General features: G+C 34.9%; 1 protein-coding gene, 1 non-coding gene and 1 pseudogene across 12 annotated transcripts; all 3 read left to right on the forward strand.

The window, feature by feature from the left end:
• The first annotated feature begins 23,279 nt into the window (after window positions 1-23,279).
• Window positions 23,280-25,945, forward strand: LOC114310514 (putative LRR receptor-like serine/threonine-protein kinase RKF3 pseudogene; annotated as a pseudogene).
• Window positions 25,946-41,196: 15,251 nt separating this feature from the next.
• On the forward strand, window positions 41,197-45,891 carry LOC114296385 (K(+) efflux antiporter 2, chloroplastic). 11 transcript variants are annotated; one of them, XR_014361342.1, is made up of 8 exons: window positions 41,267-42,026; window positions 43,967-44,057; window positions 44,139-44,297; window positions 44,555-44,693; window positions 44,803-44,862; window positions 44,975-45,116; window positions 45,274-45,495; window positions 45,860-45,891. XR_014361342.1 is itself a non-coding variant. In XM_082915072.1 (7 exons), the coding sequence occupies exons 3-7, from the start codon at window positions 44,257-44,259 to the stop codon at window positions 45,291-45,293; spliced, it is 402 nt and encodes a 133-aa protein (XP_082771198.1). In that variant the 5' UTR covers window positions 41,265-42,026; window positions 43,967-44,057; window positions 44,203-44,256; the 3' UTR covers window positions 45,294-45,721. The 11 variants fall into 11 exon arrangements, 10 of the variants coding, with proteins under 10 accessions (XP_082771202.1, XP_082771198.1, XP_082771197.1 ...); XM_082915072.1 differs by lacking the exon at window positions 45,860-45,891 and having other exon boundaries at window positions 41,265-42,026; window positions 44,203-44,297; window positions 45,274-45,721; XM_082915071.1 differs by lacking the exon at window positions 45,860-45,891 and having other exon boundaries at window positions 41,266-42,026; window positions 44,172-44,297; window positions 45,274-45,721.
• Window positions 44,188-44,291, forward strand: LOC114296410 (U6 spliceosomal RNA). The gene has a single exon (XR_003641187.2). It is a non-coding gene; the product is annotated as a U6 spliceosomal RNA (small nuclear RNA).
• Window positions 45,892-72,089: the final 26,198 nt, after the last annotated feature.

Below are 72,089 nucleotides of genomic sequence, written 5' to 3' on the forward strand. Positions count from 1 at the left end.
TACAAACTTCCATTCTGCATCAAATCACACACAATTATTCTCTGGTGGTTGCCGAGAGGACGACATGTTGCTGTAAAATAACCTCTCAAGGCGACAAGGTTTACATGTTTAATACTTGCAATGACCTCGACTTCGTGTGTGTAGATTGCATCCCCACAAACAGAACAATTCTTGAACCCTTTTTCAATGCAACTTCAGACCCATTTCTTAATATGCCTCTATAAACATTCCCATATCCTCCTTTCCAAATTAAGTTCCCCCCATAGAAATATTATTTCTTTCTATGTATTTTATCAATGAAAATGAAGTTTTTTTTTTTTTGTTCTTATTAAAAGACTTAGAGAACGTAAGTAAAATTTATTATTTAAATAAATATGAGGCAATTTTTTTTTTTTTTTTTACTTTTTTTTTTTTTTTTGTATTTTTGGCTTTATAACTTATGACATTAATACATATGTTAACAATGGGGGAATTTTTATTATAATTTTCAAAGTAAAGGAGGTTGGTGTTATTATTAAAATCATAGGATAGATTCCTGTAGCCATGCTAATCTCAAAGGAGATAAGTGTAATTTATCTATGTTTAATACAACCATGATTTTGAGCTTACAGGATGATTATATTATAAAAAATTGTGTCGATTGTATGACCAATTGTTTATAATAGGCCTCATTTTAAATTTAACTTTTTAATAAATTTTTTATTTTTAACTTTTTTATGAAATGAAAAAAGTTTATATTTGAAATAAATTTTTAAGTTATGGAACTGTTTTTTGGGATAATGAGAAGGTCAAAGATTCAGCATTTGAGTTAATGGAACGACTACGACCCTTTCATTATAATCTAACTTAATAACCCTCTAACATCTAATCATATGGCTAAAAAAAAAAAAAAAAATTGTAAAGTTAAAAATAATTAATTGATATGTATAATATGACATTATAACTATTTTATTTAATTTTTTTATATAAATTTTTTAACCAAAAACCTTGTTGCCCAACGAGCTCTAAATCTATTTTCAATTTATATATGTAATAGTATATCCCTTGCATTATCATTTTTTGATAAGTAGAATTCTTTGTATTCACAATTTTTAATTCAGTCAGTGGGGTTGAAGATTGTGGCGGCTCCTATTTATGATATTACACAATACTTTGATTCTTCCATTTAAACATCTCAATATGTAAATTTTCGGATACTGCTTAACTAATTTACGTGTTCTGTACGCGGCCATTTTTATTAGTACTTATATTTAATTTTTTATAAATGAGTATTTGTGTCAATTTATGCATATCTCAATTAATTTTAAAATTTTAAAATTAATGACCAAATACACGTCTCTTGAAGTAACTACAATTCAACACCTTGAGTGCTTTTAGGGCTGGCGTGTCACGCCCTGGATTTATATGGTTCGGCTCACGTGAATAAATCACCCAATGATAAATAATAGATAACTCTTACGCAAATGAATATAATATAGTCACACAATATATATAAGTGTTAATTCGATTTTATATATTCCTAAATATAACATTTAAGTCGAATGGATATTTTGTAACTAAAAACATATATAGATATTATAAATTAAATTGAATGCCTTGACGCTTACATCATACAAAAGGGCGTAACCTTTACAAGAATAGCACACAGCAAATAAATAACATCAATGGCCCATGGTCTGCAAATAACTGAACCACCCTACACGGTTCCAAACACAACTTCACATCACAGACCACATCCACACATGTACACTTGAAAAAACAATTTCAACCACGTAGGGTGAGTATAAAGCCCAATAGAGAATATTTCAAAAACTAAACATGCTCCATCAGTATAAATGATCATGATACAATACATATATACAATATGCCCAAATGCATTTTCAAATCTATTTGATTTCTCAACAAAATCCTTTCTTTCTAATTAGCAAAACCTTACGTTTAATCAAAACGTTTTCCGAGTTCAAATCATTCGTTTGATATAAAATCACTTTCCAAAAACTGATCCAGGTATCTCAATACCAACCAACAAATACATTGCTAAATCAAATACAAATACATCTTCTTTCAAGTCAAAATGATAATAAATATAATTAGTAAATCTCTAGGACTAGTATTCATACGAGTAACTATACAAGTCATAAGGTCATTTTTGCCGGTGCTAACCGAAAGGCTCAACACCTACCACGCGGGTTTAGGTCTTACACCGTGGGTACACATGTCAACTTAATTCTGCTTTAACACCCCTTCATAGCTTTACCACTTTATTTACCCTTTTCCAATAGCACAATATGTGTGGTTCGAAATATTGTTTTCCAAAATAACGCAAATGTTCTAAAACATAATACAATAATTTTCAATGCCTCTTTCCAAACATACAGTTTTAAATTCCAAAAATCCACTACATGCTTCATGATATAAATGATTTTAAATTGCCTAATTCATATGCAATTTTTAACACACGGCAATGCTATCCTCCATCGATAGCCAAAACAGTTAATCTCTCATTCAATAATTAAAAGATAGCAATATAAATATATTTTCCAAAAGAGTAACAACACCCATTTTGAAAATCCCACAACCATTTCCTTCACATCTCTTCCCAACTAAACCATTTACCAAAATCAATCCAATTCCCCAAACAATATCATTTAGGATTTTTCTACAAATTGAGACTTTTCCACTTTACACTACAAGAAATTACACTTTCCGCGAACAGTGTTTTTGGTCCTGAAAAGTACCATATTTGGTCACTAAAATCTTTTCGAGACCAAAAATGTATTGGTCGCGAGTTGGTCACTAAAGCCTCGCCACAGATAGTTTTTTGCAACCAAACCAAATATTCTTTTTGCGTTGCATGGGAGTTGAACTCCTCCTGACCAAGGAGTCACTCTCCATGTGCCCAATCCACTTCACTAATAATATGCTTGTTGTTCACATTTGGCAAAAAAAATATATAACCCATAAATATTGGGTTATATATTATTTCCTAAAACCTTCAACACCTAAATAGAAAAATAGAATGTAATTACAGTAGTACCCGTTTTTTTAAAATTTATTTCACCATAAATTTCCGCGACCAACTTATTTTTAGGTCGCCAAAAGGTGATCTTCCGCGACCAAATTTGTAGTTGGACACCAATAGCTACGTCATTCGCGACCAACTTATTTTTTGGTCGCCAAAAGGTGATCTTCCGCGACCAAATTTGTAGTTGGTCTCCAATAGTTAAGTCATTCACGACCAACTTATTTTTTGGTCGCCAAAAGACGACCTTCTGTGACCAAATTTGTATTTGGTCGCCAAAAATTAGCTATTAGCCACCAAAAAATTGTTGGTCACAAAAACATACCCATCAGTGACCAAAAAAAATTTAGTCGCAAAAAGTGCAGTATTTGCGACCAACCCAAAATAAGTGATCGCCAAAAGTGTTTTTTCTTGTAGTGTTAGAAATCCATATGCATTTTCGATTATTGAAAATAACTGTAGTAGTAAAATCATGGCCCAACAATCCCCTAATTTCACAAAACCCTCAAGCCCAAAATAACATTTCAAAATCAACGAAATGACTACCAAATATAAATAATAAAATATGCCACAAATATGCTACCGAACTCATATTGAGTTTAGGAAATAGACCCTACCTCTTGAAGCGAAGAGGAGAACTTTGAAAAACTCAAAGTCAATGAAACCACGAAACTCTTTGATCAAAAGAAAGCCCTTGATGAGATTTATAACCTTTCTCAAAGGACCAAGGTGAAAAGATGTCTCTAACCAAGTAGATTTAGAGATCTATGTAAGAAAAGTTGAGCTTCTAAGAGAGAGAGAGAGAGAGAGAGAGAGAGAGAGAGAGAGAGAGAGATTCACGGTTTAAAGAGGGAAGAGAGAGAGAGAGAGAGTGTGTGTGTGTGTGTGTGTATGTGTGTGTGTTTGGGGTCTATTTATAGTGATAGAATAATAGCCCTAAAGTCGAAGAAAAGAGTAAGTCAAACCCTCAAAAAGTAAGGCCCAAGGCCAAACCCAAAATTCTAAAAATAACTCACAAGGGTCGACTCTCAAGAAGAAAGTGCTGAGACACTAATGTGTGCAGCAGACAAGAGTCGACCCTAGGAACCAGTGGTGTCGACCCTATATTTCACTAGCAACACCAAATACAAAGCAGTAGACAAGGGTTGACCCTGGGACCTGTGGTGTCAATCCTATAAACTAGCAGAGACATTAAGAGCAAGGCAGCAAGGTGGTGTCGACCCCTAAGAAGGCTAGTGTCGACACTAGAACAAAATTTTCAAGTTTCCAAAGAACTTTTCAATGTAAACAAGCGCAAACAAACAATCCCAACAAGTCTAAATCAAATTGTACTCCTCTAAAACCAAGATACAACAACTCCAAAGATTCCCAAAACGAAAGTAAAGGAATTAAATACCTTCTCCAATAGTTTAAGAGCACAAGTGCTACACGATGGCTCTAGAATAGGGCGAAATGCCTGTACAACAGTGGCTGATGTGCCTCCCGCACAACAACCACACCATTTCTAGTTTAGTGTGAATGATTCATTCCGATCAAAGATGATTGTATCTGCGATTTGAATGTACACATCCTGTCACGCCCCAAAATTCGGACAATTAAATATTAAATTAGGGCTAAACCCCAATCGATATTCCATCATCCAAATTCTGGGAGTGAAACAAAAAAAACTACAATAACCAAACCATTCACCATAAATTCATAACTGACCAATACCTCAACATCAAGGTAACAATAAATAGTCAAAACAACTTAAATAAAGTACGGTTACAAACCATGCCAAATTATTCCAATACTAAAGTCATTAAAAAAAAAATTACATAAATTAGTATCAACCCTAAGCTCAAGAAAAATAAAAGAACTCCAAACGACATGTCCTACGATCACGGTTATTTCTTATCACCACCAAAGCCTCTACTAATCCTGCAAAGGAAGCGCAGCTGCGCTCCAACGGAACGCACCCGAGTTGCCAAGAGACAAAACGGGTCAGTATACAGGTATACTGGTATGAGTACAAGAACTGACACCCACGTGCCCACCAGACACAAACAAAAAGTACATTATTTCTTATCATGAGACAAGACAAGTAGTTCCAACCGCACCGAGACGAATGGGTAGTTTCCCAAGATACGGTGGCATTTAGTTTCTTGTCCGTATATAACGAAATATAAATTGATTATAGAATAGACAATATAGAAATAAAAATATGGTGGGCCAACCCTGCATAAAAAGTTAGTAAGACCCACCATCCTGCAAAACAAATAAAGTTAATATAATTTAATCATAAGTAACTTGTTGAAACAAATATAAAATTACACCGTTTCATACTTAAATAATTCGAATTGATCAAAACTCAAAGAACAAAAGTTGTACAGTATCAAATTTACTAAAAGACAACGTGAACGAATTTAACAGGAACTGAACAGGTTTAGAGAAAAACTTGATCTAAAAATCTAGACGGAATTCAATCGAAAAATATGAAGCTGAAAACAAACAAAAAATGCCATAAGATGATTTTTTCCGAAAAAGTTCAAAACATGAAAAGTGTGCAGAATAATGTTTTACTTCAGTTTACGCGAAACCAATAAAAAAATGAACTCGTTTCGTGGTTAAAATAGCCTATAAAATCTGCATTACCAAAGTGAATCAAACCGACAATAACCAAGGTCATCCGATTATAAGCTCTAATCGATATTTTTAATAAAAAGCTACAACACAAGAGTTGTCCAAAATCACGTATACATGCCTCTCCTCAAATTTCATAGTTTATCAAGATCGTTTTATATTATATATATATTTTTTTATCTTGTACATATCAGTACCATTCACACTATACTAATAAATTCATAATTAAATTCTTTGTTCCTTAACTCCACCACTTCGGCTCTCCCCTTCCGGCCTACACATATATCCCATGTGCCTCCCGTATACCTAACACCACTCCGAAGCCAAACTTGCACGGGGATATCGTCCCGAGTTTGACTCACACTCCCCGGATGGTTAGCATATACGTACGCGCGTAAATCAAAGCACTCGTCTACTCATGAGAACGAGGCAACAATATATATGTACACAACATCTCACACATGAGAATAAACATAACAATGACGAGCCTAAGGCATTCAAATAAATCTCATAATCCTCACTTTTTTTTTTATACACTCTTTCTCCTCGTCACTCAAATAAAACAACAATCCATGGAGTCATGGTGGAGTATAAGGAATTTATCTATAGGTTCTTAATTAATTTTAATTTCATATGATCATGAGTGTAATTACAACCATAAAATAAATCCATATAAAAATCCTAAACATGGCATATACGACTAATCAAAATAATTAAAATCAATCCATCATCTACATGCAAATACAAAATCAATCCAACATCAAATAAAAATAAACAAATAAAAACAACGAATCAATCCATCCTCTAACCAATATCTATGGATTCTAAGTTTATTTTAATTTTATATAATCATGAGTGTGATTACAATCATAAAATAAATCCATATAAAAACCCTAAACCTTGCATATACAACTAATCAAAATAATTAAAATCAATCAATCATCTAAAAACCCTAAACCTTACATAAACAACTAATCAAAATAATTAAATTTAATCAATCATCTATAAACCCTAAACCTTACATACACAACTAAACAAAATAATTAAAATCAGTCAGTTATCTAAGAACCCTAAACTTTACATACACCACTAGTCAAAATAATTAAAATTAATCTATCATCTTTATGTAAACACAAAATCAAACTAATATCAAACAAATAGATAAAAACAAGAATTAAACATAAATCAAGGGAAATGGGTTTTGTACTCACAATTATTTTTGAAGATCAAAGAATCACTCAAAGAATTAATAAAGTCACCCAAAATAAAACCCTAAACCTTGCATACCCAACTAATGCAAATAATTAAAATAAATCAATCATCCAAAAACTCTAAACCTTACATACACGTCTAATCAAAATAATTAAAAATTAGTCAATCATTTAAAAATTTTAAACCTTACATATCCAACTAATTAAAATAATTACAATCAATTAATTATCTAAAATCTTAGACCTTACATATACATCTAATCAACATACTTAAAATTAATCAATCATCTAAAAATCATAAACCTTACATATACATCTAATCAACATAATTAAAATTAATCAATCATCTAAAAATCCTAAATCTTACATACTCAATTAATTAAAATTATTACAATCAATTAATCATCTAAAACCTTAAACCTTACATATGCATCTAATCAACATAATTAAAATTAATCAATCACCTAAAAAAAAAATCTCAAACCTTACATACCCAACTAATTAAAACTATTACAATCAATTAATCATCTAAAAATCCTAAACCTTACATATACGTCTAATCAACATAATTAAAATTAATCAATCATCTAAAAAAATTCCAAACCTTACATACCCATCTAATTAAAATTATTACAATCTATTAATCATCTAAAAATCCTAAACCTTACATATACGTCTAATTAACATAATTAAAATTAATCAATCATCTAAAAAAAATTCCAAACCTTACATACCCAACTAATTAAAATTATTACAATCAATTAATCATCTAAAAATCTTAAACCTTATATATACGTCTAATCAACTTAATTAAAATTAATCAATCGTCTAAAAAAATCTCAAACCTTACATACCCAACTAATTAAAATTATTACAATCTATTAATCATCTAAAAATCCTAAACCTTACATATACGTCTAATCAACATAATTAAAATTAATCCATCATCTAAAAAAAATTCCAAACCTTACATACCCAACTAATTAAAATTATTACAATCAATTAATCATCTAAAAATCTTAAACCTTACATATACGTCTAATCAACCTAATTAAAATTAATCAATCATCTAAAAAAATCTCAAACCTTACATACCCAACTAATTAAAATTATTACAATCAATTAATCATCTAAAAATCCTAAACCTTACATATACGTTTAATCAACATAATTAAAATTAATCAATCATCTAAAAAAATCATAAACCTTACATACCCAATTAATCAAAACAATTAAAATCAATCTGTCATCTTCATATCAATATAAAAATCAAATCAATATTAAATAAATACAAATAAATAAATATAACGAATCAAATATAAACAAAGAAAAGTGGATTTTATACTCACAATATTTTATTAAAGATTAAAGAATATTTGTAAACTAATAGAGCCACCAAAACAAAACCATAATATTTCTTTTTCTTTCCTCTCCTCTTTCTTCCTCTCTTTCCCGTCAGTCCCCTCTCTCTTGGCAGCATCTCTATTTTGTAGGGGTGCAACTCGGGCGGGTTCGGTCGGGTTGGGGGTCTGCCCAAGCCCGACCCGAATTGTATTTGGCAGTGCCCAAGCCCGACCATGAACCCGAGCATTGCTGCCCAAGCCCGGCCCGAGCTTTGTATTTTGAGCTCGGGTTAGCCCGAATTGCCCGAATTGCCCGAATTACCCGAATTGCCCGAGTCCAGAAACCTGTAGGTAGATCTAAGGGTAGACATAAAAGATGCTAATCTAATGGTAGAAGACTAACAAAAAATAAATAAAAAATAAAAATTAAGACTAACTCTTTTACTTAATAGAAGACTAACCAAAAAAAAAAATAAAAAATAAAAATTAAGACTAACTCTTTTACTTAATTTATATATATTATATAATTTATTAAATTATATATATATTATATATTATATAATTTATATAATATATTAAATTCAATTCGGGTTCGGGTTGCTCGGGTTGGCCATTGGTTCTGCCCAAGCCCGGCCCGAATTGCAATCCGGGCATCAAAATTTTGCCCAAGCCCGTCCAGATTGCAAGATATAGTTGCCCAAGACCTAAAAAAACTCGGGCTGGGCTCGGGTTGCTCGGGTTGAGCCCGCCCGAGTTACACCCCTACTATTTTGTGATTAGTCTCTCTCTCTCTCTCTCTCTCGTAGCTGTACCTCTACTCCTCTTTTTCCTTAAGTTTATGACCCAAACATTTATTATATAACCTAAACACTTGTGATATATCCTAATAGTTATTATATTATATAATATAAATAAAATATAAATAAAACCTAAATAAATATGATATATATATATATATATATATATATTTTATGTTATCAAATAACTACCACATATATAAATATATTTTATAAAAACAATACATATAACACCCTCTCTCTTTTTTTGTATTTATGAATATATAAATATAAATATTCTTATTAATTATATACAATTAAATACCACATTAAATTAATTAAATATCACATTAAATTAACTAAACAACACATTAAATTCTCATGTAACGATACAATTAATAAAGCCAAAAATAAAATAAGATAATAATAACCATAATAATAAAACAAAATAATGACTTAAGAAAATTAGGGTCGCTACACATCCTTTTGACGATGATTCCGGGACTTGTAACCAGAGTACATCTATTATCCAAATCAACGATTACTAAAATAAAATATATTAATAACTCGTTATGCGATTAGTGATGGATTCAAAACTCATTTTTTGCTACTTGAATTCCCTTTTATTTTATTTTAGCTTATTTTTATATTAATTATTTGATAATTTCAATTTAAAAATTGAACTCTTTATTCAAATTAATTAATAATTGAATTTTAATAATTAAACAGCTTTGTCTTTTAGTTCTTGGAAGTGGACATTTAAACTTATTATTATTCTAAAAAATTGAGATATAGTTTAATTCTTTATTTTTGGTTGAAAACGACTCGATCAATAGCATTGCTTCTCATGTGATGCTGTCAATGTGATAACTTTTATAATGTCTTGGAAAGCATATAAATTTTTTTATTAGCAAATAAATTAAGATAGTGGTGGGCATAGTTTGAATTAGTTTGGTTTAGTTATAAATCAAGACCAATTCATTATTTACAATTTCATTAAATTTGGAATCAAACCAATCCATAGTAGAGAGTTATAATTTATATATATATATATATATATATATATATTTGATACTAATAAAATATTTTAAAATTTATATTTGGTCACAAATTATATATATGATCTAAGCGATCCGGTTCGGTTCCAACTGAATTTGTAATTTTAAAACCACGGACCAAACTATGAAGTAGGAATCGCCTATTTCAAAACCAAAACCGAACCATGCATTCAGAAAACTAAATCAAACCGTGCGATTTGGTTTAAAATGGACCGGTTTACAATTTTTTTTGATTTTATACTCGGCCTTAAATTAAGAGTTCTTAGTGCAACTAGATTTTAAGAGTTCTTAGTGTATCCATATTTTCATTCGAACTCTTTCACCCCATTTGTTTTCCTCGTTCACTTCGGACTATGAATGATGAACAGTGAAAATGTCTCAGGTTTGTTTTGGTTTTGGAGCTGCAGATTTGTAGTCCCCTTCGGACTACGATAGATCTTAGTGAGGGTATTGTTAGTCTAGGTGAGGAGGTGGTATTAGAAAATAGCTCACTTGGCTTGGGTTACTGCAAAAAAAAAAAAATTATTACACGGGCATTTTTTTTTTTTTTGAATATTAATGTTTAATATTTTTGTTTTTTTTGTTAAGTAAAAATTATAATTTAATTTGTTTTAATATTTTATATTTATTTGATTTAACAATCTCTACACTAACAACTATCATCAAAACAAACACAATTTTACTAATCTCCTCACTATCAATCCCCTCCGTTCTATCTTTGAAAACAAACCAACCTTTTGTGTGGATTTGGATAGAGCACTGAAGGGAGACAAAATTAATGAGTAGCTCCTCAGCTTTCCAATCTATCGAGAGTTGGAGCGCTATAAATCTATTCTTGCTATAGCGCATGAGAGGATGAGAAAGAAGAATTTGTGAAGACTTTGCTTAATGAAAATCTATGATCATTATTTAGATGTTATTGTTAATGTGTTAGATTTTGTTACTTTAATGATGTCGTTTTGTGCATGTTATAGCTTGAAAATATGGATTATCGTGTCCAAAATTTCTTAAATATTGTAATTTATTTATTTTTTTAATAATTTTTGGGAAAAAAAAAAAAAACGAAATCAAGATAAAGGTGGTTTGGTCAATTTTTTTTTTTTAATAAATTTCATTTCATTCCAACCAACATTACAACATACCAAACTTAGAAATTAGAATGACAATTTCATTCTTAGATTGATTCCTATATTATTATCAACATTGGGGTGTAAATAACTATTTATATGCCATTCCATTCTAACTCATTCAAATCATCATTCCATTCACACCTAAAACCATTCCAGTCAACCAAACCAAATACAACTTTGAGGTCAAGTTTATGAGGTAACAAATGCACTAATTCCTCAGACGACTTTTAGAAACCTATGCTGTCCAACCTCCGTAATAAAGGTGGGGAGGGGAGACGTCAATGATGGCTTCATGCACAACGCTATCACTATTTTTCACTATAATGCTTTAAATTAAAATTATTATCTAATATTATTTGTTTAACAAATCCAAGTCAACGAAACAATATAATAGTTTTGAATTTTTAACTATTTGTGTATCAATTTAACAGAAAAATATTTGAAAAGTCTAAAAGTTCTTATGATTTGATTTATAATGATATGGTATTATAAGTATTAATTTTTAATTTATTTCATATTTAATGACAGATGGTTTAACTCTCTTGTCACATCATATTGTTGGTGAATTATGAATTTAAAATTTAAAATTTATAATATTTAATAAAGTGTGAGTGTTTAGCATTTACCGTTGTGGTCAAACGACTCACATATTTATTTATTTTTTGTTTTGATTATTACATTGTTTTTAGCATATATCCATATAAATTAAAACATCTATGGTGCCTACCCTAAAAGAGGACATTGTAAAAAAGTGACCTAACTTTTTATTTTATTTTATCAATAGTATGTTAGTATTAATTGGTTGAGATTAAATTTATAAATTTACATAAAAACCTTTATTATATTGAAGGTGGTTTTTTTTATTTATCTATCTATCTATATATCTATATATCTATACTATTATTAAATAAAGACCTCAATTGGTGTATCGAAACCTTTGCTCTCCTCGTGCCACGTGGCGTGGCAGTGTTTTTTATTTTTTTCAAAGAAAGTCACACAAAGAGGTGAGCAAGAAGTACACATTACAATATTCATTTCATTATTATTTTTTTTTATTCTTATTTAAATTTTGAACGCATCGCATGTACTCTTAATTTTTGTAAAGTGATGGACAAAATAGTATTTTTACTTCTAATCCCATGAGATTGGATTTCAAAATCACTTCTTCCATGAAAACAAACATGGTCCGAAAATCTCTACACGATCTGGAGAGGCAATTTCTCCTTAGAGGATCTTGATCCTACAAATTCACTCATAACAATGTACCAATATAATTAAGTGTGTGCTAAATTAAAAATTGACATATATTATACCATATTATCGTGAGTAAAATTAAATCACTTTTTTTTTTTTTTTTGAGATCCAAAACATTTTCCTTAAAAATGTCATCATAACATATGTTTTTGCTTTCAGTAAAAAAACTAAAGCTATGAGTATATTTAATAATTTCATTTGATTTACCTGTTAAATAATATTTATGAAAATTTATTTATTTTAATTATTTTTTATTCCATACATGGCACGTGTCAATTGCTACTTCATTAATAAAATTTTGTACTCAAGGTTAGGGAAGGAATTGTGTCGGGTCGTGTTATTACTGATTCATATTCAAAACACTTAAACATTTACTTGACTCATTTGATTAAATGTGTCAATTTTCTTGATACTAACTTAACTTATAATCATATCAGTAAACACGATCCGCCTAACATGATTAGCATAATAAATTGTTTTAGATTATAAGCATATAGTACAACGTATATGTTTCACATTATACACATAATGATAGCACATTAATACCCACAAGGATAATACATAATGAAAATTATATTTAAGTGGATTTAACTCAGAGTAATTGTAGTTGCATAAAGGTGAGTTATACCTTATGCAATGAATTTTACTTGCACACACAGGTTGACTTGCAGTTGCATAAAAATGTAGTTATTTTGAATTATTTTTATTTAAATATTATTTTTTTAGGGGGACTTATTTATAATCATATCAAGCCAAACACAATTCACCTAACATGATTAGCATAATAAATTGTTTTAGATTATAAGCATATAGTACAACATATTTTCAGCAAGTATGTTTCGCATAACATACATAATGATAGCACATTTATACCCAACAGGATATTACGGGTGTGTTTGGTAACGTTTACGTTTTCAGTTTATATTTACAAAAATTTTATAAACTGATTTTTGTTCATTTTTTATTTATTTTTAGAAAAACATAAACTACAAACACGTTTGGTAATTGACAAAATGTTTAAAAAAATTTAAAAATATAAAAAAGAGTAAGAAATGACAGGTGGTGGCAAGTGGCGGCAGAAGACGGTGGTGGAAAGTAGTAACGGTAGGTGGTGGGTAGGTGGTGGTGGTGGGTGGGTAGGTGACGGCGGCGTGTGGTAGCGAGTGGGTGGTGGTTGTGGTGGCAGGTGGGTGGCGGATGGCGGGTGGTGGCGGGTGGGTAGTGGGTGGTAATGGTGGGTAGGTGGGTGACGGTGGCGGGTGGTGGGTGGTAGTGGTAGTGGCGAGTGGTGGGTTGTGGTGGCGGGTGGGTGGTAGATGGCGGGTAGTGGTGGGTGGTGGCGGGTGGTGGTGGTAGTAGTGGGTGGGTGGGTGGGTGACGGTGGCGGGTGGTAGGTGGTAGCGAGTGGGTGGTGGTGGCAGGTGAGTGGCAGGTAACGGGTGGTGGTGGTGGTAGGTGGTGGTGGCGAATGGGTGGCAGGTGGTTGGTGGTGGTGGGTGGCTGGTGGTGGATGGTGGTAGCAAGTGGGTGGTGAGTGGTGGTGGCAAGTAGGTGGTGGGTGGTGGTGGCAAGTAGGTGGTGGGTGGTGGTGGCGGGCGGTGGTGGTTGGTGGCGGGTGGATGGCGGGTGGGTGGTGGGTGGTGGTGGTGGTGGTGGTGACGAGAGGTGAGTGGTGGTAGCGAGTGAATAGCAGGTGGATGGTGGCTGGTGGTAGCGGGTGGTGGCTGGTGGTGGCTGGTGGCTGGTGAGTGGTGGTGGCAGGTGGTGGTGGGGGGTGGGTGGTGGTGGCGGAAGATGGTGGTGGAAAATGGTGGTGGCTAATGTTGGGTGGTAAAAAAAAAAAAAAAAACTGAAAACTCAAAATGGAAACACATTTTTTGTGTCTTCATTTTTTGGCCAAATTTATAAATTGAGACCACTGATTTATAAATCAAAAATTTTACTAAACAAGTTTTTATTTGAATTTTTTAAATTTTTATAAATATAAATAGAAAACTGAAAATGTAAATGTTACCAAACAGCACATACATAATGAAAATTATATTTAAGTGGATTTAACTCAAAGCAATTGTACATTACAAAAAAATTTGTTTTTTGCGACGGTAAGCGGCCGTCGCAAATGCTACCGGAAGCCGTCGCTAATACCTTTTGCGACGGTAATCTGGTTTTTTGCGACGGTAGGGGGGGTCGCGACAGATGGGGTTGCAAAAGACCTTTCGCGACGGTAAGTACCGTCGCCATTAGTTTCTGCGACGGTAAAGTATGTTTTTTGCGACGGCATTTTTCCCGTCGCAAATAATGGGGAAAAAATCACTTTTCGCGACGGCACGTAATTCCCGTCGCAAAAAGTGAGTTTTTGAGACGGGAACATTACCGTCGTTAAAGGCTCTGGCATCTTATAAGTATTGGCGACGGCACAATTTACCGTCGCTAAAGGTGTCCTGTACATTCAACAAGACAGCTTTTGCGACTGTGTTGGTACCGTCGCAAAAGCCTATTAATGGTTTTTGCGACGGGTTCTTCTCCCGTCTCAAAAAAAAAAAAAAAAAAAAAACCCTGCTGATAAATTATTAAAAAAATTAAAATAACCTGTATTAGATAAAAAATAAGTATAAAAAATTGAAAAATTACAGAATAATATAAATACGTACATAAACAAAAATTGACAAATAATGAAAATTAATAATCTTGTTCCATTCATAGCAATACATAAATAAAAATTCATAACAATAAAAATTATGCCACTACATAACGTCGCATAATACATACATAATGTTGCTCCCAAATTTAAATAACATAAATCAAAATCAAAATCAAAAGTTTCCGTCTTCATTCGTTCGTGGGTTACAAAAACAAAAATTGGTCATAATCTTGATACGCCCGCATTCCAGAAAAAGCCAACTGCTACTCCGGAAAGATCTGAAAAAAACAAGATAAAAATAATTAAAAACCATATAATGTGTTAATATTTTAATTATAGAAAAATATAACGCCTCGAATTCAAGTTTCTTAAAGAAGTAGTTTGCCTAAAGTGAAATCCGACTCTAACTCCCAAACCGGGAACCCGATGCGAGCCCCGTCTTCTCCCACAAGTCTCTCGTGCCTAGGCGGTCGTGTGTGCCAAGTTTCGTGCTAAACCGACGCCGTTTGGTGATTTTGGGGCGTTAACTCCTCAAATTCAAGTTTCTTAAGGAAGTAATTTGCCTAAAGTGAAATACGGCTCTAACTCCCAAACCGGGAACCCGATTCGAGCCCCGTCTTCTCCCACAAGTCTCTCGTGCCTAGGCGGTCGTGTGTGCCAAGTTTCGTGCTAAACCGACGCCGTTTGGTGATTTTGGGGCGTTAACGCCTCGAAAAGAAGTTTCTTAAAGAAGTAGTTTGCCTAAAGTGAAATCCGACTCTAACTCCCAAACCGGGAACCTGATTCGAGCCCCGTCTTCTCCCACAAGTCTCTCGTGCCTAGGCGGTCGTGTGTGCCAAGTTTCGTGCTAAACCGACGCCGTTTGGTGATTTTGGGGCGTTAACGCCTCGAAAAGAAGTTTCTTAAAGAAGTAGTTTGCCTAAAGTAGTTTGCCGTCTTGGATGACATAAACAACCTCTGCAACCTTGACTTTAAAGGAAAATAACTCATCTGTTTTGCAGCTACTTGTTTGCCACCTGTGTTAGGACCATTTGAACCACCATCACCATTTGATTTCCATCTAGAACTGTTGCATATGACACATTTATCAAGATTGGCGTCCTCGTTTCGAAACAACATGCAACTGTTGGGGCATGCATCCCACGTCTCATACGTGAAGCCCAAATCTGTTGTGACCTTTTGAGCTTTATAATATGAGTCCGGGAGTTTCACACCCAACGGAAACGCCTCATTCAATAACTCAAGCAACATGTCAACAGACTTGTCCGTCCACTGATTAAGCACCTTCAAATGTAGAAGTCGAACAATGAATGACAAAGATGTGAACTTCTGACAACCCGGATACAATTCACTTTGGGCATCTTGAAGAAGTTTGAAATACTTTGCAGTCTCTGCATTTGGACCGAGCTGGGGTTCAGATGCACGGGGATCAGGCCCCTGTGGTTCATCACCCTCAACACTTGTACCGGCATGTGGATTTCCCATAGCCCCTTGTATCATTCCAATCATATCATCTCCAATGTCTAAATTAGCTAATGTTTCATTCTCTCGATTACTATGCAGAGATATGTAAGATTCCCCATGATTAATCCAATGTTTGTATTTTTTAAAAAAACCATTCAAAATCAGATGCTCCCGTACACCATCTCGTACAAAATAGTATCGATTCTCACACTTCCTACACGGACAACTGATCATCGAACCTTCAACCCTATTGGTGTAGGCAAACACAAGGAATTCATCAATCCCATTAATGTATTCACTCGACATCCTATTTGGCAAATCAATCCAACTCTTATCCATCATCTGTACACATCCACAAGAATATCTCACCAAAGTAACTCTAAATATAATACCTACACATAAATATTCACTCGACATCCTATTTGGCAAATTAACGAAATGTCTAAAATTCCTATTTAAGGTTTAAATTAATTAAATTAAAAATTTAAGATTTATTTTATTATAAGGGTCAAAATCCTGGTTTTTTTTTTTTTGTATTTTTTTATTTTCTCTTAAATATTTTTATGACTTATTTAAACATTTGCAATTTAAATTTGTAATCGAACCATTACATGTGTATGATATCAAACCCCCATTGTCAAAATTTTATTTCGTTAGTAAAGTTTTTTCAGACCTCCACTGACTTTCCGTGGTTAAAAACACCCCCATTAGTTAAAGATAAAACTTCATGACTTTATAATTGAGTTTATATTATTATTGAAACTTTATAATTGAGTTTGTCTCATGGTTATTTGTAATTGAATCTTCTTAAACACCAATATAATTTGAGACGATTTAAACAATTAAAGTATTAGTTTAATTTATTTCGTTCTTAAGTTCGTAAACTCAACACAAGTGACTAAAAAATACCAAAAATAATATATTTTTAATGTTTGACTAGCTGAAACTACTAACTGCATTTACTGAGCCAAAACTACGAAAACTAAAATAGCTAACTTGATAGTTATTAGTTCAATGGAGTTGAAATTTAGTGATTTAATCACTGTTTTAATTAAAAAAATAAAAATAACTATTTTGATAGAGATGCTCTAATATAATATGAATAAGAAAATAGTTGTTTGGCCGGATGATGTGGTTGTCTAAATTATAAGATTAAAATTTTTCACATTATGTTAGGTTGGTACTGTTACTGATTTTGACAAACTATTTCTAATTAGAGCATATGATTTGGAGAAAATAAAAAAATAAAAAACTTGAAGGATTGAATGGTAAAATTGATAATTTATGGATGAAATAGAAAAAAAAAATGATAATAGTTGAAGAGATATAAATGAAAACAACCATAAAAATAATTAAAAAAATTAAAAACACTAATTGATAATAGTTGTACAGCAAGCCAATGGCAAAGATAGTGAAGAGTATTGAGGTTAAAGATGAATCCTCACCGTTTGTTGTTTCGTTTTCACCAAGGGGGCCAAACCCAATTACATTAATAAACAGATTTATATATATATATATATATATATACATATATATAGACAGATTTATTAATAACCATGAGACAAATCTGTTATATATAGACAGATTTCAGATTTATATACATATATATAGACAGATTTATTAATTAAAGTATGTTCTTAATTAAAGTATGTTATTAATAAACAGATTTATATACATATATATAGACAGATTTATATATATATATAGACAGATTTATATATATATATATATATAACAGATTTATATATATAGATTTCAGATAAACAGATTTATATATATATATATAGACAGATTTCAGATTTATATATATATATATAGATTTATATACATTTCAGATTTATATATATATATATATAGATTTATATACATTTCAGATTTATATATATATATATATATAGATTTATATACATTGCATATATATATATAGACAGATTCATATATATATACACAGACCGAGAGAGAGAGAGAGAGCATACGCAGAGGGAGAGAGAGTCGTCGCCGGAGCACCACTCTTGTCGCCGGAGCCGGAGCCGCCGCACCACCGCTGTCTTCCTCGTAGGCCGTTTGGGAAATTTGGGGGTGAAGTTAGGGATTTGGTGAGGAGGATCGAGCGGGAGGCAGAAGGAAAAAGGAGGGTTTTTTTTTTGGACTTTTTGCGACGGTATGATGTACACCGTCGCAAATAGTACGAAAAACGGTGCCGTTTGAATTAATCCTTTTTTGCGACGGAAATTTGCCGTCGCAAATGATATATGCCGTCTCAAAAAAAAGGTTTTTGCGACGGTTTTATTTACCGTCGCTAATACTTCCGCATTTCCGACGCCTCCGCTTAGTTTCATTACCGACGGGTCAGTACCGTCGCTAAAGGCTATTATTTGCGACAGGTGAAGTTACCATCGCAAAAAACGGTTTTTTGCGACGGGGGGCACGGTGTCGCTAAAAACCCCGTCTTTTTTGCTATATTTTCCTGTAGTGGTAGTTGCATAAAGGTGTAACTTTCAGCAGGTGAGTTTTCACACGCACTTTTATAAAAATGTAATTCTTTTGATTTATTCTTATTTAAATATATATATATATATATATATTTGGATTTAAGTGTAGTTTTTAATAGGTGGACTTAATGTCCAACAAGTTCTATGATAATTAATGGCATTTTTCATCAAATACTATTAAAAAACATCACTAATTGTTAATTTTCAGTGATAGTTTGAAAATTTTATTACAAAAAAATGTCATTAATTATAAGTTTTTGTGACAATTTAAAAAAATCTTCACAAAAAAACAACTCTAATATTTTAACATTCAGTGACAATTTGAAAAATTTGTCATAGCAAAAGTCACTAATTGTAAGTTTTAACAACAATTTATAAAACCGTGACAAAAAAAGTCACAAATTGTTATTTTTAGCAACATATGCAAAAAATCGTCACAAAAAAATTATAATTAGCGATGATTTTATAAGACTTATTTTCAATAAGATTTGATGGGAATTAGTCAAACTATTAGGACTTACTGGTAATTTATCCTTCTTTTTTTTTCCTAATACATATGCTAATATTTATGAAAATAATTCATAATATTTATTATTAATCCTCCGAAAATATTCAAACATCTAACAAAATTTTACAACCAAACAAGTTTTTAGTCAAATATAGAAGTACAGTTTAATGGCTAAGAATAAAGCATTTAAGATTCTATGATATTAGATTCAGCTTGTATTTGGTTAGTGAGTTCGTGTCTACATATTGATACAAATTACTAGCGGTAACCCGTACGATGCACAGAAAAATAGGCTATATATATTTTGTGTGTCACTTGATAATATAAATAACTTGTATCAAACTAAACAAAACGTTAAAAGAGAGAAATTCTATAAGCTCAGAAAAGTTATCATAAATTTACTTGGACTTTTAAATCAGTGGTGTATATTATTATTGTGGGATCAAATTATGAATAACTATCAACTTTTAATTATAATTTATAAGTAATTTTAAAAAAAATTTAATCTAAGGTTGTTGCCTTGCTTGTAAAAAGAACTTCTCAAACAAATCATTAATTGATTATATTAGCAACTTTCTATCTTTGATTTCTTCTATCAATGACACACTCATATCATATCAAAGTATAAATCATTCTCCATAGTTTGAATATTACTTGCATAGTTCCTACATCATTTTAAAAAAATTAATCAAGATAAGAATGTCATAGTATTATAAAAATTATATAAGAGAATAGTTTTAATCTATTTTATTTATAAAAAAAATGATAAAAAAATTATTTGAATTGCACTTGAAAAAATATAACAAATGATAGCTTTAATCATTATATACCCAAAAAAAATTATATCGGTTACTCAACGAAAAAATGGTCAAATACAAATAGAGTCATGAACATTAAATTAAATCATATGGGCTCTAAATTGATAGTATAATCTAGCAAATCAACTAATAATAACATAGAGATATTGACAAATATGTAGTACTTCCCTATCATCTTTGTATTATATTCATTAATTTCATATATTATATGAAAGTTTTATTCGTCTCGATCTTTCAATAAAATAAGGATCAAGAAAACAAATTTGATAAGAAATTAATTCTAAACTTAATTATTGAAAAAACAAAAATTTCAAAGAGAGAATTTAGAGATGGGATTAAAGAAATACTATAACGAATGACAGACTTATAAAAAAATTAAAAAAAAAAAACATAACAATGATCTAATGCAAATTATTTTTAATAACTAATAGAAAGAATCTCAAATTATTACCTTTTATAAATATAGTGAAAAAAATTAATTTTGTGAGATTTTTGTGCTACCTTCTCCCATGTAGCCTTTATTATTTCATTATTAATACTATTCTCATTCAGAGCGATAATTTTTTTTTTTTTATAATCTTTATCATTTGGTAGATAATAACGAATAATAAAAATTATCAAGAGAAGGTTAAGAATTTAATAGGAGATAAGAAGTTATAGATAAGAGCATTTCATAAGATAAAAAATTTAAACTAAAAAAAGATAATATGTGATAGGAAAAAAAAATGAGTAAATCAAAATAAAGATTTAGATATATATGTTTTTGATAGATATATAGATTAACAAATCATATCTTTACCTAAATTTTATTATTTAAATTTTTTGAAAATCAATTATTTAATCTTTATCTTTATCTGTGGGACACGAAATTAATCTTTATAAATTATTTATCAATTTTTATATGTTTATTTATCTATAAGTCATGAAATTATTTTTTTTAAATAATTTTTAAAATTTTTATCTTTATCTATAGGTCATGAAATAAATTTTTGTAAATTATTTATGAATTTTTAATTAAAGTACGAAATGAGGGGGAAAAAAAAGGAGAGTAATTTTGTTTTTAAAAAAAAAATCAATTATTTAATCTTTATCTTTATTTGTAGGCCATGAAATTAATTTTTATAAGTTATTTATCAACTTTTATTTGTTTATTTATGAGAAGAAATTTTAAATTATCTATAAGTTATAAAATTAATTTTTTAAAATTAATTGTTTATTTTTTATCTTTCTCTGTAGATTATAAAATTAATTTTCAGTTTTTATATGTTTATCTATATGGAGGAATTTTGAAATTCAAATCTTTATCTATATTTAGAGATTTTTGACAAAATAATTACATTTGGTTATATATATAGTATAGATAGATTGCACGGGTCAAACAGGCCATGTTCGAGTTACGTGTGTTAAAGCCTAACGTAGCCCATTGAATATTTGTGTTGTCATGCCATGTCATATTCGTGGCCATATCAAAAAATAATCAATCCTAATCCTCTAATTATTTGTACAGCTTGAGTCGTGTTACAGGTCGTGTGCCAAATTCCCACCTCTACTCAAGGTTATATAACAAGCTAAATTATTTAAGCTTGACTCATATTTTGTTTAGAAATTCGTTCCATATATAAACAAATTAAGTTTAAATATATTTTAAAAATTCGTTTCATATTTTTCTTTAGTTATGGATGAGTTGATGAGAAATATTTAGAAAGATGAAACTAGAGGAGTTAGTACTATGTTGGAGACTTGGAGAGAAGCAATTGAATCTAGAGGATTTATGATAAGCAGGATTAAGATAAAGTATATGGAGTGTAATTTTAGTAACAATAACAATGGAGGCAGAGGAGAAGTGAAGATTAACGACCAAACACTACCTAAGAGTGAACAATTTCGTTATTTAGGGTCGATTATCACAACAACGGGAGAGATTGGAGTGAATCTGGTCCATAGAATTAAAGCGTAGTAACTTAAGTGAAAGAATGCATCTGGGATACTATGGGATAAATGAGTACCTACTAGATTAAAAATGAAGTTTTATAGAATGACTATTAGACAACGATATTGTGTGAGTCGGAATGTTAGATAACTAAGAAACTACATGCAGATAAGATGAGTGTTGCTGAGATGAAGATGCTTAGGTGGATGTGTGACAAGATTAGAAAAGATAAAGTTAGGAATGAGTATATTCAAGAATGAGTAAGAGTAGTACTGATAGAAAATAAGTTGAGAGAAAATTGATTGAGATGGTTTGGTCATATATAACGGAGACCAACAGAGGCATGGGTGAATGTATGAGATACAGTGACGGTAGATGGTAGTGTTAGGAAAATAAGTAGACCTAGATTGACGTGAGTTAGTATAGTAGATAGAGATATGAATATTCTTATTTTGACTAGTGATATAGCCTTGGATAGAGTCGAATGGAAAAAAATGATTTATATAACCGACCTCATTTGATGAGACTTAAGGCCTAGTTTGGTTTGGTTTGTTTTGGTTTATATTTTAAATTTTGTAAACTTTTGAGTTGGGTTGACTTTATGCATTAAACATATATACATAATAAAAAACTAAATTACTCAAACTCAATTCAATTAAAACTCATTTGAAATTGGTTAAAAAGACAAGCAAAACTTCAAAGTAATTTTAAAACTTGTAATTTTTGAATCATACTTAAAAAATTAAATACTCAATTCAACTTCACTCATTTAAGCCATCAATCATTATTAGAAAGGAAAAATAAAATAATAAAATAAAATAAACAAACAAAACAAAACAAAAACAAAAGAGAAACCAAAATGGTTCGATCCGGTTTAAAGTCAAAAGATTCAAAACATAAGCTCCTCCAGAAGAGGTCAATCACCCACCTTTGAACCATAAGTCTAAATTAATAGTCAGCACAAGAATCAAAAAAATTCAATAAATCCCATTTTTTAATTAATCAGATAAAGACTCCAGTGTTCCTTCCCTCCTATAATAACTGCCAAAACAAGTAGTTGTTCTAAATATGAAGTCAAAAGCAATCTGGCACCCACTCCCCAAATCCAAAAGAACTCAAAATCTTCACCCAAAATGTCTCTCTTCCTATCCATTTTCCTTGGGTTACTTCTTGGGTATTCTAGAATTACCAGTTCAGAGTCTATTGCCAATGACCCTGCTTGTCCAATGAGCTTTAACGTTCTTCAGATGATGTTGAAGAGCTCCTACACGAGCCAGTTCATTGATGTTCCAACTGAGTGTCATTACATTCTTGAAGGTTTTCGCTTAGTTCGATCAGAGTATCTTCGAACCACTGGCAACTTCAGTCCCCCTCCTGACACGTCCGAGGCCTGTTTTAATTCAATTCAGCTCTTAGTAACTGAAGCTCTGGGACGATTCGATCTTCGTTCCAATTGTTGGGCTCAGACCAGTTGGATAACAAACATTTGTTCCAATATTACAACCCGGTCAGATTTCGAAGCCTTGATTCCTCAACCTGAATTACAGAAAGTAAACAGCTCTTGTAATCAGCCACTGGGGGACAGTTCTTCATGTGAATCATGTACTGCTAGCCTGTCGAGTATCCAAGACGCTTATTTTGGTGACTCAACAAATGGGAACCTCTCAGATTGTGGTGGGTATCCACGTATGTATGCTGCTGCTTTTGCTAATGATTTTGGGCCTACTGATCCGGCAACTGCCAAGTGTTTGTTCTCGATTTTACTCAACCCACCCACTTCGCCGATTCCAGGCACCAAAAAACGCAAGATTATGCTTCTGGGGGTTGTTTTTGGTTGTGTTGCTGGCTTCTTTGGATCTTTTTTTTTGGTTTGGCTTCTTTTGCGGTTGCTCAAGCATTCGAGGAAGAAAATACAAAATTTTGCTGAAGTTGCAAGATGCTCGGGTTTGGGATTTGGGTTGTTGGGTGGAAGTACAACCTTGGTGAAGTTTACTATTGAAGATATGAAAGAGGCGACTAAGAATTTCGATAGGATGAATTTAATTGGAAGAGGAGGATATGGGAATGTTTACAGAGGCATATTAGCAAATGGGTCTGAAGTTGCATTGAAAAGGTTCAAGAATTGTTCTGCTTTTGGGAATGAAAATTTCACACACGAAGTCCATGTCATTGCAAGCGTTAAACATGTAAACCTTGTCACCTTGAGGGGCTATTGCACTGCTACGGATTCTCTGGGACCCCACCAGAGAATAATTGTGTGCGATTTGATGCACAATGGAAGTGTGTATGACCATCTTTTTGGATCGGGGGCAACAAAGCTTAGTTGGCCAATTCGTAGAAAGATTGCTCTTGGAACAGCACGCGGGTTGGCTTATTTACACAATGGGGCACAACCTGCCATCATTCATAGAGATGTGAAAGCTAGTAATATACTTTTGGATGAGGCATTTGAACCAAAACTTGCTGATTTTGGATTGGCAAAGTTTACCCCAGACGGGTTATCACATTTGAGTACTAGGGTGGCAGGGACTCTCGGTTATGTAGCACCTGAGTATGCTTTGTATGGGCAATTAACCGATAGAAGTGATGTATACAGCTTTGGGGTAGTTCTGCTCGAACTTCTAAGTGGGAAACAAGCGGTTGTGTCAGTTGAAAATGGGCAACCTCTTCTTTTGACAGATTGGGCTTGGTCACAAGTGAGGATAGGGAAACCGCTCAATGTTATTGAAGAAGGGATGCTTGACATGGCATTGCCAGAAGTAATGGAAAAATATGTTCTGCTTGCTATTGTTTCTGCTCATCCACTGCTCCATGCCAGACCAACTATGGAACAGATTGTAAAGATAATGGAAACTCGTGATCTTGGAGTTGTACCGTCAATTCCAGAATACCCAGTTTCTATTCTAGCAGGCATAGATGATATCAAGGAATCAGAGACCTCCAATGTCTCTGATTTTAGCTCAACTGATCAACAATCCTCTGACACTAGTCATTCAAAATTGGACCACAAGGAAGATGATGACACTTCTCTAGCACATGCAGTGTGAGCCAGCTAATATGGAGAGATTGCTTCAGCCTCTCTGTTACATTCATTTATTGCAATTGATTGAGTGCATATTTCCATTGTATAGATAAGAAGAATGAAACCATTAATTGGTTTGAGTAAATCCTTCTTTTCTTTTCTTTTTTTATAGTCGGTAGTAGGATTCGAACCTTGGCATCTGCTCCACAATAGGTCACTTACTACAACTCACCAAGACACCAATTGTATAAGAGAGTTGTTAGCAAGTTTATGTTTTATTTAAATTAGGTTTTCTTATATGGATTGACTATTATAAACTTTTGAGTTTTTTAGCAACTAGCATAACTCTGTTCTGTTCTTATCTTATTTGGCTTTGCAGGTTGATAACCTATAATTGAAAATAAAGGACAGGGCAGTTGGCTCAAGTACAACAGCGGTTTTGTGAGGCACTGAGATGGTGCAGTGTTTGAGTCGATGGAGCAACTGTAGCCATTTCATTATAATGTAACTTACTAACCCACTAACATTCTATTGTTTGACCCAAAAAATAAAAAAATAAATAAAAATAAACCTATAATTGAAAATTGAGCCATATTATTTGAAAAGCCCCTTTATAAATTCAAAATTGGTTGATTCATAATTATAAGAATTCAATGCCACCAATCTCTCAATCAATTAAACAATTCACTCAATCAAATTTAGATATAATCTAATTGAATACAAATCAAAGTAGATCTAAACAAATTAAGGACGAGGGAAAACCACAAATGGAATACATCCATTTGTTGAAAAATACCACGGCCAATGGCTGCCAAAGCAATCCAAGAAGAATAGGAAATTACATAAGAAATTCTCACACAATTACTTATCGAATCTATGCTCAAATTGGCTCAATTTCTAATGCCTCTTTCAATGCCATCTTTAACACAAAATTGCTTCTCTAACACCAAATCCACGATACTAATATCAAATCTACGATAATGAGCCACTCTAGAATCTATAAAAGCCCCCAAGCTCAATTTCTCAAAATTCACTGAAGAAAGCTACTCTTGAAAAGTGTAATTAAAGTGAAAATCCATTATTATCTTCAATCTATGGAGCTATGATCACAAGATCAATGTAAATTATCAGGGTTGTTAGAGAATATTGCCACAATATTGTATTTCCATATTGTATGCCTATAAATGGGCCTTTATATTTTAATAGCAAATCTCAATTTCAGTACAATATTTCTTTCTCTTCTCCCATTTTTCTAACATAGTATCATAACTATAAATTAAGTTTTTATGGTTCCCATCGAACTAATTGTTGTTGTAGCCGACCGCCAGACCCTAAGTTCTACTAAATACTTTTTCTCCATCATCATCATCATCATCATCTTCCCTCTGCCTAATTTCTTTTCAGAACTCCAATCCTCATATTCACAGTCCATCCATGACAGTAAACTGGTCGCTCATCTGACCACTACATTCGCTACTTCCAGTACTGCCTTCACCACCAGTGCCACCAGTATCTTTGTATCTATCTTGTCTCTTCATATGAATCTTTCCCAACCACCAACCCATTGCCACCATTGTATCCATCACACTGCCACCTAATAGTCTCAGGCCTCCAAATCTCACCACAATTCCTTTATTTTCATACTATTTCACTGTAGGATTGATTCAGTAACTGTGATTTCTTGTTAAAATGGCCATATTCGTTTGGATTATAATGGAATTTGGAATCAGAAGGTTAGTTTTGGAGCTAGTAACAGCATATCTGTGGAGGTACTTGGTGAATGGTTAAAAGTCTATAATTATTCTATATTTTTTTTTTTTCATTAGTACACTTTTATTAAATTAATTCTCTCAAATTATTTTTTTGAGGAATGATAAACTGCATTAATAAGGCAACATGAAACAGAGTTTCCAACATATAAACAGTTAGCAGACTCTAAGCAGACTCTAAAAAAAGAAAAAGAGGGTTAAGACAACCAACCATAAAAGACATCAAAGAACCAAATCCTAAGCAAACCATAAATTATTTGTATTCGAGAAACTCTATAAATAGATGTACAAGGAGGGGAGGAGACATTCACTAAATATTCAATGCATATTTTATTTCTATGGTGTTTTGACTTTTTTTTTGCTTAAGACTAGAGGTGAAACTCCAATAATTTCTTTATAAATATTTAATCATGATTTTCAATGTCAAATTGTTTTCATTGATTGGTTTATTTATTTGAGAAAAGTTTTGTTTTGTATAATCTATTTGTTAGGTTTTTATTCTTGGCAATCCCGGTTGACAAAACTCATTTTAGTTGTACTTGCTTTCGCACTTTTTATTTCAGTGAGACTATGAGTTTTTAGATGCGAATCCAATCCGAATTATGCCTTGCAGAGAAGTTTGTAATGTTAATGCTTTCAAGATTACCACTTCGCTGATTATAACGGGGATCGAGCAGCCCGGTCAGCTCGCGGGGGTCCAGGGGGCAGGAGGTTCAACTATCTGATCACTACTAGGATTTGAATCTAGTGTTTGTCGAACTCCAAGAGTCACACACACACTTTTATCATGAGATCTATGCTTTTCACTGTGGCATCACTTTCTTTCATGAGGAACCTTCTACAGACTGTGCACATTGTGTTTCCAAGTAATTGTGCTTCTTGGATAATCTTGTGTGTTTTAAGTTACAACTCTAAAATTCCTTACTTGCTCAACCATATTATTTTTTTCGTTTTCTTCTTGTTCACTGTTTTCAGTGTTTGTGGTTGCTTTTAGTGAGGGAGAGTTTGGTTTATCATTGCAAGAGTTTGTTAGCATACACACTTTGATTTGTTTGGCAAGGGAGATTGGCTTTAGTTGGTTTACATGATGCTATGCACTGCTTCTTTATTATTTCCTTCTTGCATGCTCTTAATATTTACATAATCTTGTCATTGCTTGTGGTTTCTGATCTTACTTTAGTTGTTTGAGATTCCTTTGTCAATTCGTGACAAAAAGGGAGAGTAATGTTGTCCGATGCATGTGTCTTAGGATTTCATGTATTCATGCCATGTGTCGGGTGCATGTGTCTTAGTTTTTAGGTTTTCATGCTACATGTTCTTAAAATCTCCAAGTCACATCTAGTTATGTTTTCCATCTCATGCTTCAAATGCTTCAAGATAATCTAGCCATATGTTTATTGTTTTTTCATATATTCTTGTGGGACTAATAGTTGTTTTGGAGATTGTGGCACTAATAGCTGTTTTGCAGATCATGACCTTGAGAAACAAGTTTGTTTTTGTTGGCTGTAATGGGTTGGACTTGAGAAACAAGTTTGTTTTTGTTGGCTGTAATGGGTTGGGGTGATTGGGATTTTATTTGTTAGGTATGTTTTGTCACGGCATTGCCAAATGGGGAGATTGTTAGGTTTTTATTCTTGGCAATCCCGGTTGACAAAACTCATTTCAGTTGTACTTGCTTTTGCACTTTTTATTTCAGTGAGGCTATGAGTTTTTAGATGTGAATCCAACCCGAATTATGCCTTGCAGAGAAGTTTGTGATGTTAATACTTTCAAGATTGCCACTTCGCTGATTATGACGGGGATCGAGCTGCCCGGTCGGCTCACGGGGGCGAGGGGGCAGCAGCCCCCCTTGGCGGGTCCGGGGTAGCGCCCATGCGGGGTCGAGAGGCAGCGCCCCCGAAGCAAAATGCAAAATTGCATTCGAAGTTGTATGTCCGCCTTTGCTCGCTCGAGCGAAAGAGTTCTCGCTCGAGCGAAGGCTGTGTTTGGAAAAAAACCTGAGAAGGATGAATGTACGCTCGAGTAAAGGTTGTTTGGCTCAAGTGAAGCCACTTATGGAAAACACACATTTTTGGTTCCTCGCTCGAGCGAGCTTCGTAGTCCCAGATTTCTATAAGTATTTGTTTCAATCCAAAACTACGATTACTGCTCCAGATCTTCTTTTTGGATATTAAGGTTTATATTTGGAAATATTTTGCTGGTTTTCTTTGATGTTTAATTGAGTATTCAACTCATGGATTAAGAAGAATACATCAAAGGTTTGTTTGTTCATTCTACACAAAAGAGAGAGTTGTTCTTCGGTGGATTCTGAAGAATTCGAGCCTGAAGTTTTGGTGGATTCTGGAGTGGCTCATCGTCAAGACAATTCCGTGGTGAAGACGGGGTTGGAAGAGGCACATAGAGGTTGGTTCAATTCGGGCGTGAATTTGCTAGGTAATTGAGAGTATACTTGTGTAATTCCTTTATATCTTCTTAGTGGATTGTTTTGTGGCTGTTGCCCGTGGTTTTTTTTATCACAATTGGAGGTGCTCCAATTGTGGTTTTTCTACATTAAAATCGTTGTGTTGATTTGTCTTGATTGTTTGATTGGGATTGTTTTATTGCTTTAAATAGATACATAATCACAAATCAATATCTAGCGGATTTCTAGTTTTTTTTAATTGGTATTAGAGTGGGTCGCTCTATTTTTTTTGTTTTACAAATCTATTAGAGCGAGATCTTGTTTGATTTGTGGTAATGGATACAATTCGTGAGAGAAATTCTATAGTTCGACCACCCCTACTTGACGGATCCAATTATTCTTTTTGGAAAGCTCGGATGAGATCGTTTTTAAAATCTATTGATGAAAAATTTTGGCAATCTGTCATGTATGGGTGGACTGAACCAACAATTACCGTTGATGGAGTAACTTTTCCCAAACCAATTGATAAGTGGGACACAATTGATTACCAAAATAGTAGCTGGAATAGTGAAGCTACCAATTCTTTTTTTTTTTTGCGCTGTCACACCTGAAGAGTTTAATCATATTTGCAATTGTGAAGTCGCAAAAGAGGCTTGGGATATCTTACAAACTATTCACGAGGGCACTCCTTCTGTTAAACGCTCAAAACTTCAAAGGCTCATGTCTAGTTTCGAAAACCTTTCAATGAAAGATGGTGAGACCTTTGATGAATTTTATGCAAAGTTGAGTGACATTGTTAATTCCAGCTTCAATTTAGGTGAAAAAATACCAGAATCCAAAATTGTGGGAAAAATTTTGAGATCCTTGCCCGATCGGTTCCAACCAAAAGTTACGGCTATTGAGGAGGCTCAAGATGTTGCAACCTCAAGCTGGATTACTTGGTTGGAAATCTCCAAACTTATGAAGTACATAGGAATTTCAAAAAGAAACAAAAAGATACTATTGCTTTTAGTAGTGTTCATAGAGTTGGAGATGATTCTGATGAGGATTGTGAGATAAATTCCAAGACTACGGCTGTGTTTGTTAAACAATTAAAAAAAAATTTGAAAAAGAATCCTAATCTTTTGGAATTTACTCATACTTATAAATCTAAAGGCAAAGATAACTCAAAATTAATTCTATAGTCAAGAAGGAGAAAGGAAAGATACAAGGGAACTCTGAAAGAGTCCAATGCTATGAATGCCAAGAATTTGGCCACTTTGCTTCAGAATGCCCCACTCGTTTGAGGAAGAAGAAAGCCCTCGCTATCACTTGGGATGATGAATCAGAATCTGATGAAGATGAAAGTGACAATGAAGATCAAGGCGAAGAGGGACATAAACAATTCCTTGCTTTCATGGCGGCTTCCGAAACTGAAGGACGAACAGAGTATCTGAAAAGGTCGGTTGAGAATGCCACTGATGATGAATCCTCGGAGAGTGATGATGAAGAGCTTGAGCAAGCTTATGAAAAGTTGTATAAGGAGTTTCTTAACTTATCCAAATTGAATGACAAACTCACAACGAAACTCAAAGCATGTGAATGTGAGAATGTCAAACTTAAGGAGGAGATTTCCAAGGCTATGATTGATGCCATCAAGATAGCTAATGATCGACAAGCTTTGTGTGCAAAACTCTTGAATTGTGAGATAGAGAGGAATGAGCTACAACAAATCTATGCAACATATGAAGAAAAGATTGAAACCCTCGAGATGTCTCAAGTTGCTTTGGAAGAACTAATGATCAAGAAAGAGGAAGAACTCAAGTGTGCTATGACTACCATTGGTCTTTGGAACAGAGGATCAAAGACTTTGGACAATATCATTGGGTCTTAACAAATTTATTCTGACAAGAGTGGCATTGGCTTTGGTGGTAAGAAAGAGCAAAAACAGAGTGCTTCCACATCTCATGATACAAGAACTCAAGGAAAGGGAGAACAAAAAATTCAACATGAGGATGGACTTCTCAAACTTCCTAGAGTTGGTAAGGCCAAAGAAAAGAAGGTACACTTTGTTTTTATTTGTCATCATTGTGGTATGCATGGTTATATTCGCCCTTATTGTTATGAGTTGCAAGGCAGAGTGTCTCATAGAGATGGAAGAAATTCCAACATCTCGTGTGGTAGGAGACACTTATTTGGTGGTAATGAGGTTAAAGGTTATATTAGACCTCGTTATTTTGATATGTTTGAGACCAAACATGAACAGAGGCTATGTTTTCCTAGTCCTAGGAATAGGAAGCTGGAAACCATGTCAAGACGGGTTCTCATTGAAAGGGAAGGAAACCACAACGTCAAGACACCACCCAAGAACCGCCATTCTCACAACTTTGTTCATACTAAAGCAGATTGAGTGAGAAAACTTGACTTGTGTTAATTTGTTTAGTCATTTTAGTTTTTGGGTTTCTATATGTTTTTTTTTTTTAGTCATTTAGTGTGTGCGTGTTCGTTCTCTGACTTGCTTTGTTTAAAAAAAAAAAAAAATTTGTGTGCATGTTCGTTTTATGTCTTGCTTTGTTTAGAAAAAGAAAATAAAATGAAAAAAAAAAAATCCCAAAAAGATTTTCTTAGTATGGTTTTGCAAGCTTGAAAATTTTGAGTGGTCCTTGGTGCATATTGGAATTGATGAGAATATCCATTACATGTTAATATGTGTGCGTTTTCTGTGGTCATTACTCATTTCAGAGCGTGTGTTCTTTGATTAGTATGTCTCATTCTGTACACACTCTTGGATTAGCAAATATTGGAGTCTTCCGCCTTAGTAATTTTTTTTCTCTATGAACTTCTGGCATGGTATCTTTTGTTTTTCTAGAGAAATTGACCGATACTAGCATATCTTGGGTGATGTTGAGTCTCTTAACCACCTTCCATCTTTATGCATCTCCACGGCTTTCCCCCTCTATTCTTTATAGTCCAGCCATGAGGAAAAGGCTACCTCAGAGTCACCAACCAGGCCATCCTTATTATATCCATGGTTCTTTAGTTCGGTTTCCATACTCTTGAGCGTGTCAGCTGCCAATGAGTGTGCAAAAGAAAGAAAAAATGTGCTAAAGAAAGTAACAAAAAAAGAAAAAACTTGTGCAAAAAAAAGAAAAAAAAAAGGGGGGGGATTAATTGATTGAGGGAGAGCCTCCACCTTTACTCACTAAATACCCCTTTGATTCCTAGTGGTTTGACTTTCCGTAGTTGTGCTTAGATTCTCTTGACAGAGGTTCAACTATCTGATCACTACTAGGATTTGAATCTAGTGTTTGTCGAACTCCAAGAGTCACACCCACATTTTTATCATGGGATCTATGCTTTTCACTGTGGCATCACTTTCTTTTATGAGGAACCTTCTACAGACCGTGCACATTGTGTTTTCAAGTAATTGTGCTTCTTGGATAATCTTGTGTGTTTTAAGGTACAACTCTGAAATTCCTTGCTTGCTCAACCATATTATTTTTGTCGTTTTCTTCTTGTTCACTGTTTTCAGTGTTTGTAGTTGCTTTTAGTGAGGGGGAGTTTGGTTTATCATTGCAAGAGTTTGTTAGCATACACACTTTGATTTGTTTGGTAAAGGAGATTGGCTTTAGTTGGTTTACATGATACTATGCACTGCTTCTTTATTATTTCCTTCTTGCATGCTTTTAATATTTACATAATCTTGTCATTGCTTGTGTGGTTTCTGATCTTGCTTTAGTTGTTTGAGCTTCCTTTGTCAATTCGTGACAAAAAAGGGAAGTAAGGTTGTCTGATGCATGTGTCTTGGGATTTCATGTATTCATGCCATGTGTCGGGTGCATGTGTCTTAGTTTTCAGGTTTTCATGCTATATGTTCTTAAAATCTCCAAGTCGCATCTATTCATGTTTTCCATCTCATGCTTTAAATGCTTCAAGATAATCTAGCCATATGTTTATTGCTTTTTCATATATTCTTGTGGGACTAATAGTTGTTTTGGAGATTGTGGCACTAATAGCTGTTTTGCAGATCATGACCTTGAGAAACAAGTTTGTTTTTGTTGGCTGTAATGGGTTGGACTTGAGAAACAAGTTTGTTTTTGTTGGCTGTAATGGGTTGGGGTGATTGGGATTTTATTTGTTAGGTGTGTTTTGTCACGGCATTGCCAAAGGGGGAGATTGTTAGGTTTTTATTCTTGGCAATCCCGGTTGACAAAACTCATTTCAGTTGTACTTGCTTTCGCACTTTTATTTCAGTGAGGCTATGAGGTTTTAGATGCGAATCCAACCTGAATTATGCCTTGCAAAGAAGTTTGTGATGTTAATACTTTCAAGATTGCCACTTCGCTGATTATGACGGGGATCGAGCTGCCCGGTCAGCTCGCGGAGGTCCAGGGGGCAGTGCCCATGCGGGGTCGAGGGGCAGCGCCCCTGAAGCAAAATGAAAAATTGCGTTCGAAGTTGCATGTCCGCCCTTGCTCGCTCGAGCGAAAGAGTTCTCGCTCGAGCGAAGGCTGCGTCTGGCAAAAAACCCGAGAAGGATGAATGTACGCTCGACCAAAAGTTGTTTGGCTCGAGCGAAGCCACTTATGGAAAACATGCGTTTTTGGTTCCTCGCTCGAGCGAGAGAGTCTTCGCTCGAGCGAGCTTCGCAGTCCTAGATTTCTATAAGTATTTGTTTCAATCCAAAACTACGATTACTGCTCCAGATCTTCTTTTTGGATATTAAGGTTTATATCTGGGAATATTTTGCTGGTTTTCTTTGATGTTTAATTGAGTATTCAACTCATGGATGAAGAAGAATACATCAAAGGTTTGTTTGTTCATTCTACACAAAAGAGAGAGTTGTTCTTCGATGGATTCTGAAGAATTTGAGCCTGAAGCTTTGGTGGATTCTGGAGTGGCTCATCGTCAAGACAATTCCGATGTGAAGACGGGGTTGGAAGAGGCACATAGGGGTTGGTTCAATTCGGGCGTGGATTCGCTAGGTAATTAAGAGTATACCTGTGTAATTCCTTTATATCTTCTTAGTAGATTGTTTTGTGGCTGTTGCCCCTGATTTTTTTATCACAATTGGAGGTGCTCCAATTATGTTTTTTCCACGTTAAAATCGTTGTGTTGATTTGTCTTGATTATTTGATTGAGATTGTTTTATTGCTTTAAATTGATACATAATCACAAATCAATATCTAGCAGATTTCTAGTTTTTTCACTATTTTTCTATCATAAACTCCGGACATGAGAGAAGCTTGATATTCCTTATGAATCAAATAACTAAATTTTTATGGTGTAATTAGCCAGTCAAAATAATTAATCTTTTGAAATTAGTTTTTATATAAAATAATTATTTTTATCTTTTGATTGAAAATACACATTGTGTATGTTTCAATTGAGTTATACAAATTGAATCTTGAATATTTTAAAGAAAATATTGGTGGGGGATCCTTAACAGCTCAGCACCATTTTCTTTTGTTGTTCAACTATTTCAAAAAAATTCAAAATCATTTTTTTATTTGAGTGCTCGGTCATTTTTTTAAATAAACTGCTCTTTGAAAATTTGAGTTTAGACTCACTGAGATATATTACTTCCCAATATCATAGATTTGGGATTACGATATTAAAATCGCAATAGTACCAATAGAGAGGAAGCTTCTAAAGAAAAAGATGGTGCAGTGGATTCTTTCTATCGTCAAAGTCAAGTTGGATGTTTGTGAGATTGTCAGTGGCAGTAGGTTGCGTTCATGTTGAGCTTTTGTTGTCCTACCATGTGATGGTGAAAGAAGAAGAGGGTGGTGGCATGGACAGAAACATAGAGGAGAGAGAAGAAAATGAGGTAGAGAAGAAAGATAAAGACAGGAAAATATGATAGAGAGAGGATGGTGAAGATAGGCAAAGAAGAATACAAATAGGTAAATTTATTTTTATGGTATAAATGCTTGTTCTATGAGTGAGGGCAATTTGAAAAATTTAACTCATTTGTTACATCAACTAGTGGACAAACTCTAACAAGGAAAGTTAATGTAATTTCATCAAATTAGTGGGACTAGTGTAATAGATCAAATCTTATGGGTGGTCAATGCCATTTATCCTTTTTAAATAGGAAGCTTGACAACGATTAACACAAAGAAATAAAATTAATTGGAATTAGTTCAATAACACCTACACTTATGACAACAACCTCTTTTCTGCCAAAAAAAATATCGAAACGTTGGAACTTAGGAAGTATGCTTTAATGATATAACTAAAGCCTATCTAAAATCAATATTTTATGAAATAAAATTGTTTTAGTTTTATTTTTGGATTAAAAAAAAAAAAAAAAAAAGACTAGTGAAGAAAATGTCCTAACTGAATTTGTCTATATAGGTACATAGGCTTGAATTCTCCTACAACAAGGTCCATACATATATACTCAAATGACAACTTAAGCGTAATATAGTTGATGTCATTGTTTTAAATTTGTGAAACCTTTTGGACTTGTTGAAGAACAATAATTGCTTCAACTGAGCAATAAGCGATACATCAATTATTTATTTATTTATTCAACAATGCTAGGTAGTTCAAAATTTTGTAGCTTAAATGGCTCAAATCACTCAAAACGACGTCGTTTTGAGTATAAATGAGTGTAAAACGACGTCGTTTTGACAGATTTGAACCATTTGAGTCACAAAATTTTGAGCTACCAAACATTTTTCTTATTTATTATTATTATTATTTATTTATGCAAGCATGGTATATACATTGTAATGCTTTGTACCTAAGTTTTCCACTTCCAATTTGACATAGTATATCTTGGTAGCAAATTAAATGGATCAATACGCTGAACCTTAAAAATAAAATAATATAACTACAGCGGGACACTGAACCTTAAAAATAAAATAATAGTACCTCGGACATTACAACTGCCACAATAAGATAATGTTGGCAATCTTTCTACAATAAATAAATAAATAAATAAATAATGTTTTCCATGTCAACTTCTTATGAATATATGCTTATTTATTCAATCAAAACACATTGTCAGAACATCATATCATTGTTAAACATTTCCACTTGATAAATTTTTAAACAGGCTCGAATTAATAATTATTAGTTTACATTTTAAAAAAAGAATTTCTTTTCAGTCTCTTCTACTTCCAGGTTCGAGTTAGTCCTAGTCTTATGTTGTTTTTGAGTGATTTTATGTATATAGAATTTATAATGAATTAAATTATTTGATCTCGACTCGTGTTAAGTTGCTAAAAATTTGTTTAAGATGAGCTCAAATGTTTTATGTGAAAACATTTTGAATTTTATTAATTTTTAAATTTGGCTCGAACTCGGCTTGATAATCTATACTATTCAATCTTGATTTGATTAAAACTCATTTAAGATAAGTTAGAATAATAAATACATTAAACTTGAAAGTATTTTTAAAACTCATTAAATTTTTTAATTAAACTAAAATAATCTATTACTTCGGCCTACTTATAATACTAGATGACAGAGTAGACTAATTAGTATTCTTTATCAATGAAAAGACAAAATGATTCGTTGCAGTTTATGGTCAAACCATAAACTGCTGTAGAAGAGGTCAATCAACCATCATCCAACCATGAGTCTAAATTAATCCTCAACACAAGAATCATAGAGACATTGAGGATATATGTTGGTGCTACACACAAATTTAAAGGTGACATGTGACAGAATATGAATAAAAAAATCAGTTAATCAAGAAGGAACACATGGCAAGACCAAGAAAGGACAAGTGCTGGATTGCAACAAGTGTTATGTGGCATTTTGCAGCTTCAGTTATGTATTATGAGTTAAGAAGCAAAGCTAAAAGGTAATCCGTTTCAAACAGTTACTAAGAGTCAATTAAAGTTTTGGAATTCAAACTCAGTATCAAATGGGGGGAAAAACTCCATGAATATGGCTATAATGGTAGAGATCATAGAGGTAAGGATCATCAGTTGCTACAAATTCGAAGAACACCTATAAATAGTCAAAGTAAAAGTCGGAAAAAGCTTGCGAACAAATACAACACATCATTTTTTTGTTTTTCTCTTTTTTATAGGACTAGATTTTAACTTGCCGCAGGAAACGACTATCGCAGCAACTACTATCGTAGAAATTAAGTTGCAGAGGGAACACCCTGCCAAGGTGATAACAGCCTTTGAGAGAGGCTTCCCTCTGCAAGTAGAGGCTAATGCTTGGCGCCGATAACAGGTCCCAAGGCATTACTAGCCTAGGGCTGATAGCAGGCCCCATACTTTATTAACTTGGCGCTAATAGCAGGCCCCAAGACTTACTGGTCGGAGCTAATAATAGGCCCAGAAATACCAATTTACCGTGGCAACCCCGTGAAGATGAGAGTAGGGTAGCCCAAACATAAGGGACTCCCTTTCCATTACCCAGGTCATGGACCTGCCTTAGTCGCACAAGCAGGACTAAGGAGCCCCTCAGGCTTGGTATTAAGGCACAACATGGCTGATAACAGGCTTAGCTGTGGCCTTCGCCCTGGGAAACTGGGGGCGTTTGTGGTTATGTGGCTAAGGGTGGAGGTTTCGCTGAGGTGAGCACGAACATAGTCGATAGCAGACTAATGGAGTCCTGCGAATGCATGTACTGGCCAAGTAGAACTGAGAAGGCAAGTGCAGCGGCAAGGTTCATCGCTACAAATGCACTTGCTGAGGTTCAAGCTGGGAAGGCAAGTGCAAAGGCAAACACTCCCGCACGCAACTGCACTTGCTGAGGCTCAAAAGGGAATTGCAACGCCAAACACTCCCGTCGCAACTACACTTACTGAGGCTCAAAAAAGGTAGTTGTGGAGGCAAACAAATAGTACACAATACATGCGCAGGGACACGTAGCACCTTCAGCCTAGCGGCTTAAGGCAGAATATTCCATGTGATCCTCTGGGACACATGTCTTCTCTCTATTTGGCCACTTGGTGTCTTCTTGGCACCAAGGAAAAGCCTATAAAATAGGACCCATTTCCCAAGGTTCAAAGGAGGAATTTTGAGGATTTGGGGGAGATACTGCCCAATTTGGTACTGTCATACACTTCTTCTTGAGTCACTTGTTTCACCCTCACCCAGCTACACACTCTCCAAGTCCCAGATAGTTACTGCTGTTCATTCTCGAGCCACTTTCCACCATCAGTGGACCATTAGCATAGTTTTACCTCTCTAATCACCCCTCTAATCTTGAACCCCCTTACAATTTCATTACAAATAAGTGGTAGGTATAAAGAATATTCACAAATTAGTGGACATTCATTTAGTAGAAGTGAAAACTTCAAAAATTAGGAGAATTTCAGGAGCTTTTATTTTCACATATACTTTTTTTAAGGGCACACATTTTTCGACAACAACTTTTGATATATTTTTAGCAACGGGATATATGCGTACACAATTTTCACTCACTTTTTCTCTCTTTATTTGGCATTTGCCACACATTTTCTTTCTCAACACTTTTCATTTTTATTTTTATCTAGAACCAATTACAAAATAGTGGTGCTTGAGGGGAAAAAACTACAAATTAATTAAGAATTTTTTATAAGAAAAATATTGAGATGTACAATTTAAATTTTATAATTTTGTTTATAATCACATGATAAGTTATGTGTAAAATTTTAAGGGATATTTACCAATAAATCCTATCTCACAAACAGTTTTACCGATTGGTCCTAAGGTTATTTCTATTGTTCTGATTAGTCCTATTAGTGGGGAAATATCTTACCAGTTGATCATATTTCCTTTGTTTGGTAACATTGAGTGGTCAATTATACCCTTCTGTGTGTGTGTCACGTGACATAGATCATTCCAAGGCAAAAAAACATAAAGAGCCTTAGCGTACTTTGTTGATATGTGGCACCCATTGTATGTGTCACATGACATACATCATTCCAAGGCAAAAAGCATATAGAGCCTTAGTGTACTGTGTTGATGTGTGACACCCATTGTGTATGTCACGTGACACTCCAAGGCAAAACCCATAAAGAGCCTTAATGTACTTTGTTGATGCGTGACATCCATTGTGTGTGTCACGTGACACTCCAAGGCAAAAAGCATAAAGAGCCTTAGTGTACTTTGTTGATGTGTGACACCCATTGTGCGTGTCACATGACATATTATGTGTGTCACGTGACGCACCCTCATAAAGAGCCTTGGTGTACTTTGTTGATGTGTGACACCCATTGTGTGTGTCACGTGACATATTGTGTGTATCACTTGACACACCCTCATAAAGAACATGCATCTAATAACATTTAAATGAGGGCATTAAGGTCCCTTAAAATATCTAAGGACTAAACGGTTTATTAGAAAAAAAATTGGGACCACTTGGTTCATAGGTTTAACATTTGGAATTTATTGATAAATCTCCCAAATTTTAATTTATCATAATCTCAAATATGTAAAGCTCGACACTTCTATCACATATGATTTGTCACAAACTCAAATGTTCAACTCTGTTACCACATATTGTGAATGAATTATTATTTAAATTGTAAATCTCTTCTAAAATAGCAGTATCTGAGGCAATTTGGAAAGCAAGCTTTTAACTTGTAACTTATTTTGAGTCAAATCATTTCTAACATTTTTTACACATAAAAGGAAAAAAAATCTTAAAAAAAAATTCTAAAAATTAATTTTTAACCATCTTCCTAAATCACCCCATACATGATAGCTAGCCTAAAAAATAATCACAATGGAATTTGCATTTAGCCTGAAAAATGATCACAATGGAACATGAAAATGCAACTCGAATATTGACTTTGTCACTCTTGCTCCCTCTTTCTATTTCTCCCTTCCCTCACTCTTACGCCACTCTCTCTTTTTATTCCTTATTTCTTCGGTCTTCTATTATTATTATTATTATTATTATTATTATTATTATTTTGAGTAAAATACAAATAGACTTCTCATATTCATTTAAAATAAGATTTGTCTTCTATAATTTTACAAATTACATTTCACCCTCTGAACTTTCTTTCTAATTTTATAATAAATGATATATTTTATTAATAAATTATCAAGTTAATTAATAGTTTTTAATAATGTCAAATTTTTATTTTAATTAATAATTTAAGTAATTTTATTATATAAAAGAATATTTAAGAATAATTAATTTTATTAAATAAAAAATTCAAATAAAACAATATTTATAATTTTAAAATTTTAAAAAATAATCCGTATTTTAAAAGAATAATTTACTTATTTGGTTTTTCATAAATCACATCACTCAAAAGTAGGGCTGGCCATAGGGTTATCTGAACCGTATAACCCGCCCAATCAGCATACAAATTGGCAGTTTCACAAACACAATGGGGGCGGATGCGGTTTGGAATATGGCATAATTGCGGGTTGCGAGTTTAACCAAAACCGCAAAAACTCGCCCGCACTTAGAAAATATATATATTTTTTAACTTGGACCATTGATTTCATTCATCCTATCCTAGATATTTTGGGTCAACACACCAAACCCTAATTTCATGATATAAAAAGAAATATTATAGAGAATATTGTTTGAGAACATTATTTTTTAATATTTTTGTTTGCTTTGTGAACATTGTAAGAAATTAAATCTACTTATTCATGAAGGAGAAATTGAATTTGTTAATTATTTTTAAATTGAAATCAATCTTATATTATATTGAATCTGAAAATGAAAATTGAATCTAGAAACACTACTAGAAATATGATTTTCTGCGTCTATCTTTTTGCGACCGTTTATTTTGCGGTCGCAAAAAAACTCTTTTTAATTGACCCAACTGTGTTCTTAAAAATAAAAAAATAAAAAACCCCCAAATCACTAAAAAAAACTTGACCCGTCCCCCTTTTTTTCCCCTTATTTCCCAAATCTGAACTCTCTCTCTCAAAATATGTCTGTCGCTCGACTCTCTTGCTCAAATCTCACTGTCTCTCTCACTAGACTCTCACTTTGAAGAAGATTTGAAAATTTTGATCGATTGTTGATGAAGAGTTGAAGATTTCAATCTGCTGTTGATGAAGATTTCGATCGATCCATAATCGAGATTTGGCACATCTTCATCGATTCATCTTTGTAAGCCTAAACACTTCTCTTTGTCCCTCTCTGTAATGTTTGGCACATCTTCATCGATTCATCTTCATCGCTCGAATCTTACTCTTTGTAATGTTTGACGTATCTTCATCGATTAATTTGTAATGTGTAAATTGAAACATTAATCGATTCAACTGTCTGTCTCTCTCTCTGTAATCTTGCTCTCCTCTCTGCTCTTCGTACTCTCTCTCTCTATATATATATATATCCATGTAATGTATCACCGATATGTGTTGTTCAATTACAACAGTGTGTAAATTACAACAGTATCACTTGAATTGTTCAAATTACTGGAAACACTTCATCGCTTGAATTGTTCAAATTACTTCTCTCTGCAAAATTGTTGAATATGCTGTTCATTTCATGGCTGCTACATGTGCTTTGAATATCAATTAGACATGTTCTATTTAGGAAAGAAAAAATTCTAGATCTAATATTTTTTTAACTCTCGTTTCTGTCATTACAGGTCAAGCCCAAACCTAACTCAGCTAGCGTATAAGGACTTCTGAGAGACTTAATGTTGACAGTTATTTCATTGATTTAAGGTTAGACAACGACCTCAATGCCTTCATTTCAAACTAATCGATGCGTGTTTTCTCACTATCTATAACTGAGTTGTAGGATTTTAAATTAGTTTTAGCATGATTTTAATACTACTCTTTAACTGCTTGTGGGAGAAAATGGACTTAAATAGGTTGTGTGTTGAAGCAATAGATAGACTTATTTCATTCTCATAGGATGTCCAGTCCCAACCTCTCTTGTTATTGTTTTGGACTCAAATTGGTTGCTTTATGTTGAATCCCTTATTTCATTCTCATGGGATGTCCAGTCACCATCTCTTTCTTCATTGTTCTTATTGTTAATTTTGTCATTATGATTTTTATTCTAATCATTGTTTTTATGCGTAAACAGCATGAATCAGCCACAAGGGCTGTTGACAATAATGTGTGGGATGAAATTTGCAACTTCAAGAAATGTGTACCTTCATCTGTGTTACACTGTTTAAGTTTCAACATGACACTAGCTTACAAGTGAGAGAGAATAAGCTGTTAGAGCTTGTTCTATTCAATCTTTGTAATTACTGCAAAGTGGATCCATGGACCATGTCAATATAATGATATAAAAACAATTGGATTTTAATTCAAAAATCATTATGTGTTGTGTTGGGGCAGTCTTTCTACATATACCCAGCAGTGTTGTCTCAGTGGCATAATCAGTAGTGCTTGTGAAGCGAGTGCAAAGAAGAAAATTGAAATAATTTTTTCAGAAGAGAACCGAGTGCTAAAAGTTAGACATAAAACTATGTTATGCAAATTTTTTTTGTATATTACTTTTTATATCATACTATTTGTTGCAATGACACAAATTCTTTGGATTATGGACTTTGAGCTTCTGAATATTCTTTGAAACTTTAGAACATGGACTGCTGGCATGGAAAAACTGATTTCAGTGTTCTAGGTATTACCATTATTCTAGTATCAATTTTTTTAATCCCCACACTGCTTGTCAATTGTATCCTTTCATTTGTGTGGTGTCTTTTTATGCTGCGAAGTTGATGAGCAGCATAAAGATATGTAGATTAGCTGAAATTTTCCCAGCCCAATCCTCTCAATTAGACTTCTGAGGCAATTATTCGTATGATGTAACCTACTAATACAGTTATTGCTTCCTTTTTATTTATCAAAAAAAAAAAAAATAGCCTTTTACTTCTTTTTGACCCTTTGTTGGCAAATTGAGTACTTATAAACGCTGAATGTTATGAGAAAGGTCATAAAGTTGACTAGGTTGGGTGATCTTCCATTCTTAAGTCTCCAACTTTGCTCTGTTAGACCTCTTATTGTAATTTAGAACTTTGATTTTGTTGCTTTTCACATGTTGAATTTTGCCTGTGGTTTTAATATTGCGTTCTCCTTATTTGATACCATGTACAGTCTACTATAGAGCTTATATATTTGCTACCAATATGTTGAATTTTATTTTATTATATATATATCTCTCTTACAATGTAGTTGTGAAGTTGTAGTATGAAGCATTTAGACACTGAACCAAATGTGGTGGCTGATTTTACCATCTTACATTTTTTAGCCTGGTAGTAAGTAGTCATCACCAATGGAAAACTGTGTGAAAAGTTTATTTTTTGATTTATGACAGGATTGCCTTTTACACCAATCGGGTGGAGAGAATTAACCAGCTATTTCTACAACCAGACATCATTACCACTGGTATCGACGAAGTCTCATCAAATACAAAGCCTTTGATTCGTCAAATACGGAAATTGCCCAAGAGAGTTAAGAAACTAATGGAGATGATTCCTTATCAAGAGGCATGTGCTTGAAATTCCCTTGCTTACTTTGTTTGCCCTCAGAACCTAGTATTCCATACTACTTATTTGTTTAGGATTTTATTATATTTTTTGTTTCAGTTTACATGATTTAGTATTCTTCTTTTATTTTTTCTTTTTTTTAGGTAAATGAGGAGGAAGCTTCTCTTTTTGGCATGTCGTGGTTGCTGTTTGCAAGTGTCATATATGTACCTATATTCCAAAAAATCCCTGGAGGTAACTGAATCTCATGATCTATTATTGTAGTAGTTAAATTGAAGACTCATCTTTGACTTCTTTAGTGTAAGATGGTTGCAGCATGTGGCATGATTTCATGTTTGGATGTATAAGGTACATGCACTCCATGATTGTTCCTATATAGTATCAGATAAATTTGGAATGGTACATAGAGGATTAGCATGGCTCCTGCAGAAGGATGGCATACAAATGCCACTATCTGAACTCTTTTATATCCAGGTTTTTCTACTTGGCATTTCATAGCTCATGTTTCATTATCCTTGTTTGTTATTGATTATGCTTTTGTAAACGTCTAGAAGTAGAACACTATAATTGCTAGGAGTACAATTTAATGGGTTTGATAACAACAATCATACTGTTCTTGGACTCAGCCATCATCTGCATGTATTTTCTGGCCATTTTCTTCTTCTAATATGTGTTTGGAGTTTTATTTGTTTCATTGATGATGTATGTTTTTTATCTGTTGCAATGTTTAGGCAGTCCTGTTCTTGGATATTTGACTGCTGTCATATTGATTGGACCTTATGGTCTCTCTCTATTATTCATCATGTACATGAAACAAAGGCGATAGCTGAATTTGAAGTTGTTTTCTTGATGTTTAATATTGGCCTGGAGGTAGAATCCATCAAACCTTGAAGTTAATTTCTCTAGACAGCTATTTGCCATGACATTTGACCTGCTAATAACACAAAGAAAAGCTAAGCATTTTGTCTTCATTTTGCAGCTTTCTGTTGAAAGACTGAGTACTATGAAGAAATATGTTTTTGGTTTGGGCTCTGCTCAGGTGGTTGGAAAACTTGTTTTTCAAATATTATCACTTGTGTTTTACCACAAGCCAACAGTTTTATGTATTTGTATCTTAGTTTTGTTTTTTGTAACGTGCACAACAAATGCAGGTCTTGGTGACCGCAGTGGTGGTTGGCTTAGTTTCTCGCTTTATTGCTGGTCAGCCCAGTCCTGCTGCAATTATCATTGGGGATGGCCTGGCATTATCTTCCACTGCTATTGTCCTTCAAGTAACAGTTAATGAGCAGCTTTGTAAGTTCTCATGCTATCCCATTTTTAGTTCTTATGTCACTTTGTTCCATTAGGACCAAGTAGTCAGGACTCAAAATTTGTTGGTTGATATGCTTTTATTAGGCAGTTGAATAATTTTATAATATTTTATTTTATTTTTATTGTATTTTTTCTGCAGGTATTACAGGAATGAGGTGAGAGCATGTCACGCCATGGACGAGCTATAACTACAGTTCTTACAGGTGGTTTTTTGTTCAGAGATGTTCCATCTAGTGCTGCTCTTCCAATTATTCGACCAGCTCTTGGAAGGCAGCACTCCATATCAGACAGAGCAAAGGTTGCAATGCAAGGATACTTGAATCACTTCCTCAGCAAAATCGATATTGTGAACTCTCGCAAGGTATGCTAGGGGTCTTCTATTTCAGAGATGGTTGATGCTTCTTTACTGTAGTTATAGCTTCTAGTAGAAATTCAGATATATGTGAATGATTCTTGGTGTTTTCTTTTTCTATGAAGTTGCAACTGTGTATTTGGTGGTGCTTGTATTAGAGCTGAAGTTTATTTTGCACTGCTGGATGTTGCTTTGTAATGTGTTTTTCAATGTGGGAAGTCTTGTTAACAACTAATGCTATTGTTAGCCAAAGACCATGTTGCTTTAGCTTAATTCAGTCCAGTATGATCCCCCTTGCATTTACTTTATGTTAGTGGGCTGAAGGGTTTTCCTTGTGAAACTTCCACTTATCAGGCTAAAACACTGACTGCAGATGTTATGCTGCAATTTACACTCGTATGCAATAATTAACATGAATGCAGCTGGAAGACAAACTAAACAAGGCAAGATGTATCTTGGTTGATGGCCTTCTTTCCATCCCAGCACATCTGACGATGCAGTGATTGTATGGGTTTTATTTTGGAAACCTTTCAATTGGAATGTGTTCTGAATAAACCAAACTTAATTTGCCAGTCTTAGTTTAGTTTGCATTGGTTAGTGTCCTCAGTGTTGTGGTGGTTTATCAATGTTATCATGTACTTCCTGTGGCAGCTATTGGTGGGAGTTTTGTGATGATAAATGAGTGATGAGAGAGTGGTTCTGCAACTAGGGTGGATGGCCGTAGAGCTTTTTGATCTCCACAGAGAAGTAAGAGTTTAAGTTGTTGGATTTGGTTGCATCACGAGGAATCCGGGGTAGTTTATATTTTGTTGAGGGAAGTGATGGAAAATAATACATGTGTATTAGAATTTTTGCAAATATCACTTTATATTTATTGTATATATATATATATATATATATATGAGAATAAAGGTTGCTAAAACATTGTAGGTATTTTATTTATTTATATTTTTTTTGCGACGGTAACAAGATGGTCGCTAATACATTGTAGGTATTTTTTAAATTTTTTTGCGACGGCAAAATATTAGTCGCGATAAGTAGATTAGGCGGTCGCAAATAGTTTGCGACTGCTATTTTGCGGTCGCAAAAAGTATTTGCCACCCCCACATTCGCGACCCCCATTTGCCGTCGCATGAGCCGTCACAAAAAGTCTTTTGCAACTGTTTTTTATTATTTGCGACGGTTTATAGCGGTCGCAAAAAATAATTTTTTTAGTAGTGAAATTCAAAAAAGCCCAACCTAAAAACTATCCGCAACTGTCCGAACATATGCAAATCTTGTCAACACAAACCGTAACTTTCACTACCGGCAATTGCAAATTAAATTTTTGTCGAACCGCATATATATATATAAACGGATCCAAACCAATCTACCAACTGTGGAAAACCAAACTACAAACATCCCTACTCAAAAGTCATCCCACTAGTCTCTCTCCAAAGTAGCGAAAACACTCCCAACCAACCAATTTTCCCATTCCACCTTAGTTTTTCTGTTTGTCAAACTCAGAGTGTAGCCACAAACACCCACCGCACGCACCACTACTTGCTTTCTAAAAGTCGCACCTTTAAACATAGGGTAATTTTCAAATATACCTAAAATTTGTTTAAAATACAGATTATTTTTATAGTTTAAAAAATTACAAATGCACTTTTATTAAAAAAAATTATTTAACAGAATTAACTAAAAAAATAAAATTCATAATTGTCCTTCTATACAATAATAAAATTACTTAAATTATTAACTGAAACATATTTGTAATATTATTAAAAATTGTTATTTGACTTGATGATTTATTAATAAAATAGGCGATTTATTATGAAATTAGAAATCTCAGAGAGTGTAATGTAATTTTCAAAACCACAGGAAGTAAATCGTATTTTAATCAAATCTTAAGAGGTGTATTTGTAATTTACCTTTAAACATACTCGTAGGGTGATATCGGTTTGATGACACATTCAATTCGATAATTTTAATTTTATTTTTTTAGATTTTGAGAAAAAAAATTTGACTTGTAAAATTTGTTTGGGTTAATATTTTAGGCCTGCTTAATAAATGAGTTAGACTTGAAATTTATGTACGTAGCCTAGCCAACTCTGTCCGGCCCAAAATAATGTATTTAAATATTTTTATTTTATTATTTATTTATATGAAATATTTTGTACCATAAACTGTCGTAAGAGGCTTTGAGATATAGCCAATGCCTTAATGAAGGATTCAAGAAAAAGTATTTGAAGAAGTTTGAACTGTTTAAATAAATTCAAAGCTTGGAGTATGGATGATTAATGCTTTAGTCTGCTTGAAATTATAGCGTACTTGAAACAAGTTGATGTCATTTTTTTTTATAAACTGACTGCTTCAATTTTTTTCTAAAGCAGGGTTGTATACCGTAGCATTGACTTTTTTGGCTGGGTATTATTTATATGAATTTGTTGATTCCTTCAAAAAAATAAAGAAATAAATAAATCAATCATATATATCGGCCCGATGGGCAGGCTTGGAAAAATGTATTTTCTTTACGGTTGGGTTTGGGCGATGTTCAAATAGAACCGGGCTTGAATGAATACAAAGTCTATTATTAGATAATGCAAGCTTGGTCTGAATCCAAATCGTTTATGTCTACCCCTCTCTCTACACTGGTAAGACTGTGTCCAAAGTACTCATGCCTGACTTTGGGAACAAGTCCACAAAGTAGCCACTTTGGAGCTCCAAAAAATTGCTGAAAAAAGAGTTCCAAAAATAATTTAGCTCTTTATACCTGTCCATTTAAAAAAAAAAAAAAAAAAACCACTCTAATTTTAAAGGCCTAAAGTTGTTTTTTTTTAATAAAAGACTAGATCAAAATTTAAAATTCAAAAAAAAAATGGCCCACTTAAATTTTAAAGGTTGAAAGTAATTTTTTATTTATTTATTATTTATAAAAGGTCCAATCTGAATTAGAAAGGGACAAAAATTTAGAACTCCAATTTATATTTTAAAAACTTTTGAAGCCTAAGAACATCTCCAATGAAACTCTCAAAATATTTGCCAAAGTTATAATATAGCAATAGTGATTGTTAGTTTATTATTGTATCATGTTAGTGTTAGTTTATTATTGTATAGTGTTAGTTTATTATTGTATACAGGTTAGTGTATATCAGTGCTATTAGAATATGATAGTTTATTATTAGTGTTAGTCATAATGAATGTTCCCATTTGCTTTCTTCTTTCGGTGCTAATTGGTGGCACCCTATGTAGCTTTTCCTCTCTATAAAAGAGAGTGTAAATCTCCTTGTAATACACACAATAACTGAATAATTCAGTGGCTATTTCTCTCTCTCTCAATCCTCTATCACTCTCTCAAATTATTGTTTCATGGTATCAGAGCCCAGTGTTACATTTCTGCCAATTTTCGATTTTGGTGTTTAGTCCCGTACACAGTGGCATACATCAAATCGCTCGGAATTTTCTCACGATTCCAACGACACCTAACCCGTTCTCAGAACACCCTCCACGCGCCCACACGCGCCGCCTTTACCTTCTGCGCGTCACCAGCTCCACCACCACTCTCACACGCGCCCGCACGCGCCATCTGTTGCTACTCACCTCCGCCACGCGCCTCCACGCGCCCACACAACCGCGGCTGACGTCAGCCCTGCCACTCCCGTACGCCGCGCCTGCTATTGTGCGCCTTTCGTGCGCCGCTTCACTACATTGCACCCGTGTGCGCCAAAACGGCTATTGTGCGCCGCGCCTGCGCCTGTTCGCTACCGTGCGCCGCCGCCTTCCTGCTAACGTGCTCCTCCCTGCACTCTGCTAACGTGCGCCGCTGACATCATCGCTGACATCATCTCTGTCCAGCAGCCTTTTCTGGCTATTTTCGACCTTCCGGACTCACTGGTACACTCTGTTTTACCAAATTTTGCTCCTACAGGTCTCTTCCTGTTGCTTTAATCCTACTTAACTAGTATTATGGATCGTCTTGATACCTCCCATCCCATTTCCATTATTCTGAATGGTTCAAACTATGTTCTGTGGGCTCAAGCCATGTCTTCCTTTCTTAAAGGCAAGAAGCTCTGGCGAATTGTCACCGGGGATGTGACTAAACCAGTCAAAGACAGTGCCACTACTGAAACTCCTGTTCATACTGCTACATATGAAGACCGACTTGAGGAATGGGACAGTAAGAATTACCAAATCATTACCTGGTTTCGTAATACCTCTGTTACCTCTATCAGTCTTCAATTTGGCCGCTTTCAGCTTGACTCTGTAACTACTCCTGCGAAAGACATCTGGGATTTTTTGAAAGAACGATACCAGACTACTGGTCTTGCCCATCAATATCAACTTCAGAACCAACTTCACCGCATGCGCCAAGAATCCACTCAGTCCATTAATGACTTCCTTTCTCAAATATACTCTGTTTGGGATCAGCTTGCTCTTTCAGAACCAACCTGGCATGACCCCGAAGATGCAGTTTTATTTACTAACCATCGCAACCAGCAAAGGTTGGTGCAATTTCTCATGGCTCTTACCCCCTCTTTTGAGCCCGTACGTGCCTCTCTGCTTCATCGCCATCCTTTGCCCACTCTTGAACAAGCCATTTCTGAGTTGCTATCAGAGGAGACTCGTCTAGGTACTCTTCAAACTCATCATGTGGACTCTGTTCTTGCCACTCCTCCGTCCTGGCCATCATTTACCCAGCGGACAACTGCTTGCCTCTATTGTCAGAATCGGGGCCTTCCTTCAACCCATCTCCTGGTCAATTGCCCCGTCAGATCCTGCCGCTACTGCAACAAACTTGGTCCTGGTCATCTGCAACAGGATTGTTTTCGCAATCCATCCCGCTCATCCTCCAATAGCCACTCCTCTCGCGGTGGCTCTTCCCGGGGAAGTTTTCATCGTTCCGGCAACCAGTCTCATCACACTGCTACTTCTGCTTCCGGGAATCAGTATTATCACACTGCTGCTGCTGCTTCCGGGAATCAGTCTCATCACACTGACACTGCCCCCTCTGCAGGGTTCTCTGAGTCACCTGCTCCATCTACCCCTCACTTTTCTCCAACGGATGTAGAGGCCATGCTCAAACAACTTCTCTCCTCATCTGGTACACCTCCTCCTACTGCTTTGTCTGTAATCCCAGGTAACTCCTCTTGGTATTTTGACTCTGCCTGTTGTAATCATATGACCTCCAGTTCTACTATCTTTTCTTCCTTATCTTCATCTCCTCATATTCCCTCAATACATACTGCTGATGGTTCCCTCATGTCTGTTCGTCATGTTGGTACTGTTTCCACCTCTTCTTTATCTCTACCTCACGTTTATCATATCCCTGCTCTTACCTTAAACCTTATTTCCATTGGTCAATTATGTGAACTTGGTCTAACTGTCACCTTTTCTGCTACTGATTGTTTGGTACAGGACCCTCAGACGGGGCAGACTATTGGGATCGGCCGTAAGCGTGGACGTCTCTATGAACTCATTCACCTTCATGTTCCTGCCTCTCCTCAGATTGCTGCTCCTGCATCTACTTCCTTATTATCTCCCTTTCATCTTTGGCATTGTCGCTTAGGGCATATTTCTGTTACTCGTTTAAGGTCTTTGGTTTCTAGTGGACAGTTGGGTCATGTAATTCCCGATAATTTCGATTGTATACCCTGTCAACTTGCCAAACAACCTGCTTTATCATTTAATAAGAGTACTTCTGTTTCTCTTGCCCCTTTTGATCTTATACATTCGGATATTTGGGGGCCCTCCCCTACTACTACTATGGGGGGATCCCGCTATTTTGTTGTTTTTATTGATGATTTTTCCCGGTTTACTTGGCTTTTTCTCATGAAAACTAGGTCTGAACTTAAACACATTTATTATCGATTTGCACAAATGGTTCACACCCAATTCTCCAAAACCATCAAAATTTTTCGCTCTGACAATGCTATGGAATATCGGGATTCAGATTTCCTTTCCTTTCTTCAGCATCATGGTACACTGCCTCATCGTTCCTGTGCTGGCACGTCCCAGCAAAATGGCCGCGCTGAACGGAAACATAGGCATATTCTTGACACTACTCGCGCTCTCCTTCTCTCTTCTTCTTGTCCTGAAAACTTTTGGGGAGAAGCTGCCCTCACTGCTGTTTACACTATCAACTGTGCTCCTACCCCTGTCATCCATAATCAAACTCCCTTTGAACGTTTGCATGGCACTCCCCCTCCTTACGCCAATCTCCGGATTTTTGGCTCTGCTTGTTTTGTTCTACTTCAATCCCATGAACACACCAAGCTTGAACCTCGCTCTCGCCTTTGTTGCTTTCTTGGGTATGGCATTGAACATAAAGGCTTTCGCTGTTGGGATCCTCTCTCTAAACGTCTTCGTATCTCCCGCCATGTCGTTTTCTGGGAACACCAAATGTTTTCCTCGCTATCCTCCTTTCACTTACCCGGACTTTCCACTACTGCACTGTTTACTAATCCTTCCATCGATCTTTTCTCTGCTGATTTTGATACAGGTTCCTCCTCCATCGAGACGCCCTTGCTCACCCCTGATCCTGTCCAGCCTGCTCTACCTGAAGGTCTACCTCTTGTTGCCACACCTCCTTCTCCACCGACTCTTCCTCCCACCGATCCTCCTACGGGTCGACCACGCCGGGTAACTCAACCTCCTATCCATCTTTGTGATTATATTGTTGGATCTGCTGCCTTCTCTACTTATGAACCTACCTCCTATCGTGAGGCTTGTACTAATCCTCTTTGGCAGCAAGCTATGACTGATGAACTCCATGCCTTGGACAAAGCTCATACTTGGGATCTTGTTGATCTTCCTCCTGGCAAGACTGCGATTGGCTGCAAATGGGTTTACAAAATCAAAACACATTCTGATGGCTCTATTGAACGCTACAAAGCTCGTCTTGTTGCCAAGGGTTTCAACCAGGAATATGGCATTGATTATGAGGAGACATTCTCTCCTGTTGCTCGGCTTACCTCTGTTCGCAGTTTACTTGCTGTTGTTACTGCTCGCCACTGGGGGCTCTTTCAGATGGATGTCAAAAATGCTTTCCTCAATGGTCATCTTCTTGAAGAGGTCTACATGCAACCTCCACCTGGGTCCACTTTTCAATCTCATCAGGTTTGCAAACTACAGCGTGCTCTTTATGGTCTCAAGCAAGCGCCTCGTGCTTGGTTTGCTAAGTTCAGTTCTACCATTCATGACTTCGGATTCACCTCTAGCTCCTATGACTCTGCTCTTTTTATACGGACTACTTCTCATGGTACTACTCTTCTTCTTCTGTATGTGGATGATATGATTATCACTGGTGATGATAAAGCTGGTATTCTCCACCTCAAACAATTTCTCCACCAACAGTTTGAGATGAAGGACCTTGGTACTCTTAACTACTTCTTAGGCCTTGAAGTCTCTCATGATTCTACTGGTTCCTATTTGTCCCAGGCCAAATATGCATCCGATCTTCTGGCTCGAGCTGGTCTTACTGATTGCAAAACTGCCTCTACTCCGGTTGATCCTCAGATTCGTCTCACTCCTCTCGATGGGACTCTTCTCTCTGATGCTACTCTTTATTGCCAGCTCGTCGGCAGTCTTGTCTATCTCACAGTCACTCGTCCTGACATTGCCTATGCTGTTCACATTGTCAGTCAGTACATGTCGGCTCCTCACACTCCCCACTATACTGCTCTACTCCGTATCCTTCGTTACCTCAAAGGCACTATGTTCCATGGTCTTCACTTCTCAGCTTCTTTCTCTCTTGACCTACGTGCCTTTTTCGATGCTGATTGGGCTGGGGATCCTACGGATCGACGCTCCACCACGGGATTCTGTTTCTTCTTAGGGGATTCTCTTCTTGCTTGGCGTAGCAAAAAACAATCCCTCACTGCCCGCTCTAGCACCGAAGCTGAATACCGAGCTCTTGCTGATACTACTCAGGAACTTCTCTGGCTTCGCTGGCTTCTTGCTGATATGGGTGTTTCTTCATCTGCTCCTACCCCTCTCTACTGTGACAATCAGAGTGCCATTCAGATTGCTCACAATGATGTTTTTCATGATCGCACCAAACATATTGAGATTGATTGTCATTTTATTCGCCAGCATGTCACCTGTGGAACTGTTCATCTTCTTCCTATTGCCTCAGTCGATCAACCCGCTGATATCTTCACTAAAGCTCATCCTCCTGGCCGCTTTCATGATCTTGTTTTCAAACTCAACTTGGTTGATGCTTTCCCTCCTTGAGTTTGCGGGGGGGATGTTAGTTTATTATTGTATCATGTTAGTGTTAGTTTATTATTGTATAGTGTTAGTTTATTATTGTATACAGGTTAGTGTATATCAGTGCTATTAGAATATGATAGTTTATTATTAGTGTTAGTCATAATGAATGTTTCCATTTGCTTTCTTCTTTCGGTGCTAATTGGTGGCACGCTATGTAGCTTTTCCTCTCTATAAAAGAGAGTGTAAATCTCCTTGTAATACACACAATAACTGAATAATTCAGTGGCTATTTCTCTCTCTCTCAATCCTCTATCACTCTCTCAAATTATTGTTTCAGTGATAAAAAATGGGTCTCTAATGACTTGTTATTTTACTTGCCAAAGATGACATATGCCATATCTGTTCTCAAATTTGACAAGTAAAATAGCAATTGCCAAACATGCCACATCAGCAAATATGAACATATTTGTAGTTTCAAATTCAGTTGAAAAAACAGAATTGAAACAGTAGAAAACCAAGTAATTTTTCTATTTAATTTTTCAAATTGAATTATATTTAATTTTTTTTCTAATTTTTCAATTTTTTTTTATTTTTTTATATTTGTCTAGTCGGGAATAATATAAATATATAATTTTTTTTACAAATAGTTAAAAAAATGTTATAAAAGACAAAAAATAAACAAAAATAAAATCACAAAAAAATCTATATCCAAACAACACTTACAAATTTGGAGGAAAAGTTGGTTGAGAATTGCCAAAATAGCAAGTGACCATTGGAATTTCATTGCTATTCATTACTAAATTATAGCAATAACAATGATATTATAGTAATAACCATTGGAGTTGCTCTAAGTATAAATAATATATAAAAATAAATAAATAAAGTTTTGACTTACCTGATGGGTTTGGCAGTGAGAATTGGGGAAACAAAACTGAAAGCTTCTAAGCTGTCAGAGTAAAAGCGACACCCTAGTTAAAAAATTAAAAAATCAAAAAATTAAAAAATTAAAAAATTAACTCACTTCTTAAATGAAAACTAAGAAATGAGAGGTGTAACTCAATATTATTAATCTTTTCTCAACTCTCATCCTCACAAACATTGAGAGTAATTTCTTTTTATCTCTATTTTATATATTTATTGATTTTGATGGAACTGTTCATCTAAACTTGTTGAAATTAATTGGAAACTATATATTTCTAAACTTTTTTTTAATTTTTTTTTTTTTTAACGAACTAGGATTGAATATCCCATATCATATTTGCAATATAAAATAGGTTTCAAGTTACAACCTTTGTAATGAGTATGAGTTCATATTTTTACTTGATTAAATATTTGTTGATGATGATTATATGATTTTTTTTTCCCTCCTATTATGATTACACGATTTTTTTTTTACATTTTATTTTACGTTTCATTTCATTGATTATTTGATTTGTATGGTTGAAGATCAAGTTAGCATTATTATGACGATGATGAAGATGATGATATTATTTTTGATAAATTGTATCACAGGTCATGATTTTTAGAAAGTATACTTTGAATATGCAAGAAAAAAATTAACCAAATATAAAATATTTTCATCCGTTTTTTTTTTTTTTTTTTTTTTTTTTTTTTTAAAAGGCTCCATATTTAACATTCGCTTTAAACTCTGGTAAAGTTTGCCATTTCGACAATTTGAACCGTTTATTTTTTAGGATATATTGAGTAAAATTACTGGCAAAAGACTAAGCCTCCGTTTGGAAAGTGGGTTGGCTTTTTGGCTATTTTAGCCTGGGGCTAAAAAGCCTGGTTTGGGAAGGGCTTTTTGATTTTTTGGCTTTTTTGACTTTTTTTTTTTGTGAGAGAGGAGTGTAATGATTATGAGTTAGATTTGATGTTTTATTTTTTGTGGCTAAAATTGCCTATTTTATTTTTTGTGGCTATTTTAACCCCTAACCCACCAAAACCAACTTCCCAAACTATGCGAAGTTGATTGGATATTGTTAATCATGCTATTGAATTGCATTTGTATCTATAAAAATGAAAAGCAAATTTCATTTGAAATACAAATATGATTCGATGAAAAGGTTATTGATATCCGATTAATTTAATTTTTTACAGGTGTATTCTACTTAATATATTCTAAAAAGTGAATAGTTTTGATTGTCAAAACAGCCCCGAAATAGGCCCAAATTCTAACACAGCAGCCACACCATCCCTCACTAAACTAGGATTACGGTACGATTCGTCTGCTATAAGTATGACTTGCCTCTTGATTTATATATTTAAACAAATACACAGTTATATAATAATGCATTCTCATTCACATTAATCGAATACATTAATAGAATGAAAACTTCAATCATATAGGGGTTGCAACTTTTTCATTGCATCGAATACATTAATAGAATGAAAACTTTAATCATATAGGGGGTGCAACTTTTTATATGCAATGAAATTACAGCGAAAGTTACACCCTCCCCCTTATAGTAAATAATTTCCCTACTTCTCAACCGTCCCCATCCCTAACCAATAGTGTATTTATCCAAATGTTTGACGTTTTTGCCATCTATTTTGTTTGAGTAAATTACACCTACCTTCTTTGAAATTTCTAACAATTACAAGAATTTTTTGTGTAGTTTTAATAATTACAGAAATCCTCTTTACTTCTAAAACTATTATTAAGATTCTCCCACTCTTAATCTTCTGTTAGTTTATTTAACAGAATCTGCTGATGTCATGTATTATCAGTGAAAAATTTCAAGACTGTCATTATATATTCAAATAGTAAATTTCACTCACTTCCTCTCAGGTTTTATAAAAAAATTAATGAAGACTCATATATTATTTTAATAAGGTTGAACAAAATTATTAAATTCTATATAATATTTAAAAAAATTCTAAATTATTAAGATATTATAAAAATATTTAACTAAAAAAAATATAATTTTCATTGATAAAATATTTAAAAAGAAACCACATCTCCCAAATTAAATGTTATTATAGATAATACTTTAATAATTTTACATAACATTTATTTCACACTACATAAACAATGTAATATTTATCATTTGAACTAACGTATTTATTGTTTGATTTTTTTAAAAAAAAAATTTTGAAAGAAAATTAAAACAAATTAACTTCTTTATTTTTTATTTTTTAAATAAAATGATTTCCTTGGATTCATGGAGCAATCCATAAATATTGCATATATTTGTACTTGGGTCATGGTTCATTCTATAAGTTGGATATGTTTTCAATACTCTATGTTTTGCTCTATAAGGTGAGAGAATTTTAAACCTTTCGTATTCCTCATCAATATATATAAATCTATAATAATAATAATAATAAAATTAGAGATTAACGCATTATATCTTACATGTGTTATTCAATCCTAACTTAAATAAATAAATGTGTTTACACAATAAACAGAAATTCAATCTATTGTAGAAAGAGAATCATTAACCAAAAGCTTTATAATGACAAGTATATATATACAATCTTTATACTAAATTAAATACAATCCTTTATTTGAAAAGTACAAAACAAAATGCCACCAATTTTATGAATACCTATTTTGAGAAATTAGAATTTGAATAAAAATTAACAAATACATATAAGTATTTGATTTTTTTTTTTTCCGTATGAAAAATACCTATTTGGAGAAATTATCCCCCTCTTTCCATTTTCTTTATTTTATTTCTTTTATTCTTCTTTCTATTTATTCTCTCATCCATTTTTTCATAGTGTCACTGCAAGTTGCAACCAATAGCAACACCATATAATTTATTATTATTATTATTATTATTATTATTATTATTATTTTAGAGCAAAATTATTATTATTATTATTAGGGGCAATTTTTTTAAGGTCCATAATAATAGTAATTTAGAGGATAAAGGACACCAAAAAAAGGAATGATGCCTCAGGTCCCTCAACTAAGAACGCACGCTTTTTATTTATTTCTTTGACCAAAATACCCTTCACAATCAATCGAGAAACTGAACTAGATTTTGACGACTCAGTTCCAGTTTTGATATCCAACCATCTTCACGAGCAAGAGAAGAGTAGAATTAGGGTTTCACAATCATCTTCATTATCAACATTAGGGTTTCATTATCTTTTGTGAAAATCTTTTCCATTCCTTTCTCACAAATTTCTCTGATCCATTTTCACTATTCATCTTTATCACAGTGTATCTTCATCTTAGGGCATATCAGTTTGTAATTAGGGTTTCATCCTCACTCTGGTAAGTTTTTCTACAATCCAACGAATTTTTCTCTGCAAACACAGTTAATTGCATTTTATATTAGCCTTTCATTAATTAGGGTTTTAATTTCGTAATAAAAGCTACATTAATTTGAAAAATGTTATTTCTTTGAGTTTTGAACTTATTCTTGAAGATTGTTGTGTGATTTTGAAAAATGTGATTTTATTTATAAATTTCTCTGACATTTGAATTTCTCTAACATTTGCTTGATGTAAGTTTATTTTTTGAATTTTCTCTAGCATGCTTATTCCCCCATTTGTTTCTATTTATTCCCCCATTTCTCTAGCATTTTTAATTTCTCTATATTTCTCTATGTAATTTTCAAGTTCAATTTATTCAAATTTCTCTGCTCTGTAAATTTTTGTGACATTTTAATATTCTGTGACTTGCTAGATTTATGTTTCTTTTTTGAAAATTTCTCTGTTGTGTAATTTTTTGGAAAAACATAAGTTGGTTGTTCCTCCTTTGCCATGGCCTAATTTTCTGTGCCATGTTTAATTTTCTCTGTTGTGTAATTTTCTATGGCATGTTTATGTTACTTTGTTTATTTTCTCTTACCAATTGTGAAATGAAAATTTTCTTTGGCTTGCCATGTTTAATTTTCTTTGGCATGTGTAATTTTTTCTGGTATTTTAATTTTCTATAGCTTGCTAGATTTATGTTTCTTTTTTAAATTTTCTCTGGCTGTATTTTATTTCTATATGTAATTTTAGCAATTATTCAAAATTTCTTTGTCATATTTATTTTGCTTTGTTTATTTTCTCTTGGAATGGAAATTTTCTATGGCTACATGTTTTCCACACAAAAGCACTTAGTACTCTCTCGTCTGTGTCTAATTTTCTCTTGCATTTATAATTTTCTTTGGCCACATTACTTTTCTTCCTTCTGTGTGTCTGCCATGTTTAATTTTCTCTAGTTGTGTTTGTAAATTTCTCTGGCATTTTAATATTTTGTGGCTTGCTAAATTTATGTTTCTTTTTTGAAAATTTCTTTGGTATGTTTGTTTTCTTCAATTCTTGGTTTCCTCCAAATTTCTCTGTTATGTAATTTTTTGTGGCATGTTTATATTGCTTTGTTTATTTTCTCTTGCTAATTGTGGAATGAAAATTTTCTCTGGCTTGCCATGTTTAATTTTTTCTGGCATGAGTAATTTTCTCTAGCATTTTAATTTCCTGTTGCTTGCTAGATTTATGTTTCTTTTTTGAATTTTCTTTGGCTATATTTTACTTCTACACGCAATTTTCTCTGACATCTAATTTTCTGTGTCTAATTTTCTCTGGCCACAATAGTTTTCTCCTTTTTGTGTAATTTTCTTTGACATGTTTAATTTTCTCTGGGATTTAATGTTGATATCTTTATGTTTTTATTGTCTAGAAATGGCGAAACACAAAAGCAGCAAAACACCAGAAACACCAAGAAAGAAACACAAACTCTCTGAGTCTGACAGTTATAACCTTAGATCAAAAAGCAGCAAAACACCTCAAACTCCTCGCCAAAAAACAGAAGGCCAAGTCGAAGAAGCAACAAGCATCAAGATGAATACGCCAACTTCAAAAGACTCAAGCTCAAAAGGGAAAAACCTATTAAACTCCAAAGGAAGAGAGTTAATTACAACATACAATATCGATCATACCTCTCATTTGTTGTCTCCTTTTTCAAACACTTAAATTCAATTCAAACAAAGTTGTAAAGCTTCAAAAGACCCCATTCTGGTATTTGATCGAAGCTCTAACAACAGAAATGATGGATCCAAGAAAGTGTAGGAAATTAGATGTTGATGTAGTTGCAATCATCCAAAGATACAATGAAAAAACAAAAGCATTCACAATTGGTAAGAAGAACTTGATCTTTACAACCAATGACATGACCTTGATTTTTGGTTTGGAAGGTGGACAAGGTGCCATTTCATTAAGATACTCAAAGAAGCCAACCACGCTGTTCCTAAGGTGAAGATTCCCAAAGGAAACAAGGCTCACTGGTCTTGTTCTAAAGAAGGCATTGGTCAAAGTAATGAAAGGAAAACAACCACATAACTTCAAAGATGTAGCAATTACTGCTTCCTTGTACTTGTGTCTCACCCTATTTTTTGCAACTAGTGGAAATTTAATAGGGTAGGTTTTTATCAAGTATGTGGAACCGTTTGAGTCAATGAAGAAGTATGATTGGCCAGAAGCAGTAACAACAACATTGATCGATTCTATAACAACATTGCAAAAAACTCCAGAGAAAGTTACGGGGTTGTAGACAGCCCCATTTTTTACCGCCCTTAAGACTTGGGTGCTTTATTCCAAACACCTGATGATGAAAGTTACATTGTACAATCTTTTGAATTCTCAGGGAAGAAATTTGGATTCAAGCTCTAATCCCAAACCTTATACCCCATTTTGACCAAAACTATCCTAAACCTTAAAATCCTCTTTTTCAAAATATTTTTCCAAATGTGTCTACGATGTTCCGAGGCTCGCATTTCGTTTAAAATATTGCACTTTTCGATAAACTGAGTAAGGACAAAGTGGAAATAAATGGAAGGGAGGTGAACTCTTTGAAAAATCTTTAAAAACATCTTATTTATAGGTTTAGAGTTGGAAGAAATAGGAGGGGATGGAAGAAAACTAGCTTGGGGAGAGGTTGGGCATCAATCCATTAAGATAGAAATGAGTAGCCTTTACTAAATTAGGAATATCTCTTTGACCACTTAGAATTTAGATGTGAGGCCACCACCATTCGAAATTAGACTTTCGGTGCTTCAATTTAGACTCCAGAATTACCTAAAATCGAGTCCGGATGAGGGAGGTATGCCCTTTTGAAGTTAGACTTGAAATGCAAATTTTTGGAATCGGCTGGGTCCATTTAGATCCGGCTGTGGCTCATTTAGAGCCGGCCGGTTTTCAATGAAAAATAGTGAATTTGTGCCTTTTAGAGCCGACCATTCATTTTTGGGCCCAACCGGCTGTTTTGGGAGTCGGTTGGCTCTCAATAGCGCCAAACAGATAGCTAGCGAGAATTGAACAGCTGGCTTTGTTTGAAGATATTTTTGACCAAATTGGCTCAAATTCTATAAATAGGACCTCAGACCATATTTAGACCAAAAAAGAAAAATTTTCAATGCTTACAACTCTAATTCTATTGATTTCAATACAAGTATATTTCTCCAACTCTTGATTAAATCAAAGTTGCTTTTACACAAAAACTTGAAAGGAAAAGACCAAGCAATAAAACTAGGGGCACATATAAGCCAGGTGGTCCCTGTATCTTCTGCTCGCGCTTGTGGACCTCTCGGTTGCCAAAGTTAGCCCAACCTATTCCTCGTCCCCGAGCCAAGCCAAGCACTCTCCAGAAAGGGCGTAACCAAAGCTAGGAGTGGGGGCCAGGATCTCTCTCATCTTCCAAGCAACAAGATACCGGGGCAAATGCGAGGCATGAATCGAAAATGAAGCCGTGTATTCCACCTCTTCATCTGGATGAGTCTGATCATGTCCAAACTGGCGTCTGAACTGGAGAGGGAAATAGAACACACAGTGTGTGAGGCCAATTAACTCTACACCTGATTGTTGGGACATGCTGTAACTCATCTCAGTCAAATCGAGCCAGGGACAACGCCAAGCAATGTCAGGCGCCAATCTGTCGCACATCCAGTCACACCATAACCCCTCTAAAGGGAAGTCCACTAGCCGTTGGCAAAATAAGTAAGCTCTGGCTGAATACTCGAGACAAGGGTCTACCACTTTCAGTTTATCCATCAACCATACCTGGGAAGGGATGAAAATAAGAGAGATTAAAGAATACAGAAGTGTACAATGAGGGAAAAGTAAGGAAAAGGTCTTGAGAGAAAAATAGAGAATGAGTGTTGAGTGATGCGAGGATCATAAATAAGATGAGTGGGAAACAATACCCGGAGAAGTAGTGGGCTCCCTGCGAACCGGGTAGTCCCTTACTAATGGAAAGCATCTAAACCCATTAGGGTCTCAGCCAGTGTCAAACTTATGCAACTCTTGTCCTCCTTCAGACATTGGGCCACTTCGATCAACCTAATGCTGGCTTCACCATAACTAGGGGCAAGTAGGAAATGTGTGAGTAAACATAAGCAACGGGCGTGTTGGTAGTAACCTCACCAGAGAAGGTTACCTCTGTCTCCAATGGCGGCAAATCGATGCACTAAACCTGGAATATCCAACTTCCCCGGACCGGGTCTCGTGTAATGAAAGCCCACACATTTATCCAAGTGTCCGAGCATGGCCAAAACAGGGTTGCGGCATGATCTCCTCGTCACGCTGGGACTCCATCAAAGCTCAAAATTCCTCGAGAGTAGGACACATCTCTTGTGGTCTGAAGCGGAATACATGTGTAACTGGGTTTCAGCATCGAACTGTAGCATGGAGGAACGGGAAGCAAAGTGAAGTGCAGCTCAAAGGAAAAAGAGCATTTATGCCAAAACTGCAAAAATTCACCTTTTTCAAGCTCTCTAAAGTGGCTACCCAGTCTCAGAGTCTATTGTTGAGTGGAATCTCCATCTTAAGAGCAGAATACCAAAGACTTGCTATTCTGCCTGAAAAGTAGCTTGGGAGCACCTTATATAGACCTGGAGAAGAAGTAGTGCATGACAGGATCCCACTGACCAACACCATTTTTGGGCTCGACCGTGCCTCATTAGAGCCCGACTATGCCTATTTGGGCCTGACCGGGTCTAATTGTTGGCCGATGTAGTGCAATTGCTGAAAAAGGCTGGCTTTGCCCTGAGGCTGTATGTTGAGTTAGGTTTTATTTGTATCCAGTGTTTTTAGGTTATTTTCATTTTGTTTTCCTATTATCGAGTTGTATTTTACCTTTTGTCCGGGTTGTAGGTTATTATCCGATTCAAGAATGAATTCAAGAGCAAGCATTCACAGTTATAAAAATCTTGTACAAGATTATCGTGTAGAAGTTATGCCATCCATCACATGTCATGTCATGTCATGTCAGGCAAGAGGAATCGTCCAAAAGTATTCTTTTCATAAACTTGCGGGTCTAACCCTGATCATTATTTTACAAAAAAAAAAAAAAAAAAAAAGTCTTCAAAAGTAAAACAAAAGGGTCTATTAGAAGCTAGTTTTTAACTACAAACCAAAAGAAAAGAAAAGAAAAGCAAAGTAAATCATCAATCCATCCTCGCTTTCTTCCTTCTCGACTGCGGATGAGGTGCATCACTATCGTTGCTAGGGCTGCTGGACTGCATGTCGACCTCGTCCCTCTCATCCTCGAGGGTCATGTACTCATCAAAGGAATCCTCAAAGGGCAAGAGTTGTCTCACTCTGCCTCTCCCTCGATCAGCCCATCATTTGCCCCTCATTGGGCCGTGTCCCTCTCCTAACTAGAGGAGGTCCTGCAGGTGCAGCTGGCGCTGGCTTTAAGCTGAAAAAGTACATATATCATAATATGTTAAACAGGATTATGGGCAAATATGCAATAATAGTAAACTATAGGCAAAGTATACCTCAATCCCGTGAATGACTAGAGCAGTATGCCTCTTTCGTACCATCAGAAGTAGTCGGTCAACTGTCCGGAGGAGATCATCAACATATCCCACAGACACCAACAAAAAAGAAAGGACTTGAGAATATGGAACAAAGTGTGGGCAGAAATGATAAAGCACAGTGGAACAGAAGAATAAAGTACAGTGGGCAGAAATATAGACAAGTGTGTACCTGCTCGATGCTGGGAGCAACCACTAACCTACGATCTCTCTCCTCAATGTGCACAAGAGGGATCTGCTTGATCACCTCGTTTGGGCACATGTATACAACCTCAGTCAGAATCGCAGAAAGCCTAGGGATAGAACCGGCAGTGGGAACACCTCCAATGGTGGTGATAACAGCCTCAGGAACGGTACAAACCACACCCTGGGTAAGAGGCGCCATCATCCTAGTCTGTAAGAAGGTAGTGAAGTCACCGGCTTCATGGTACTGGTCACCGTCCTCGCCCTGCATCAGGTGATCAATCAAAGGCCCATCATGGAGGTCATCGATTATCCTCATACCGGGAGGAGGGGGATGGGGAACTTCAGGATCATCTTAGCCCTGGGTCTGGCGAATGAATTGCTCCCCCAAATAGTATGCCCTACCGAATGGACCCTCAAACAGAATCTGCATGGTGGAGGCCTCCCATATGGCAACATAAATCACCCACGATGCCTAAGGGATGCCAACCCAAGGGTGCCAGTCAACCTGTGAACAAAAGATGTAAAGCCAGTGTCCAGCTATCAAAGATTGAGCAGTAGGATGGAAATGGAAGTATGGAAACAACAATATGGAAACGGTAAAAGTAGTAAAAGATCAAGGCCAGTGTCAGATTTTTTTTACCCTATCTGTAGTGACGGTGTCGAAGAAGCAGCGGAAGTAAGGAAAGTATCGGTCTACGTGCTGGCACCGCTCGAATTGAGAGTTGTAGCACTGGAAGCACTGACAACTCAATCGGTCTTACTGGGACCGAAGAAAGGGAAGTGAAATGTGTGTAAACCCACAGCTGCAATAATAGGAAATGCAAGTGAATAAGAGAAGTAGATGAGCAGATATAAACAGAAAAGGCAAAACAGGTATAAGCAAGAAATGCAAAGCTAAACAGAAAAGGAAGTGTGAGGTGTACCTCCCAGACTCTCCAGTTGCCTCAAAGTGAATCCACCTTGTGGTGGGATACAGAGCTCATGTAACAGTATAGGGCAGCCAGGCCAGCACCACTCCAGTCGTGCTCCACCACCTGTGGTAGATGCACTAGCACGCCCAAAATGTAGAGCCCCATGTTATTTTTCCTATTCGCAAACAGGGTAGTACCGAGGAGATACAAGAGAAATTGCAGGTGTACTGAGAAACCTCCTTCGGAGTAGCTGGCTGAAGGCTGGAGAAGTGGTATAAGAACTAGCTATATCGCACCATCCCATGGCCAGCAGCGTCTGGGATCGCCCCAAGAAGATGAAGTTGTGTAGCTCTCCATTGTGCCATGTTGGGATCGAAAGGGATTGGGCCGCCGATCTTGACCCGTAGGCTGGTAAGCATCGAGAAGTCATACGGGGTTAGAGTCAGATCCTTGATTGATGAAAAGTGGAATGAGTTTGTGGTGTCCCACCACACCTCCACCAGGGACCTGTATAGTAACGGCTTAACCCTCATCTGCTCTAGTATTGAGCAGAAAGGCTCGAAGCCAGCAGCATCGACCAATGTGCGGACCTTTGCGAGAAGCCTCTCATACCAGTGCCTAGGGCCAGGAATAGACTCTTAGCCGCCAATCCTCTAGGCTATCACCTATAATATGGGAATGTTGTCAGTATTTGCATTGCATTAAAAGGAGGATTTTTTTACAAGATTCAAGTTGTGTTCAACCAAAAAAAAAGAAAAAAAAAAGAAAAAAAGATTGCTTACTGTGGAGGCATCAGCGGACAAGTGTTCTGTAGGCTCTCACAGCAAAATGACCTCATCGATCCCAGAGATAAGGCCTTCCAATCTCAAGATCTCGCTAGGGGTCAGAGCATGTGCGCGGGGCTGGTAGGTGGCCATATCAAAAGGCTTATCGGCAAGGAAAGGCAACTCAGGCTCAGGAATAGGAGGGAGAACATCCTCAGCCTCTACGTCCTTACTAAGGACAGCACCAATACCTACAACAGGGTCAGGGATGGGAACCTCGTCACTAGCCATAGAGGGAAATTGAGAAAAGTGAAGAAAAGTGAGCGGGTGAGTAAGTTTGAGCGAAAAATCTCAAAATTCCAAACCCTAGGAGAGAGAAAATAAAGAGAGAGTGAAAAGATCAAAGGGCGAGAGGAAAAAGTATGGGTAAACACGTGAGAAATCAAGGAAAACAAAGAAAAACCCCAAAACTCAACGAAATCAAATTTTAATCGGTTCAAAATGTAGAGGAGGGAAAGGGTTTCAAGAAGAAAAATATCAAGGGTTGATGGGTTTCACAAAATAGGGAGAATCTAGAAAGGGAGGAGGCTTACAGAGGGAGAGGGAAGCTTTTCGAGTGTGGGTATGTGTGAAATAAGGGTTGGGTTTGATTTAAACCAACCACGGGCACAACTTTTACCGAACTGCCCCTATCGCCATCGCGACTCGGCCGACTCTATTTGAGCCCAGCCGTGCTTCGTTTTGACCCGGCCGACCCCTAATGCAACCCAGTTTTGTTATTTTATTTATTACAAGTATTGGGCCTCGATTTGATTTGGGAAAGTGAAAAAAAAAATTAAAAAAAAAGGAAAGAAAAAAATAGGGGGCAAAAAAGGAAAATAGAAAAAAGAGGAAAATAGGAGAAAAAAAAACAGCAAAAAGAAAGAAGAGCAGAAGAATAAAAGGAGAAAAATAATGAAAGATGAAAGAAGATAACAGAGCGAAATAAGAAAAGGAAAAAGGACATTATGTTTCGTCACTTTATTTCGTGATTTGTTGTTTCATTTCATGATTTGATTTGTTGTTTCATCTCATGATTTAATTTGTTTCATTTCATGATTTGATTTGTTTCACGATTTGTTCCGTTAAGTTAGAATTTGTTGCTTTCTTTCATCATTTGTTTTGTTGATTCATGATTTGTCACTTTATTCCATAATTTGTTTTTGTTTCATTTCATAATTTGTTCCATTAATGCATAAATTATCATGTTATTTTCGGATTTCACGCACCGCAAAATCATGGTCCAAATTGCATGCTTTTCTTTCAAGGATTGTATACTAGGCCTATTTTTTTATTTTATTTTATTTTATTTTTTAAAAAAAACTTTTTGAAAAATTGTTGATTGTTTTGCTTTTATGAAGCTTTGTTTAGTTTGTTAAATTCACGTTCAAATCTTCGTCAATTCGTGTTTACGCTTGGTACCTTGATTTGAGTTATCTCAGTGGGCTTCATTCTCCAAGGCCTTCTCGAGAATGAGATAATCTCGCCCTATTTTGAATTGTTTTCCCCTTTTGTTGATCCGGTTTCCTCTTTTCGCGTGAGACGCGTTAAGATTGTTGTTTTCCCTGGTTAGAAATAACAGGTGCGCCTATTGTTCACACCACCTTTCCTCCTTTTGCATGAGGCGTGTTAGGACTGTTGTTTTCTCGGTTAAAAACATTAGGTGCGCCTGGTGTTCACACCACCTTTCCTCATTTCACGTGAGACGCGTTAGGATTGTTGTTTTCCCCGGTTAGAAATAGCAAGTGCGCCTGTTGTTCACACCACCTGTCCTCCTCTCGCGTGAGACGCGTTAGGATTGTTTAACTTGGTTAAAAACATCATGTGCGCCTAGTGTTCACACCACCTTTCCTCTTTTCGAATGAGACACGCTAGGATTGTTGTTTCCTCTGGTTAAAAACATCAGGTGCGCTTGATGTTCACACCATTCTTCCTTCTTTCGCATGAGACGCGTTAGGATCTCGAGTTTCCTCGGTTAAAAACATCAGGTGCGCCTGATGTTCACACCACCTTTCCTCCTTTCACGTGAGACACGTTAGGACTATTGTTTCCTCAGTTAAAAACATCAAGTGGGCCTAGTGTTCACACCACCTTTCGTCCTTTCGCGTGAGACACGTTAGGATTGTTGTTTTCCCCGATTAGAAATAGCAGGTGTGCCTGTTGTTCACACCATCTTTTCTCCTTTCATGTGAGACGCGTTAGGTGGTTAATTTCCGTTGGTTATGATTTTCTCTTTCTCTCCATATACGATACGGGGAAACATGGTTGTCGATTCTACCGGCTTGTTAATTGCTTACTCTTTCCCCGTACGAGGCACAGTTGTATTTGTTTTGGAGTTTTTCATTTGCTTTGCTACTTTGCTATTGCTTATTACATTGTCTTGCATGCTCATGATTTTTCAAAAGTAACAGGCTTCGTGCAGTGTGTAAGTCCAACCTTCAAAAAGCATCGCATTGTATATATCTTTTTACAATTCGCCCTTCAACTAATTGTATTTTTATTTATTTTCTTGCCCAATTCTTACAGCCTCGTCAAATGGGTCGTCTTTGGGTGTTGACATTCACTCACGTCATTTCAAGGCTTCGAGTTCTACCAAAGAGGGGCAACTGTAGACACCCCATTTTTGACCGCCCACAAGACTTGGGTGCTTTGTCCTGAGCACTTGATGATGAAAGTGACGTCAGTGGTTCGAATTCTCAACGAAGGAATCTAGTTTTGAGTTCTAAGCACATCACAACCTTCCATACCAAGCTATTTCTATACCTCTAGACCACAAAATCCATCTTATAACACTGTGCCACCCTACATTGAGCCTGGAAACAGAGGAATAGGGGAGCACATTGAGGCCCAGCTGTGCCTCATTTGGGGCTGGTCGTGGCCATTTGGGGTCGGCCGTACCTTTTTGGCAAGAAACATTGTTCTGGGCAGGAATTCACCAGCTGTCTATTTTTGAAGATATTTTCAACCTATTTTGCTCAAATTCTATAAAGACAAGGCCTTGTTTTTGTTTTGAGGGTTGAAAATTTTTCAAAAAGCTTAATACACCCTTGAGAGCTCCTTCTTCCTTTGCAAGCTATCTTTGAGCAAGCTTATCATCCTTACACTATATCTATACACCATATACAACCTTAGAACAAAGCCTTAGAGTCTTTGTTGAGGCTTGAGAATCACAATTCAAACTTGAGAATGCCTTTGGATTGAGTTTGGTTTACAACAAAAGCTTGTTCTCTTCAAGAGGTATAAGCTTACCACCTTTTTCTTTGCTTTCATTTCAGTCTTGTTCTATCTCTTTCTTATGTTTTTACACTATTTTGGATCCATTTCAAGTGTTGGAATTTGGGGTTGAATAGCCACCAAAGGTAGAAAGGCTTAACACCCTTTCTTGCGCCTTATTTCATAGCGCATACCCTTTGTTCTTGCACTCTTTTCTTTGGTTTTCAAATTGATTTTCAGATTTAAAAAGGACTGAAAAAACATGGTTTAAAAGTCTCAAAAGTGGAGGGGTTAGCCACCTCTCCTTGATTTTGCTCACTAGTTTTGTATCTCTTGCTTTTGTTTATCTTTTTGTGCCCTTTAAACACACTTTTAGCTGCATTTTTTTATACTTTAGGGGCTGTTTAGGGTTGTTTAAATTTGTTTAATTAGTTTAGGCTTTGAATACTTTGCTTGTGTTGTATGTCCTCATGGCTTTGGTTGTCTAGGCCTTAGATAACGAGTCATTCGAGTTGATAACCTTCTTTACCTTCCTTTCATGTAAAGAGTCTCATTTTAATAATCAATCTCGCATAATCATTTCTGAACCCTCCCTCCTTTGTTTAATTAGTTTAGGCTTTGAATACTTTGCTTGTGTTGTATGTCCTCATGGCTTTGGTTGTCTAGGCCTTAGATAACGAGTCATTCGAGTTGATAACCTTCTTTACCTTCCTTTCATGTAAAGAGTCTCATTTTAATAATCAATCTCGCATAATCATTTCTGAACCCTCCCTCATTTGTTGTTTTTCTTTGTTTGAGAGTTGTTTCAAGCGATTGATTGTTATTTGAGGCATGAGAAAGAGACCCTATGCTCAATGGCTTAATCTCTTCAGAGGTTCATCGTCAAGGCATAGCCTCTCTTTCATGCTAAAGATCACTTCTCGTTTGACATTTCTCTTCAATTAGTGCACTTAAATACCACTTTGGACAAAATGATTAAGTAATGAAAAGGTAAGTAAAAAAAGATTAATAAAATTGGCTTAAAATCAATGAAACCAACATAAAAAAAATGTTTAGAATTGGTTGGATTAGGCCGAACGTTATGCCGAGTCCATCGCTTCAGGAGTTATCACGTATCGATTCATGATATTTTGATGAAACTTGAGGCTTATCTACACTACAACAAAAAAAAGGTTTTTACGGCATAATGTACGCCGTAAAAACCCTTTTACGACGTGCAACTCATGCCATATTATGACCAGCCATGGAAAGTTATTCACTTTCAACGACATGCTTCGTACACCGTTAAAAACTATTTAACGACAGATTTTGTGCGTCGTTGTTACTTTTTCTATGACATGCTATAGTATGCCGTTAAAAACTATTTTACAGTAGATTTTGTAAGTCGTCGTTAATTTTTCTACAACTATTTTTGCACGCCGTTAATTGGTGAGACAAATAATAACGCTGAGTACGCATTGCAAAATTTGTAATACAACGACTTATTATGCTTGCCATAGAATATGCATTTTTTTTTAATTCAGCAAGTTCTATTTGACCAATTTTGTACAATCTAACAAATATTACAAACAAGCATCACAAAATATCAATCAACTACCAAAATATTATTTGAAACATCAAAAAGAAACTATATCCATAAATTATAAACATTCAAAAATTGTCTATACATTCCAAACATTCAAAAATTATATCTTTAAGTTCTAAACTGTACAAAAAGTTTAAACCATCCAAAACTATGCATATCTAACTTTCTAAGCATATTGACAACTATTAAGAGATTATCTAAAACTACCGACAACAGTTCGTATAGGAGTTGTAGCTGTAACAAATCCACTTGCTCCTATCACAGGGATGAGGGTGCCCAATGTATGTGTTAAGGCACCTAAACTCGCGGCAATAGCTGGAGCATCTAACTCTATTGCATTTCTTGTCTGCATGACAAAGGAAATTTCACATAAGTACAAAAACCAACGACTCAGGCACAAAAATATTTCTTAAGGTATTAAGAAATGATCAAAAAAATTTAAAACATCAACAAAACATTTCCAAAATTAAAAAGATAATTCAATGGCCCCATAAAAGCAATGCCATAATGAAAAATTTAGCAAAAATTCAAGATCTCAATAGTTTGCTACTAAATCCAAGCCATAAGAAGCTCAAGAGAAAAATCAAATTTAAAAAGAGGAAGAGGTGGAATTAATCTACTTCAATGCAGCACCTACTTGGGACTTGCATAATTATGTTAAATGATCTCTATGTATGAGGTTTAGGTTTGTATAGGTTTTATCCATTACCATTGTCAGTTCCAAAATAAAGAGTCCAAGTCAAATTAGAGTCTATATTATTTACAAGTTTAAAAAGAAACTTTCAATCCATTATAGAAGAAATTTAGGTAAGTTTTAGTAGCTTTAGGCACTTTTTGGGACAATGTGATGTAATTCTAGCTGACTACTTACTAGCAAATACATAAGATAAGGAACTATAGGAATAATCCTAACCTAATCGTTTTCTTCTTCTCTAATTTTTCACTAGTATCTAATTCAATCACAAGCTATTACTAGTTGTAAAGAACAATTTAGATTAAAAGTCATATATCCTACTAAACAGATTATGGAGAAAATGATCATACAAGCCAGCTATCAAGTCCACAATCATTGTCTCTATATGTTTTGGAGGTAGCTAAGAACAAAGATCCAAGTACTCAAAGCTACAATTATAATGTAAATAAGCAGATTATAGGATTTCAATAGCTGACCTCACTTGATTCAATTCTAAGTTTCATGTTAATACATCTATAGCAAAACCAATGATGAAAATCAATAAATTGTAAGAGAAAAGAGCAATAAATTCAAATTGAAACAAATGCACCCCAACCCAACAACACACAACAAGAACCCCTAATTTCCCATCAGTAACACAAAAAAAAAAAAAAGGTAAGAAAATAGAGCAATAAATTCAAATTGAAACAAATGCACCTCAACAACACACAACAAGAACCCTCAATTTCATAGTAGTAACACAAAAACACAAAATACTACAAAGTGGTGCTACATAACTATTAGGCCAAAGTCCTTAGTTGATATATCATAAATCCACCCTACCATCATATATCTAATTAGAATAAGGTAGCAAGGTTGAGTATGAGAAACTGCAACCTTAGCTACAGTTTAACTCATTAATTGTACAAGGGAATGAGATCCTAATAAATAAAAAAATGAAGAAACTACAAATCAATGAGGGGTGGAGCAAATAATTACAAAAAAGTGTGCAAATAAAGAGTTGAAAATGTTCCCAGGTAAGTCTGACCTAATATGTAATCACATTCATAAAATTTTGACACTTGCTGCACTACTATCTTTATACTTACTATTGTTATTTTGGTTTTGGAATCTTAACTTAATTCAATGGTTTTGGAATCAACAACAATTGGGTGTATTTGAGAAGTTTCCCATTCAACAATTGGGTCTCAAATTTTCCCTCTTATCACGTTCACACCACAACCTCACTTTGTTAAGTCCAATATAGCATTATTAGTACTC

The sequence above is a fragment of the Camellia sinensis genome, chromosome 2 (assembly GCF_055761805.1).
Source record: "Camellia sinensis isolate YWXY chromosome 2, ASM5576180v1, whole genome shotgun sequence".
Classification (NCBI taxonomy): domain Eukaryota; kingdom Viridiplantae; phylum Streptophyta; class Magnoliopsida; order Ericales; family Theaceae; genus Camellia; species Camellia sinensis.

Coding starts and splice junctions, on each gene's coding strand:
- LOC114296385 (XM_082915072.1), top strand. CDS start 44,257: ATGGCATACAAATGCCACTATCTGAACTCTTTTATATCCAG. Junction 44,298..44,554: donor CTGAACTCTTTTATATCCAG/GTTTTTCTACTT, acceptor TGCAATGTTTAG/GCAGTCCTGTTCTTGGATAT. Junction 44,694..44,802: donor TGTTTAATATTGGCCTGGAG/GTAGAATCCATC, acceptor TTCATTTTGCAG/CTTTCTGTTGAAAGACTGAG.